This window comes from Coregonus lavaretus (genome assembly GCF_964263955.1).
Source record: "Coregonus lavaretus genome assembly, contig: HAP1_SCAFFOLD_2069, whole genome shotgun sequence".
Taxonomy (NCBI): domain Eukaryota; kingdom Metazoa; phylum Chordata; class Actinopteri; order Salmoniformes; family Salmonidae; genus Coregonus; species Coregonus lavaretus.
The window spans coordinates 13405-85493 of record NW_028165030.1 but is presented as its reverse complement, the minus strand read 5'-3'; the positions used below and the strand labels follow the sequence as shown (position 1 = coordinate 85493).

At 45.2% G+C, this 72089-nt stretch overlaps 1 pseudogene across 1 annotated transcript; it reads left to right on the top strand.

Annotated features, from left to right (window-relative positions):
• Positions 1 to 17724: 17724 nt before the first annotated feature.
• On the top strand, positions 17725 to 22864 carry LOC311116373 (2-hydroxyacyl-CoA lyase 1-like; annotated as a pseudogene). Its single transcript has 10 exons — positions 17725 to 17775; positions 18180 to 18278; positions 18499 to 18572; positions 18732 to 18804; positions 18993 to 19070; positions 19247 to 19341; positions 19641 to 19753; positions 20360 to 20495; positions 20843 to 20948; positions 22739 to 22864. The product of its transcript is annotated as a 2-hydroxyacyl-CoA lyase 1-like (transcript).
• Positions 22865 to 72089: the final 49225 nt, after the last annotated feature.

The following is a 72089-nucleotide window of genomic DNA, read 5'->3' as shown; positions in this document are numbered from 1 at the left end:
TGGGGTTGGATGAGGGATTGTAGATTACTTTTAATACATCTATTAGTGATTTTATATTTCTATGGTATAAACAGGGTTAATTGAACAAACTTGTTTACAACAGTCCTACATGATATCGGTGAAATAAGTTTCCTCTCTCTCCAGGACCCCCCTGCATGCGGCGGCTTTCACGGACCACGTGGAGTGTCTTCAGCTGCTGCTAGGCCACAACGCCCAGGTCAACTCCCCCGATGCCTCCGGGAAGACCTCCCTCATGATGGCTGCTGAGAACGGACAAACCAACGCTGTCGGTACGCAGCCCCCTCTCCTCCGCTTTGCCTCGCCCAGCCGGCTTAAGTTCAACATGTCTGTTTTACATTTTAATAAGTCGCTTAATTTCCTAATTGAGTTTCTTTATGTTTCTCTGTCTGTGTCAGAGCTGTTGGTGAGCAGTGCCAAAGCAGAGCTCACCCTGCAGGATGCAGTCAAGAACACTGCTCTTCATCTGGCCTGCAGTAAGGTGAGCATCCCCACATGAAGATGACGTTCATCTGAACAGTTGGCTCTCTCTGGTTGAAATTTTGGTCTGACATGTTTGACTCTGGTTTTTAAAGGGGCATGAAACCAGTGCTTTGTTGATATTGGAGAAGATTACAGACAGGAACCTCATCAACTCGACTAACGCAGCCTTACAGACGTACGTATGGTTCAGCTGTATTAATTGGGCCAGAAGAATTAGAAGAAGTGCACTATATAGGGAATAGTCTGGCATTTGGGAGGTATCCTCATTTGCTGCTGGCTAATCTGACGGTACTTTCTCCTCAGGCCGTTACACGTTGCAGCCAGAAATGGTCTGACGGTGGTGGTTCAGGAGCTACTAGTGTGCTCGCAGTCGATGAGAATGGTAAGATCCATAACGCTAACACCGTTTTCTTCTGTACTTCTCTTCTCAATGTGTCCACAAATGTTTCTCTCTAGTCCACTGCTTGGTTATTGTCTTAACTTTGTATCTCCTAGCCTGGTGTTATTTCATGTTTTTCACCAAAAGTGTTATAGTAAACGGTGATGCTCCTGAAGTGACCCTCTGCTGTTCTGTTTGAACCCCTCAGGTTACACGCCTGCCTTGGCCTGCGCCCCCAACAAAGACGTGGCGGACTGCCTGGCGCTGATCCTGGCCACCATGATGCCCGTGTCCCCCTGCAACCCGGCGCCCAGCCTGTCCTTCAGTGCCATTAACCACTACACCACCAGCCCCTCCAAGAGTGTGACCTTCGACAGCCTGCCCGTGCTGCGCAGCGAGCACAGCTCCTACTGCAGCTTCAACAACATCGGCCACCGCGACCACGATGGAGGCTTCTACAAGGATGAGGAACTCAACGACTCAGACTCAAAGACATACTGAGGGGGGTGGTGGTCGCTGCCCAGGAGAGGAGCCAAGGGCAGGCGGATGGACAGTGAAGTGGGGCAGAGGCCACAAACAAATCCACACATACACACCGTGTCTTAAATCACCACAGCCAGCTTTGGGAGGGCACGAGCCGAGACAGTCCGCACAGGAGCCTTAAGAGTCCCGCAGTTGGAGAGAGAGAAATGGAGGGAGGGAGGGAGGGAGAGGGGGAGGCACAACAGGCTGGCTGGCCACACTCATCCTCTCATACCACCAGGTGTCCTTCCAGCAGATACTGGACTTCAGAGGAACTGCTGCTGCTATACCCCACCTTTACCTTTACCCACAAAGGTCCTAAACGGTAGAAACTGTCCAGCCAACAGACAGACGGACACCTTATGACGGCAATAACCTGTAGTCCAAGGGGATAGTAGCACTTCACTGAGTGAAAAACAGACATGGACCAAAAGATGTGGAAGAAGCCTTTTCAAAACCTGTTTTGACAGTAGAAATGGGATTGAGCGTTTTGGCCTGAGAAAAAACATAAGGAGTGATGTTTCATTTAAGTTTTATGAGAGTGATGGTCATGTTTATCCGCACACTAAGACAGTCAGAACGCACCTAGCCTCTTGTCTGTAATCCATGTGGGAGGAGGGGAAATCATTTATTTTTTATGAACAAACATTTTAATAAAATCATTCATGTCTTAAGCTCCTGACCCTCTGTGGGAACCAAAGAATCGTAGTATTTGCTCTCATGAGTAATTTCAAAGAATTTCCATCCCCAATGGCACCCTATTCCCTTTATAGTACACTACTTTTGACCAGGGCCATAGGGTTCTGGTCAAAAGTAGTGTACTCTATAAAGAATAGGGTGCCATTTAGATTTTGCATTTGTATGTGAGCGACAGGACTTTTTACATTTGCGTTATTAAACCTACCTGTCCTTTGCCCTCTAGAAAATATTTTAGAAAGTAAATTATTAATTCATGTATTCTTTCTTGTGATATTTATGTCATCATTTTGTGCCTTCTTTAGTTACTGAGGGGAGGTTAGGAGAGTAGGGGCAGCTGTATGAGCGAAAACAATGATGCACACTAAGTACTACAACGTTTGTGAAAAGCACTGATACTATTCCGAGGCATACGAGGGGGAAAACATGCCTCCCTTGGAGAGGAGAAACACTGTAAACCAATGGTAGGACAGCAGCATTTAGATTTTCTTCTGTTGAAAAAAATATATATATATTATTTGTCTTGGTCTTATAATCAATGTATTTTGACAGGTTTTGCTTGCTTAACTTCTTCAAAAAAATGAAACCACTCAATCCTTTTATGTGATTGCTTGTTCAAACCCCCGTTTTTGTCTCTTTTTGAAAATAATTTTAACTGGAAATATGTACAATACATATGCTATGTTCGTCAAATCAGGATCAGGAGGTTCACAGGTTTTTTCGTGTCCTTTTTTTTCTTTAAAAGGATGAAACTAGCATGTACATATGAAATAGTGACTGAATTCGAAACTCCCATGAATTCTTTCAGTATCTGAAGATTGCTGTATATTTTATGAGTAATAAAATAAAGAAATGAGTTATGTTATTTAATAATGAACTATGGGTTATCTGTTTTATGTGACAACCGCAGTATCAATTTCTAGGTGACAGTGGTGCTAATCCCAAAAGAAAGGCTACATACAACAAGGAACAAGAAGTCTATTGGCAAAGTGATGAATATTGCATGTACCTTGGCCTAACGGTGTGGGTTATGTATTTTATTTTTCATGGCGTCCTCAACATTACAGTTTTAAGGGCAACAATAGCCTACATTTGTTTACAACTCGCAGGATTTCCATACATGAGCTTTCAACAACACAGAGTGTTGCATCAGCACGAGATCGAAAGTGCGTCAAATCTGTACAGGTCATTGTTACGTCATCACTGATAAATGTTGAAACTGATCAAAAACCGCTGGAGCAGTTCAGTCTAATCCTCCCTAGTGCTGGAGGATTGCGTTTGTTTTCGCTCTGGATGCGCGTTCATTTTGGCAAGGAAATGTGCTGATTTTGCAAGGAGATGGAGAATAAAGAGTTCAAGGTAGACATGTTATTTATTTTTAAATCTTCAATTATATTAATTACTGTGGATTAAATATTGTTTAACAAATGAAATAATGTGCTATTCATGCTGTAATATCAAACTAGAAAGTATATGGCCGGGGAGTCATGAGAGTTGGCTAAAGGTACAGTAGGGTCAAATGGGGGTCAAAGGTTATGACAGCACCTTCATAAATTCGTCCAAAATGGCACCCTATTCCCTATGTAGGCTAGTGTACTACTTTTGACCAGGAGCCATAGAAGGGTTGGCTGACGTCACGAAAATGATGCTCGCGCATCGATGGCCGGAAGTCGTGTATCTTGTTATGATTCTGTACCTCAGCTAACAACAAGCTGCCATGTGGGGAATCGTAGCTCTATGGCATGTTTCAGCTCGTTGTATGGTGTTATTGATACCATGTCTTGTTTTGAGGTGTTTTGACTGATATCATGTCTATGCAATGACTAAAATTCGCTACCTAGCTAACCAACAACAACTGTAACAATGTATTTGAGACGAGTTCATTGTTCAAATGTATTTATGTTTGCATTAAACATTTAGAGACTAAATATAGTTTACATGTTGTCTAAGTCAAACCCTGTCTATTTTGCCCCATAGTTGCATGCCAGTTTTGTTGCTAAACAACCAACCCCTCTATAGAGTGTTACAGTGGAGGTGTGATAATACCCATAAAACCTAGCGGTCAAACAGGGAAATGGTTCCAATCGTTTTTCCACCATTAATTTTTCCCATAGGCGATTTTAGAAACACATAAAATAAGGGCTGTATTTCGTGTAGGCTTTTATTTTTATTTTATTTTTATTTATTTCACCTTTATTTAACCAGGTAAGCCAGTTGAGAACAGGTTCTCATTTACAACTGCGACCTGGCCAAGATAAAGCATAGTAGTGCAATAAAAACAACACAGAGTTACATATGGGGTAAAAAAACATAAAGTCAGAAATACAACAGAAAATATATATACAGTGTGTGCAAATGTAGCAAGTTATGGAGGTAAGGCAATAAATAGGCTATAGTGCAGAATAATTACAATAGTATTAACACTGGAATGCTAGATGTGCAAGAGATTATGTGCAAATAGAGATACTGGGGTGCAAAAGAGCAAAATAAATAACAATATAGGGATGAGGTAGTTGGGTGGGCTAATTTCAGATGGGCTGTGTACAGGTGCAGTGATCGGTAAGGTGCTCTGACAACTGATGCTTAAAGTTATTGAGGGAGATAAGAGTCTCCAGCTTCAGAGATTTTTGCAATTCGTTCCAGTCATTGGCAGCAGAGAACTGGAAGGAATGGCGGCCAAAGGAGGTGTTGGCTTTGGGAATGACCAGTGAGATATACCTGCTGGAGCGCAGACTACGGGTGGGTGCTGCTATGGTGACCAATGAGCTAAGATAAGGCGGGGATTTGCCTAGCAGTGATTTATAGATGGCCTGGAGCCAGTGGGTTTGACGACGAACATGTAGTGAGGACCAGCCAACAAGAGCGTACAGGTCACAGTGGTGGGTAGTGTATGGGGCTTTGGAGACAAAACGGATGGCACTGTGATAGACTACATCCAGTTTGCTGAGTAGAGTGTTGGAGGCTATTTTGTAAATGACATCGCCGAAGTCAAGGATCGGTAGGATAGTCAGTTTTACGAGGGCATGTTTGGCAGCATGAGTGAAGGAGGCTTTGTTGCGAAATAGGAAGCCGATTCTAGATTTAACTTTGGATTGGAGATTCTTTATGTGAGTCTGGAAGTTGAGTTTACAGTCTAACCAGACACCTAGATATTTGTAGTTGTCCACATACTCTAGGTCAGACCCGTCGAGAGTGGTGATTCTAGTTGGGTGGGCGGGTGCTAGCAGCGTTCGATTGAAAAGCATGCATTTAGTTTTACTAGTGTTTAAGAGCAGTTGAAGGCTACTGAAGGATTGTTGTATGGCATTGAAGCTCGTTTGGAGGTTTGTTAACACAGTGTCCAATGAAGGGCCAGATGTATACAAAATGGTGTCGTCTGCGTAGAGGTGGATCTGAGAGTCACCAGCAGCAAGAGCGACATCCTTGATATACACGGAGAAAAGTGTCGGCCCAAGAATTTAACCCTGTGGCACCCCCATAGAGACTGCCATAGGTCCAGACAACAGGCCCTCCGATTTGACACACTGAACTCTATCTGAGAAGTAGTTGGTGAACCAGGCGAGGCAGTCATTTGAGAAACCAAGGCTATTTAGTCTGCCAATAAGAATGCGGTGGTTGACAGAGTCGAAAGCCTTGGCCAGGTCGATGAAGACGGCTGCACAGTACTGTCTATTATCAATCGCGGTTATAATATCGTTTAGGACCTTGAGCGTGGCTGACGTGCACCCGTGACCAGCTCGGAAACCGGATTGCATAGCGGAGAAGGTACGGTGGTATTCGAAATGGTCGATGATCTGTTTGTTAACTTGGCTTTCGAATACTTTCGAAAGGCAGGGCAGGATGGATATAGGTCTGTAGCAGTTTGGATCTAGAGTGTCACCCCCTTTGAAGAGGGGGATGACCGCGGCAGCTTTCCAATCTCTGGGGATCTCAGACGTTATGAAAGAGAGGTTGAACAGACTAGTAATAGGGGTTGCGACAATTTCGGCGGCTAGTTTTAGAAAGAAAGGGTCCAGATTGTCTAGCCCAGCTGATTTGTAGGGGTCCAGATTTTGCAGCGCTTTCAAAACATCAGCTGTCTGAATTTGTGTGAAGGAGAAGCGGGGGGGGCATGGGCAAGTTGCAGCAGAGGGTGCAGAGTTGGTGGCCGGGTTAGTGGTAGCCAGATGGAAAGCATGGCCAGCTGTAGCAAAATGCTTGTTGAAATTCTCGATTATTGTAGATTTATCGGTGGTGATAGTGTTTCCTAGCCTCAGTGCAGTGGGCAGCTGGGAGGAAGTGCTCTTATTCTCCATGGACTTTACAGTGTCCCAAAACTTTTTGGAGTTAGTGCTACAGGATGCAAATTTCTGTTTGAAAAAGTTAGCCTTTGCTTTCCTGACTGCTTGTGTATATTGGTTCCTAACTTCCCTGAAAAGTTGCATATCGCGGGGGCTATTTGATGCTAATGCTGTACGCCACAGGATGTTTTTGTGCTGGTCAAGGGCAGTCAAGTCTGAGGAGAACCAGGGGCTATATCGGTTCTTAGTTCTGTATTTTTTGAATGGGGCATGTTTATTTAAGATTGAGAGGAAATTACTTTTAAGGAACAACCAGGCATCCTCTACTGACGGAATGAGATCTATATCCATCCAGGATACCTGGGCCAGGTCAATTAGGAAGGCCTCCTCGCTAAAGTGTTTTAGGGAGCGTTTGACAGTGATGAGGGGTGGCCGTTTGACCGCGGACCCGTTACGGACGCAGGCAATAAGGCAGTGATCGCTGAGATCCTGGTTGAAGACAGCTGAGGTGTATTTAGAGGGTATGTTAGTCAGGATGATATCTATGAGGGTACCCATGTTTACGGATTTAGGGTTGTACCTGGTAGGTTCGTTGATAATTTGCGTGAGGTTGAGGGCATCTAGCTTGGATTGTAGGATGGCTGGGGTATTAAGCATATCCCAATTTAGGTCACCAAGCAGTACAAACTCTGAGGATAAATGGGGGGCAATCAATTCACATATGGTGTCCAGGGCACAGCTGGGGGCTGAGGGGGGTCTGTAGCAAGCGGCAACAGTGAGAGACTTATTTCTGGAAAGGTGGATTTTTAGAAGTAGAAGCTCAAACTGTTTGGGCACAGACCTGGATAGTATGATAGAGCTCTGCAGGCTATCTCTACAGTAGATTGCAACTCCACCCCCTTTGGCAGTTCTATCTAGACGGAAAATGTTATAGTTGGGGATGGACATTTCAGAATTTTTGGTGGCCTTCCTGAGCCAGGATTCAGACACTGCTAGAACATGAGGGCTGGCAGAGTGTGCTAACGCAGTGAATAACTCAAACTTAGGAAGTAGACTTCTGATATTTATGTGCAAGAAACCAAGACTTTTGCGATTACAGAAGTCATCAAATGATAGCGCCTGGGGAGTAGGAGTGATACTGAGGGCTGCAGGGCCTGGGTTAGCCTCTACATCACCAGAGGAACAGAGGAGGACTAGAATAAGGATACGGCTAAAGGCTTTAAGAACTGGTCTTCTAGTGCGTTGGGTACATAGAATAAAGGGGGCAGATTTCCGGGTGTTATAGAAAAGATTCAGGGCATTATGTACAGACAAGGATATGGAAGGATATGAGTAAAGTGGAGGTAAACCTAAGCGTTGGGTAACAATGAAAGAGATAGCATCGCTGGAGTCATCAATTGAGTCGGTCTCCGCGTGTATAGGGGAAGGTGCAAAGGAGCTATCTAAGGCAGGTTTAGCTAGGCTGGGGGGTCTACAGTGATATAGTACAATTAGAAATAACCGAAACAACAATAAACTAACCATGTTTGGGCTGAGGCTAAACATAAACAGGATGTAGTACCGTAAAAAGGAACAGTCCAGCAGATATCAGCTGTATATCTGAGTTATCATAAGGTCCGGTGGTGAAGCACTAGTAAGAGGCCACGGCTAGCGTGTGCTAGCGGGCCAGGGCTAGCAGATGGATGGAATCTTCGTGGTTAACGTCGTAACCACATCAGACGATTTCGTCGGCAGACCAGTCGTGTAGGATCGGCGGGGCTCCGTGTCAACACTAGGTGGTCCCGTCCGGTTGACAGAGAGGTAGATAGCCGGGAGATGGGCGATGGGCCTAGCTCAGGATGATTAGCCAGACCACAGCGTCCGTTTTGTTGTAGCTGGCTGGTGGTAGCTAGCTGGTAGCGATGAATCCGGAGTTAAAGGTCCAGTGATTCAGTGATTCCGGCGGAAAAACTGATATGTTCTGGGTCGATAACGTGCTGTGCAGACTGGCCGAATATCCGGTGATCAATGTCCAGTGATTAAAATTAATCCAGCGGAAAAAAATCCAATGTTCTGGGTGAAACACCGCTAGCTGTGGCTAATAGCAAGTAGCTAGTTAGCTGGCTAGCTAGTTTCAACTGGAGATTCTAGATTCTAGATAAAGGTAAGTCGATAATAGAATCCGTTCCACATTGAGTGAGGCGGGTTGCAGGAAAGTATATTTTGTAGAAGGATGAAAAGTCTGATAGGGAAATATGTACGAAAAATACAAAAAACAGGGTATTTACAGGCTATTTACAGACACACGACAGAAACAGGACTGCACTACTTCGCCATCTTGGAAAAAAGTGGCGTGACGTTTTTGTAACCATGTAAATCTCTCTCGGACAAGTTGATGTATTTGATGTATTTTTCTATTACATGTATGACATTTCATTGAGATATTTTGTGTTTTAATGACGCAAAATTGAATTACAGCCTAACTCTGCTTTCTGTTGTCGCCATCAGGCTGCAGTGGTGACCTTCACTACCGTGACCCACAAGGATGAAACTTCCCAGACCAGCCTCACCCTCAGCAGGGGAAAGAGAAGCTACCCAGACCTACACACCTTTGTGCAGGACATGAAGGACGAGTAAGTTGCTCTTTGGCTTCCCCATGCATCCCCTAGATATGTTCCCTATCTCAATTGCATACTCCTCGTGTCCTCTCTTCTCAAAACCCATTGGATGAGAAAGCCAGAGGTCCCGCCCTTCTGACCTTCTCATCCAATGGGTTTTGAGAAGGAGGCGAGGAGATTGAGAGTCTCCCATAGTCTCGGGCCAATACAAAGGACTCAACGGACCAAATAACCAATCAGGGATGTCTGGGTGTGGCCTAGTTCCATAGAGGTCCATCCATAACGTAGTCTAAGATAATAGAGGTAATGTCCATCCATAACGTAATCTAAGATAATAGAGGTAATGTCCATCCATAACGTAATCTAAAATAATAGAGGTAATGTCCATCCATAACGTAATCTAAAATAATAGAGGTAATGTCCATCCATAACGTAATCTAAAATAATAGAGGTAATGTCCATCCATAACGTAATCTAAAATCATAGAGGTAATGTCCATCCATAACGTAATCTAAAATAATAGAGGTAATGTCCATCCATAACATAGTCTAAGATAATAGAGGTAATGTCATGTAGTTCATTGTGTACTTGCATTTATTTACTTTTCAGCCATTGGAATCTGCTGAGTGAGAATATGCGTGCCGGGGTGAGTTATAGTCACCTCTAAAGTAGTTAATGTTGGTAAAATGGACCAAACATTCATTTGTGGAAATCCTGCAGGACCTTTAATCCTGAACCACTGCTTTAATTGACTAGCTTGAGTAAATGGTTCTACATTTTATATCAGTGCAGCCCCTTTAACAAACTAACTCTGTATGGTCTTTTAACATTGCAGATGAGCAGACATGAGTTTAGTGCCAAGTGCATGGATATTGTAGCATGGGTGATGGAGTCTACATCCACTGTGGTTGTTCCCGCCCTTGACCTCACCATGCAGATAGAGCTCTCTGATTCGCCAAGCTCTTCTGGATCAGGAAGTAATGAGGCAGGAGAGGTGACCTCTCTTGGCCGCAGCGTCAGATTCAGCTGTAATGGAGGACCCAGCAGGTGCACCAGCGCAAGAACTGCCTGCAGCACACGCACTCCCACGCCTTTCCCCTCCTCTCACAGGTACCTAGCCCTATCCCCTCCTCTCACAGGTACCTAGCCCTATCCACGCATCTCACAGGTACCTAGCCTTATCCACGCCTCTCACAGGTACCTAGCCCTATCCATGCCTCTAACAGGTACCTAGCCCTATCCATGCCTCTCACAGGTACCTAGCCCTATCCGCTCCTCTCAAAGGTACCTAGCCCTATCCTCTCCTCGCACAGGTACCTAGCCCTATCCCCTCCTCTCAAAGGTACCTACCCCTATCCCCTCCTCTCACAGGTACCTACCCCTATCCACGCCTCTCAAAGGTACCTAGCCCTATCCTCTCCTCGCACAGGTACCTAGCCCTATCCCCTCCTCTCAAAGGTACCTACCCCTATCCCCTCCTCTCACAGGTACCTACCCCTATCCACGCCTCTCAAAGGTACCTAGCCCTATCCCCTCCTCTCACAGGTACCTACCCCTATCCACGCCTCTCAAAGGTACCTAGCCCTATCCCCTCCTTTCACAGGTACCTAGCCCTATCCCCTCCTCTCACAGGTACCTACCCCTATCCACGCCTCTCACAGGTACCTAGCCCTATCCCCTCCTCTCACAGGTACCTAGCCCTATCCCCTCCTCTCACAGGTACCTAGCCCTATCCCCTCCTCTCACAGGTACCTACCCCTATCCCCTCCTCTCACAGGTACCTACCCCTATCCACGCCTCTCACAGGTACCTAGCCCTATCCCCTCCTCTCACAGGTACCTACCCCTATCCACGCCTCTCACAGGTACCTAGCCCTATCCCCTCCTCTCACAGGTACCTAGCCCTATCCCCTCCTCTCACAGGTACCTAGCCCTATCCATGCCTCTAACAGGTACCTAGCCCTATCACCTCCTCTCACAGGTACCTAGCCCTATCCACGCCTCTCACAGGTACCTAGCCTTATCCATGCCTCTCACAGGTACCTAGCCCTATCCATGCCTCTAACAGGTACCTAGCCCTATCCATGCCTCTCACAGGTACCTAGCCCTATCCCCTCCTCTCAAAGGTACCTAGCCCTATCCTCTCCTCTCACAGGTACCTAGCCCTATCCCCTCCTCTCAAAGGTACCTAGCCCTATCCTCTCCTCTCACAGGTACCTACCCCTATCCCCTCCTCTCACAGGTACCTACCCCTATCCACGCCTCTCAAAGGTACCTAGCCCTATCCCCTCCTTTCACAGGTACCTAGCCCTATCCCCTCCTCTCACAGGTACCTACCCCTATCCACGCCTCTCACAGGTACCTAGCCCTATCCCCTCCTCTCACAGGTACCTAGCCCTATCCCCTCCTCTCACAGGTACCTAGCCCTATCCCCTCCTCTCACAGGTATCTAGCCCTAACCCCTCCTCTCACAGATACCTAGCTCTATCCCCTCCTCTTTTTGCAGGTATTTCCTGTTATAGGTACAAATATCCATTCCAGATCCACTTAGTGAGAAATACTACTTAGATACTACACAACCACTCTAAAACGTTTACTCTGAAGGTTAATGTTTGCTCTGAGTGTGGTTTGAGATGGTTCACAATGCTTCCTTTGAATAATAATAACAAGGTTGAGTTTGTGTCCCAAATTCTTGGATCATATTTTTTATTTTGTTACCATATACTATTCATTTATGTTGTGCATTCTGCAGGTCCATGACCTCTTTGCTAAGTGAGAACGAAGAGCGATATGTCTCCTCACCTGAGGGTGGCGATAGAGAGATGAGACACAGACAACACTCAGCACCACTGAGATCTGTGTTTGGCATCTCTGAGGACTCTGTCTTCGACATGGTCCAGAGCGGCCAGTCGCAGGGTGACATCGTACCGCTGCCCAAACGGAGTAGACAGGAGAAATACAGACCTAGCAAAATGTCAACGGACGGCAAGTTTATGATGGGTATTGTCGAGTTGGTTATAAACCTTCTCAACTCCAGATTGGCTGAGCTAATGCGAAGTGTCAGTCAGGGAACTCTAGTTCTGCTGACTGGAAGTATCTCAGCAAGTCAACAGTTTGCCCAAGAGATGCTAAGCATGGCGACTTCTAAGATGTATTCCCATGCCATAGAGCATATTGCGCTCGGCCACAAGTCTCCCCTTGAGTTAGAGAGGGAGCTTGAGGCCATCTTGGGTCCTCTGGCTGGACAGGTCATAGTCATCATCATAGATAGCATCATCAAGGCTAAAGCCAACGGAGGAAATGAGGGGAGAGCGTCCAGCCCCTTGACCTATTTTCTAACTGCCATTTCGGCAGAAATACAAAGCCTAGTGGTTCACAGATCGGCTAGCAGACCATCCACCAGACTGTCCAACAACGACCCACTGCTGAACATTTCCAAGTCAAAGGTCTTAAGATCAGTTCTGCTCAAAATGGCAGAGCTCTTTGGCCAAGGTCCAAGTGAAACCTGTCTAGTTCCACTAGTCCAGAGTCAGTCCAACAACTCCATTTGCGACTGGACTGTGAATGCAGGCACCATTCATCCAAGTACATTTCTGTCCGACAACAGAGTGACAGAAGTGCCATCCGATGTTGTGGATCTTGTACTTGAGGTTTTTTGGATAACAGGATTTTTGGATAACAGGAACCGGTCAAGGCCACAGAGTGCCTGCTCCCACAACTCAGCTAGTGGAGCAATAGATATGAGAGCTCTTGCTGGGGACTTGGTCAGACAGGTGTCTGTCAAACTCAGCCCATTTGTCTCTGAGAGTCAACTCTCCACCATGTCCATGACAGATCTGTCATCATCTTTTTCTGACTCCACCTTGAAGCAGTTGTGTTCTCGCTCTGTTGTTGCTCTGGCAACTGCCTGTCAAGCAATCAAAACAGAGCTTGAGAACCAGAGACCTACCAACCTGGCAGCCAGAGACCTACTATCGTCTCTGGTAGAGACCATTGAGGACATGGATATCTCTGACATCCTCCAGGGCCCGTCGGCCATTTTGGAGGAGGCTGCTGTGATAAAGCACCCAGAGATGTCCACCTCGACAATATACAGATCTCTGCTTCTCGACTCATCTCTCGCCTCCTCTAAGATGGTCACTGAGAGCATTATCTTCAACAACCCATGCCCATCAGAGGAGAATGTGAGTATTCAGAAGGAGCTCCCTGCTGATAAAGTTGACATCCTCCATGGTCAACCAGTGGAGGAGTATATTGTCAAAGCTGAGCAATGCATCACTCAGGTCATTCAGGATGCAGCTGTGACATATACTGCTGCGCTGGATAAAACCGACACTTGTGGGAAACTGTCGGAAATCCTATCTGTCCATGTTTCCTCAGAGAATATTGAGGAGGCATCCTCTGATCTCTTTGGTGGAATTATTTCCGACCTGCATGAGGTATCTGAGGTCAATAAGGCCTCCATGCGTACGAAATCAGGTCGCAAAATGTTCTGGGTGGAAGTGAGTTCAGGTTCCCAGAAGATTTATACCAAAACCCTGGACAAACTAAGGAAGCTGTTCACCTCCCACCATCTCACTGAGGGAAAAAATACTCCTGTGCAAATCGAGCTTTCTGCAACTGGACTACTTGTAACTGAGGCCACTGTGCAGGAATCTCCTGTAACTGAGGCCACTTTGGCAGTGTCTCCTGTACAGAAGACAGACAGTAAGACCCTTCTAAGTCCCCAGCCTCAGCCTACCAGCTCACCCTCGACACCTGCACTAAAGGGGTAATCAAACAGGTGATCTCGGTGCTGAGGGTGGACACTTCAAAGGAAGACTGCTCCGCTTCCGTTGGGGAGAGCACGTCAAATTCATCCTTCGACTTCAACCAGAAGTTGGACTCGATAATTTCGAAATTGGAGGACCTCACCATTTCGAGTGATGTGACATCAGCCGAGATTGCCACACTCACGCGATCTCTTAGTGCAGCCAGCAGAACCTCTAACATTTCCATCCAGAGCTTTCACAGTGCTGAGTTCCGAGCTAAGGCCAAACACATTGTGAGTGAGACCATTCTCAGAGCTGCTAGCAAAGCCAGCCATTCTTTGCTACAGAGCATGCCTAGCACCACCTTCTCACACCATGCAGTTTCTACAGCCGAAGATATAGTAAATATTATCATGCAAGACCTTGAAAGTGTATCCCAGTACACTGTGGACGACGCAGACTCCTTCCCACTAGGAGAGAAAAAGCTGGAGTTCCAGCTCAAACCCAGAGTTGTCTTTGACAACTTATTGGATGCTGCTCAAACCATGTACCACAGAGTAAAGGATAGACTGAACATCTTTTTCTATTTTCCACCAGTGTCAGTCACCACAGCCAAATATGTGCTGGACTCCGCCCCTGTGGAGACACTCAGACATTCTAAGTCCGCTGACACTGCTCTTGTTGAGGACAGGAGCCGCCCTCCGTCTGTGAGAAGTGAGAAGCCTTTGTCAAAAGTCTGTTTGGCTAAAAGGTCTAAAGCCCTTGTGTCTTCGAGTGGCTCTTCAACAGACCACCATATAATTGACACATGCAGTGAGGATGTCACTCTGCCCACCAGGAGTATGTCAGTTGTGAGCAACAACAGTTTGAAGAGAGCCTCTCCTCTCCACGGCAGTGGATTGAGTGAAAGTTGCAAACCTCTTGTGGCTCTAAAAGACGTAACAGTGGCAGTCAGCCAAGAAGGCTTTAGCAAAACTGCAAAGAAGACGCTCAGCTTGATCCTAAATGTGATCAAGTGTAGAGTGGCCAACTCTGAGAGTTCATCTGTTGGGCAGATTGCAAGTGAGGAGTGTCTGATAGCCACTAACATGTTAGACTCTGTACTGGAGAGCCTTGACCAGTTGCCTGACATGAGCGCTGCCGATAAAATCACAAGGACAGAATCCCATACCTCTATCGCAATGGACGAGACAGGTTCACGGTCAACGCTTGTGAGCCAACAAGAAATAAACATATCTGACACCAATATCATAGTGAAAACTATAATGGACACATTGAAGACGGACGACCCAGAGATGACTTCAGCAGAAGAACATCTGGATAGGCTCCTGTCAGTTGAAGCCCTTCAAGGTGCATCTGGCAACCTGATCGCAAAGGTCCATGGTCTCATTCAGGAGATAACCATAAACCGCCAGCTTCAATCCATGGTTGGCCACAGAAGCCTCTCTCAACCAGCGCTGCCTAAACCAGCCCTGAGGAAGCTGTCAAAGGACGATGCCTCAGAGCTCATTTACAACTTTGCCCAGACTTCTGTTAGGAGACTCCTGGGGCAGTGTATGGGAAGGCCTATGCCACCATCGGCTGAAATGGTTTTGGATCAGGTCATCAAGTTGATGACAGACGTGGTGATGGACAGCCTGACTTATGTGTCCAAGTCTACAATGGAGGATGGTAAGTGAAAGTACCTATTTTCATCTGCATAGGACTTAATTGTAACATGATGCTCAATACATTGCGTTTTATGATGTGAAATTCACTGGTTGTGTCCAAAATGGCACCTTCTTCCATATTTAGTGCACTACTTTTGACCAGACCCTATGGGCCCTGGTCAAAAGTAGTGCACTATAAAGTGAAGAGAATGCCATTTGGGATGCAGTGACTGACTTCAATGGCTGCGTCCTCTTCTCCCAGTTATTGTACACAGGTCGGTCACACTAGCGTGCTCTTCTCACTCAGACACCAGCAATGCCACAAGTGACATCACTCATGGTGTTGTAGCTGACCTTAATGCTACTGAGGAATTCCCTGCCAGGAGCCTTAGCCCGGCTGATGTAAAGGCTGACGGCATGGCCCGTCTTCCCTCTGCCAGAGGGGAAGAGACTAAGAAGAACAGGAAGTGGCGTTTCCTACCGAAAATGCATAAGTTTCCAAAGATCATGATTAAGGTAGGGTGCTCTGTGTTTTGAGATTACCTCTGTAAGGCAGGGCTGAAATTTACCCTACAGATTCACTACACCCCTATTGTCTCTCAGCATTAGAACAAAACTGTTGTCATTGTCTTTAGGAGGTTGAGTGAGGACGCTGTAATGCAATCCTAATACACATGGGAGAGTCCCAAATGGCACCCTATTCCCTATATAGTGCACGACTTTTTACCAGAGCTCTCTGGGCCCTTGTCAAAAGTAGTGCCTTACGTAGCGAATAGGGTGCCTTTTAGGATGCACACTCTGTATTTTACACAGGCTCAGTTGTCCTGATGTGTTTTGTCAACAGCTGTTCAAGACAAAAGGGGAACCGAAGAGACACCCTGAACAGGATGCGCTGCCTACCAAACATCTCAGAGAGACTCATATTTCACAGGGTAAGTGATAAGCATCGATAATGTCATATCGATGTATCACCCTATGACAAGCTTGTTAAAACAGTGACAACAGATACAGGCAGACCGACGGACAGACATGCAGACAGACAGGCAGACTGACAGGCAGACGGATGGGCAGACAGACATACAGGCAGACAAAAAGACAGGCAAACAGGCAGACAGACAGACGGACAGGCAGACGGACAGGCAGGCAGGCAGACAGACAGACAGACTGACGGACAGACAGACAGACAGACAGACAGACAGGCAGACAGGCATACAGACGGACAGACAGGCAGACGGACAGACAGGCAGACAGGCAGACAGACGGACAGGCAGACGGACAGACGGACAGACACAAACACACACATTCATTTTCTGATTATGAAATGTTCTCATGACAGATGCTGAGTGTGAGGTTCCAGAGGTTCCATCCACTTCCCCACCCAAGGAGGACCTGACAACCACACCGGCCCCTGCTCCCCAGGAGTCCCAGTCCCGTAAACGCCCACTCATAGTCAGGGTGTTACACGCTCTCTCCAGAGCCATCTCCAAACCATTCACAGGAGCTTCTGGGAAGAATAATTAGCCAAATGCCTGATTTTATTAATATGATATTTTAATCAGAGCCTTTATTTAATAAAACATTACTGCATTGATTTCTGTCTATAGTAGTCTTCATGTATGTGCAAGATAACGGTAAAGTACTTCAAACCACATAGTCAAAAGTATTCATAGTGAAGTACCGTTTATGATTATTGATTGTGGAAATACACATAATACAGAAAAGTTGTTGTCACATATAAAGACAGACATAAAGGAGAACTCCGTAGACCAGTCACATTCTCAAGCCATAACTAAATCCATGAATGGATCTCCTATAAGATGACAGGAGAACATTTGTAACACTTTCTATGAAGCCTATATCTATAATGCACACACTCAAGTCATTTACATTTTACATTTTAGTCATTTAGCAGAAGCTCTTATCCAGAGCGACTTACAGATAGTGAGTGCATACATTTTTTTTTTCATACTGTCATACACTCATAATGACTTAACTGAGTTAAGTGTTAAGTAAAGTGCAGTTATAAACACATAATGAGGGCTTATTATGTATTTCTTGCAATAAAAAAAGAAAAATGCTACTAGTTTATTAAATATTCATGACTGCTATTGCACGGCTCATGTCCACACTTCTGTACAATAGGGGGCAGTAATGCACCATAACGTTGGATGCCAACTGCCTATAAACCCCACTGAAGAAGAAAAAGCTACTCATGTAATGCATGCTGGAAAGCAGACAAAACTAATGATTTGCAAGAGATCTAAACACGATTTATAAGCTACTGAACAACAAGTCCAAGAAATCATTGCTAACCGCGTTTGCACTTTGAACAGATTTCTCGACAATAATAATGGAAGATGTGACTGGGGCTCAGCTCATTGCAGAGGCACTAAAAGCTCAGGTGAAGTGTGTGCAATATATATAAAACAGTGTTATACTGTGTAACCGTGTTGCTAATAATATATTAGTCGCTGATCATGTCCTTGGCAGTGAGAATGTAACACTATGAGTTGTGAAAGTGTGCCATAGGTCATTGCACTGGTATAGCTAACTATTAATATTGTTGTAGAAAAACATTTAGATGTTTATGTGGAATAGTATATGTTAACACCCTTGTTGATGCATGCCAATGTGTGTGTCAATGCAAAGAAAATCTAAACTACATTGTAACAATTCATATACAATTCAGTATGAAAATGTATGCACTCACTAACTGTAAATCGCTCTGGATAAGAGCGTCTGCTAAATGACTAAAAATGTTTAAAAAAAGGTAAATATACTGTATCTACATGTAACTCTCTACAGAATGTAGAATATATGTTTGGAATAGTTGGTGTTCCAGTCATTGAAGTAGCTAAGGCAGCTCAAGCCTCAGGAATCAAGTATGTGGGAATGCGCAATGAACAAGCCATAAGCCACCTTTTTATTACTAAACCAGCTCTCCCCAAATCATGTGATATTAACTACCCGTACATAGACTACAGGAGCGTGTAGTGTGTGAGGGTCAGTTTCATAGCTTTTTTGCATTGCTAATTATGTCTGCCTGTCTGTCTGACCCTTTGTGTGTCTGTCTGCCTGTCTTCCTGTCTGTCCCTCTGTCTGTCTGTTCCTCTCCAGTCCAGGTGCGTGTCTGGTTGTGTCTGGACCGGGACTCATCCATGCACTTGGTGGAATGGCCAACGCTAACATGAACTGCTGGTATGCTAGAACTCCACAAACAGAAGACCCTACTACTCATGTTCAGTGGTCCTTTCAAAAGAAGGGATGCTATCCGCACACTGCAAAAAATGATCTGAGGACTCCAAACTATCTCAGATTGTCAGTTGATGTCATTGTGTGATACCTCTCTCTCTGTAGGCCTGTGATTGTTATTGGAGGCTCCTCCGATCAAAACCAAGAGACCACTGGGGCGTTTCAAGAGTTTCCACAGGTACCGATTGAACCATGATATTTATGACATTTGAACATTAGGGGGTTGTTTCCCAGGACACAGATTAAGCCTAGTCATGGCCTAAAAAGCAAACTCAATAGAGAATCTCTGTCTGGGAAACTGGCCCTAGCAGTTTAATTGCTGAAAGAGGAAATAATTTGTTATTTGTGGTCCTCTTTCTCTGTCAGGTGGAGGCATGCAGATTGTACAGTAAGTTCTCTGCTAGGTCTAGCAGTCTGGATATGATCTCCTCAGTGGTAGAGAAGGTATACAGTCTACTCTGACTCCCTCTGTGTAGTCCTCTTCATATCATTTGGTATCACCTGCAATTGTCTTTTTTCTGACCTCTAATTTTCCAGCTTAGCAAGGTACCTTAACTGCTTCATAAGAGCACAGCACAGCCTTAATTGATCTGAATTTAAGGGTGTTTGGTATGTCTAAGGCAGCACGCACTAGCATGTATGGACGTCCAGGTGCTGTATACGTAGACATATCTGGGGACATGGTCAATGCTAAATTGGACAGGAGCAGAGCCAGGTTAGTGGCCATCACTGTCTTTCATCCATTTAAAATGTATACTAATGTGTTACTGTTGAATATGTATACCTCTGAATTCACATCACCGTAGTCATTTTTATTTTATCTTGTTATACCTTTTAACGTCTGAAGTGAACCAGAAATTAAATTACTTAGAAAATATAGCACTATATCAAAATATTCTCATCAGAGAATAGCAATAAGCCTCGATAGACCTTCATGGTTTATTTACATATGCAATAAAGTTGCTAGGTAACATGTTTAATGTTTGACCTATTATTTATTATTTCCTTTGTCAGAGAGGTGCCCTGTAGTCCACCTCCTCCTGTGAGTATGGCTGACCATATGGTGATCACAGAAGCACTGGCGGTCCTGAAAGGAGCCAAACGGACTTTACTCATCATTGGCAAAGGTAGGCATTGCTTTTTTAATAGCCAGATAATCTGGGGGAAACAGAACTAAAATCTTGCATAATTGCGTCAGATACTTGGATAAGGTCTGGGGAGATGTTAAGAGAAAGATACTAACTTCACTTGCGAACTCTCCACCCCCCTAAACGGAAACTCTCTGCAAGTTTCCGGCAAGTTTATGGGCCAAATGTCCCCTCCCGTTCTGAAATTGAAAAGATGCGAGCACCTGCGAAATCGGGATTTGTCCAAATGATTAGTGGTGAAAAATCAGCGTACCGGAACAAAGTTGTCACATCCCATTCTGTTGACAGACGCTACTTCCAGTTATGTTACGTGCGTCTGTCCAAGAGAGATCAATAGCCAGCTGAGACGCACTGTAACACATATAGCACTGTACCACGGTTCAGTTGAAAACTGGGCCACGTTCAGTCGACAAATGTTGTTGACATGATTTCTCATTCTACCTGTCTGAGAGGCACATTCGTTCTACATGCTATATTTCTATCTGAACGTTGCACAACGTTTTGCTCAGCTGAATGCATCCCAGTTGTGAAGACAAGTCTGTTGAAATCCGTGTGGCAGTGCCCTCTGTCTGTGTCCCTCTGCAGGTGCAGCCCATTGAAGAGCAGAGGGGGCTCTGAAGGAGCTGGTGGAGGGGTGTGACCTGCCCTTCCTGCCCACCCCCATGGGTAAAGGGGTGCTGCCTGACGATCACCCCAACTGTGTTGCTGCTGCCCGCTCCAGGTCAGCCTCTCCTTCTCTCAGCTGGCATCATATTCATGTACAGACCATTGACTGTATAAGTAGGACCAAGAATTTCCCTGACCATTTGAACGGACCACGAAACTCCTGAAATCCCTATCTATAACTAGTCTCTCCTGGCCAGGTCATGTCAATGTAAACTGGTGTCAATCAAACAACTACACTACTCCTATAACTAGCCTCTTTTCATTACATTTTGTTTTGTCCCTGCTCTCCTCCTCCTCTCTTCCTATCCTCCTCCTCCTCTCTTCCTATCCTCCTCCTCCTCTCTTCCTCCTCCTCCTCCTCTTCCTATCCTCCTGGTTCTATGGTCTTGGTGGGGACTGCAGAGCTCTGCTCCAGTCTGATGTTGTGGTCCTACTTGGTGCCAGACTCAACTGGATCCTGCACTTTGGCCTTCCCCCCAGGTTTGACACCCAAGTAAAGGTCATCCAGCTAGGTCAAAGGTCACCAGTAGGGTTTCTTTTTTTTCCTTCTTTTTTTCGGATTCCAGATTTTCTGCTTATTCCGTTCTGATTTCTGGAATCTTCCAACAGGGATTTCTGGGAATTTGGGGAAAGTAACTGTAATTTTGCAACCCTAGTCACAGGTCATTTCATAGTGAACTACATTTCATTGTAACCAGGTATAAAGGTATTTGACTCAGTCTATTGGATTTAGTCTATCAATTATATAGCTTCTCTATAAGTCTTTGTGGTCTCTCCAAATAATTTCATGGCTGTCTTAGTGCTGTACAGTACATCTATATTTAAGCAATAAGGCCCGAGGGGGTGTGGTATATGGCCAATATACCACGTCTAGGGGCTGTTCTTAAGCACGATGCAACGCAGAGTGCCTCGACGATACAGCCCTTAGCCGTGGTATATTGGCCCTATACCACAAACCCCAGAGGTGCCTTATTGCTATTATAAACTGGTTACCAACGTAATTCGAACAGTCAAAATAAATTTCAAATCAAATCAAATCAAATTTTATTGGCCACATGCGCCGTAATACAACAGGTGCAGACATTACAGTGAAATGCTTACTTACAGCCCTTAACCAACAGTGCATTTATTTTAAACAAAAAAGTAAAAATAAAACAACAACAAAAAAAGTGTTGAGAAAAAAAGAGCAGAAGTAAAATAAAATAACAGTAGGGAGGCTATATATACAGGGGGGTACCGGTGCAGAGTCAATGTGCGGGGGCACCGGCTAGTTGAGGTAGTTGAAGTAATATGTACATGTGGGTAGAGTTAAAGTGACTATGCATAAATAATTAACAGAGTAGCAGCAGCGTAAAAGGATGGGGTGGGGGGGCAGTGCAAATAGTCCGGGTAGCCATGATTAGCTGTTCAGGAGTCTTAAGGCTTGGGGGTAGAAGCTGTTGAGAAGTCTTTTGGACCTAGACTTGGCACTCCGGTACCGCTTGCCGTGCGGTAGCAGAGAGAACAGTCTATGACTAGGGTGGCTGGAGTCTTTGACAATTTTGAGGGCCTTCCTCTGACACCGCCTGGTATAGAGGTCCTGGATGGCAGGAAACTTGGCCCCAGTGATGTACTGGGCCGTACACACTACCCTCTGTAGTGCCTTGCGGTCGGAGGCCAAGCAGTTGCCATACCAGGCGGTGATGCAACCAGTCAGGATGCTCTCGATGGTGCAGCTGTATAATTTTTTGAGGATCTGAGGACCCATGCCAAATCTTTTCAATCTCCTGAGGGGGAATAGGCTTTGTCGTGCCCTCTTCACGACTGTCTTGGTGTGTTTGGACCATGATAGTTCGTTGGTGATGTGGACACCAAGGAACTTGAAGCTCTCAACCTGTTCCACTACAGCCCCGTTGATGAGAATGGGGGCGTGCTCAGTCCTCTTTTTTTTCCTGTAGTCCACAATCATCTCCTTTGTCTTGGTCACGTTGAGGGAGAGGTTGTTATCCTGGCACAACACGGCCAGGTCTCTGACCTCCTCCCTCAACGTGACCCATGTTATACGGTCAGATATACCACAGCTTTCAGCCAATCAGCATTCAGGGCTCGAGTCACCCGGTTTATAAAAGGGAACGTGTGTGTGTCAGCCTTAGCATTATGTGGTGGTGCCTGGTTATTTCTGTTGTGTTTAGCTTGAGGTTTGGCCACTCCTCCAGCTGCTGTTACATATGTCACGCACGGCGCTCTTCCTGTCGTGTCGTTGCTGGTATGTTGTAGTAACGTTCCACATACGTTATTTATGTCAAGGTCAATGTCAAGGTTGATCTGTGTGCTGAGGAGATGGGGAACAACGTGCAACCTGCTGCTGCTCTCCTGGGGGACATCAATACTATTGTCAAGCAGGTAACACAACACAGTCCTGGGGGACTGGAGATCCTGGTTTGAATCCAGGCTCTGTCGTAGCCGGCCGCGACCGGGAGACCCATGGGGCGGCGCACAATTGGACCAGCGTCGCCTAGGGTAGTGGAGGGAATGGCCGGCTCAGTTCGTAGAGCATGGTGTTTGCAACGCCAGGGTTGTGGGTTCGATTCCCACGGGGGGTATGAAAAAAAAAAGTTACGTATGCACTAACTGTAAGTCGCTCTGGATAAGAGCGTCTGCTAAATGACTTAAACATGTTAAATGTAGAGGGCCCCGTAAACAGTTCCACAAACGTCAGCATGAGTGCGCTGACTGTGGAAGCACTAATCACTGGACCAAAGCTCACTGTCAGATGCACCAGCTGTGCGTCAAGCAGGGACGGCTTGTTCAATAGGGCGATATGGGCGACGCACTGCCAAACGGGAAAAGGAAGGGATTTTTTTTCTAATCAATTATATCACGGCAACAGCAGTTATCAGTGTTCACGTCTGATCTGCCAGCCACTAAATGTCAAATCAGGCTAAAGTCGTGCTTCAAATGGCCCCGCCCGTTTTTTGGGCGATTTCAGTCAGGTTGAAAATCGCCCAGAAGTCTCTCATAGCCTGTCATGTAAAATCTATTTTTTTCACATTTCAAAGCTTTCAATACATTCTCTATGGGTGTCTGTGGGCATGCACTTACGCGCTTTCGTCATACGTGACGTAACGTTGAACGTAACTAAGACAATGGCGGCTAGCAGCGTCTATGTTGCGACCTGCAGTGTGGCGTTATTTTATGTTTTTAATTTGTAGACTTAGTTTACAAACATTCTGCAAACATTCTGCTTTGGACTGATCTTCGGTTTTGGACTGATCTTGTTGATCGTGTACATACCCGCTACGAACGGACTAAATAATGAAAACGCTGCTGGCAGCGGAATCCCAATACAGCTGGGAGACTTGGCTTGATGACAGAGTCCCGGACAGAGAGGTGGAGCCGGCCGGCTTCACCCTGGTCAGAGCGGACCGCGATCCTGGTAAGAGAGCGACTCTGTACCCCGACATTGAACTGCTTTCTGTGTCATTGAACCTTACTATTGTTGATAAAACAAGTTTACTGGAGAACGGAGACCAAGTAGAGACTTTTGGACAAGGTGGATAATTGTATAATATAAGGCAGTTTATTCAGAGGTAAAGATATCTGGAATCGCGTGCACGGACCCGTTCGTCAAACTCGTAGGGAGTTTATCAGAAGAGCCCCTAAACATTGTGTGCTGACATTTTATACAATAAAATGAAGTAGGTTGAATCTAGTAGTTCTGATCTTCTGATTGGTCCTGATGAGTTGGGCGAGGTCACCTCCAGGCTAGTGTCACTGTTGCATTGGCTCTGAGTCGGGTTCTCTGTCTTCAGATGTTCAGCCTAAGAGAAGAGGATTTGTGTGTGTGTGTGTGTGTTTGTTATCAGTGTGTGTGTGTGTGTGTGTGTGTGTGTGTGTGTGTTTGTTATCAGTGATGATGTGTGTGTGTGTGTGTGTTTATCAGTGATGATGTGTGTGTGTGTGTGTGTGTGTGTGTGTGTGTGTGTGTGTGTGGGTGTGTGTGTGTGTGTCCTCAGGGCAAGAACTCGTGAGTTGGAAGAACTGAGAGACCTATGGCGTGGGTGTTATCCTTAGCCACCTGCTGACAAGGCTGACAAGATAGGACTCTTGTTCATTGTATTGAATACAAAGGCCCAACACAAAATGGGTCATGCACAAGATTTTAGTCAGACCAAGCTATAACATTATATATTTACTACGACAGTACATTCAACCAAAAGCTAATATAACAAAGGCATCAGAGATTATTTATAATCTGTCACAGAAACTGGAATCCATCTCCCCAGATCAGTCAATAAATGCTTCTGGTATTGACTTATATGCTGCCCCTGTCTTCATGTTGTTGCTGGACATATCTTTTTTAAAATGTGTGTAGGTCACCTAAATCATCAGAAAAATTGCCCCTCCTGAGAATTTTTTCAGGAGCCGCCACTGGCGTCAAGTGCTTTTCTCCGGGCCACATGAGCTTTGACTGTAGTGAGGCTGGGCAGCGACAGAACCCTGGATGTGGACAGACTGGCAGGTCTCAGGAAAACTAGAAAGCCTCCGTTCTGAGGAGGGCAATGTGGGGCATTCTTATTTTTCCTCCACTGATGATGATATCCAATCTGTTTATTCTTACTTTTGTGAGTCAGTACCCAAGAACAACACAGTCATTTTTCAGAACACAATGAGAATTAATCAGAAAGACAGTTTGTTTTACACCACTGTGCTAGTACAGGATAAAGTTGAGCTGAAGGGGATGTTAGATAGTGGGTCCATGGCTACTACTCTGCGCGCAGATATTGTACCTCGGTTGAGGGAGGCAGGAGTGGTAGAGGGGAACTTTCTAGCTCCTTCAGACATTATCCTGGTGGATTGTGGTGGGAACAAACTAGCCCAGTGGGCATGTGTGACTTAAAAATGCAACTTTATGGCTTCTGTTATGTAGTCCCAGTGCTTATTGTTGATGGGCAGGTTGATGAACTCATTGTGGGAACTAATGTGTTGAAGTCTCTGATTAGACAGTGAGTTTCTATGTGCTCACGCAGGTGCCCGAGAGCTGTGGCTGCACCAAGGGCTAAGCTATTGTGTGTTGTCTCTTCGTGTACAGGTATGTCATTTATTTTGTCAGAATTATGTTGTATATCATTTTACTTGTATTGTATAGTGTGTTGTTAGGCACGGAATGTGTGCATGCAGCACCTGTTCTCTTTTGCCTGACCTTCAACTAGCAAGGTGCCCGAGAGCTGTGGCTGCACCAAGAGCTAACATATTGTGTGTTGTCTCTTCGTGTGCAGGTCGAATAAAAATTATCCAACCATCAGAATTCCAGTTGTGGCAGTGTCCTAATTACGTGACCTGCCGACTGGTCAGCTCAAGCCGACCGCCGGAGCTGTGCATGTGGATGAGGTGCACGACCTGCGCATGTGAATTTGTTGATGGCTTACTGTAAGTGAATATATACTGTAAACAGTGAAAGTGAATGTAGCATATTCATTAGATACAGGTATTCGTGCTTATTTGTATGTTTTGGATGAATTTGTTTATTGCATTAATTTTTGGGGGTATTTAAATGCACTAAATTACATTGTATTTTAGTGCTCTGTTGAGCCATGGAAGATTCTCAAATCCATAAGACGTGTTATGCTGGGGATTTTAGTGTGGGTAGAGGGAGGGGTGTCCTTCCATTTACACCAATTGTACAGTCAGCTCCTGGGAGTAGAGCGTTTGCTAGTCCTGAGTTTGCAAGCACTGGGAGGGGTAGGCTGTTTGTTCCACCTGACCAGGGTATCCCACCTCTGTCTTTTGAAGTACCATCATCCACAGTACTCGGTGATAATGGGATGCCTCCGAGTCAGCTTAGTGACCTTATTAAGCAGATTGGTTCAGAGATAGGAGAATCTATCAGAGCGAGTTTACTGCAGCCTGGGGTTTCAAGTCTTTCTCCTGCCCGTCCCCCTCACCAACCCCAGCAGTTTCCCCTGCCTGAGCAGTGTGGGTCAACCTTTATTGATGCGTCCAAGCTGAATCTGGTTGTGAAGTCAGATGTTAGTGCTCCACCTCTTTTTAGGGGTGATGGCTCAGATAAGTACTCTGTCCTGGAGTGGGAGGAGTTAATGGAAGTCTACCTAGAGAAGAGGGGTTACACTGGGTCTGGGAATGTTGGGGAGGTGATGTCTAGGCTCATGGGGAGGGCACGGGATGTGACCAAAGTCTGGAAGCGTAACAACCTTGTTGTCACAGATGTTAAGGCGGTGTTCAGTGTTTTCAAGCAACACTTTGGGGATACTGTCTGCTCAGGTATGCCATTAGCTGATTTCTATTCAATCAAACCATAAGCTAATGAGGGTCCAATAGATTTCTGGATTAGGCTTAACAAAGCTGCAGAGGCAGCCGAACAGTACCTTGTGAGTGAGGGCAGGACCTTACCCAATCAGTGCTCAGAGTTGGCAGTCATGTTTGTACGCAACTGTCCTGATAAAGAGTTGGCCCAAGTGTTCAAGAGCAAACCCATTCGTGACTGGACAGCCAGTGAGGTACAGGATCGGTTGGATGAACTGTTAAGGGAACGTAAAGCATGTAGAACACAACTTTCACAGCAGGTTGCTGCTGTTTTTGACTGCCCTCAGGAGGGAGTGGGTCCTGTGAAAAGACCTAATGTGTCATCTTTTTCTCAATGTGGCCGTGAACCAGACCTGGCACCATCTGTATCTGAGGGTGGGACATTAAAGAAAGTTTTGACTTTGTTAGAGAAGGCTCTGGTCAGCAATACTCAGTCTGTGAGTGGCGCAGTGGTCTAAGGCACTACATCGCAGTGCTAGCTGTGCCACTAGAGATCCTGGTTCGAATCCAGGCTCTGTCGTAGCCGGCCGCGACCGGGAGACCCATGGGGCGGCGCACAATTGGACCAGCGTCGCCTAGGGTAGTGGAGGGAATGGCCGGCTCAGTTCGTAGAGCATGGTGTTTGCAACGCCAGGGTTGTGGGTTTGATTCCCACGGGGGGTATGAAAAAATTTAATAACGTATGCACTAACTGTAAGTCGCTCTGGATAAGAGCGTCTGCTAAATGAGGGCAATGTGGGGCATTCTTATTTTTCCTCCACTGATGATGATATCCAATCTGTTTATTCTTACTTTTGTGAGTCAGTACCCAAGAACAACACAGTCATTTTTCAGAACACAATCAGAATGACAGTTTGTTTTACACCACTGTGCTAGTACAGGATAAAGTTGAGCTGAAGGGGATGTTAGATAGTGGGTCCATGGCTACTACTCTGCGCGCAGATATTGTACCTCGGTTGAGGGAGGCAGGAGTGGTAGAGGGGAACTTTCTAGCTCCTTCAGACATCATCCTGGTGGGTTGTGGTGGGAACAAACTAGCCCAGTGGGCATGTGTGACTTAAAAATTCAACTTTATGGCTTCTGTTATGTAGTCCCAGTGCTTATTGTTGATGGGCAGGTTGATGAACTCATTGTGGGAACTAATGTGTTGAAGTCTCTGATTAGACAGTTCAAATCAAATGACAGCTACTGGCGGGTGGCGGGTACACCAGGTTCCTCTAGCCAGTGTGATGTCAAATCTGGAGAGATGGAGAGGAGACTCCATCCCAGATAAAGTGGGCACCATTAAGTTGAAGATAGCAGTAACGCTCCAACCCATGAGTGAGCATCTGGTGTGGGGCCGCCTACCGCCAAAGACAAAACTCTCTGTGGGCAGTACTGTTGTTGTCGAGCCCAGCACGTCTCGTTGTGTGAATCGACACATACTAGTGGGGAGAGTAGTTACGCCTCTGTGGGGGGATGGATGGCTCCCTGTGAAGATTGTGAATCCAACAACATCGGCAGTTACCCTGAGACGAAATGCTAAAGTGGCGGATGTGTACCCTTGCATTGCATTGGAGTATTTTAATGATGTCAAGCAGCAAGCAGCTCATCAGAATGTGGCAAAGGCTCAATGTGACAGATCACATGGCAGTCTGACAGCTAAGAGTTCAGTTGGTGGCAGTGTAGATAATGGCAACAGTACACTGAGGAATCTTGGACTTCAAGGCCTGTCTGTTGAGGAGTGTCCAGTTTCACAGTTCTGGAAAGATAAACTTGTCAACTTAATTGGGAAGTATGACACAGTGTTCTCTAGACATAGCCTAGATTGTGGCGAGGCAAAGGAGTTCTGCCTTCGCATACGGCTGACTGATGACCGCCCATTTCGATGACCTTATCGTAGGCTGTCTCCAGCTCATTACCAAAAACTCAGGGAAACACTGGATGATATGGAGGAAAAGGAAATCGTCAGAAAATCCAGCAGCGAGTATGCCTCACCATTGGTGCTGGTATGGAAAAAGAATGGGGACTTGCGCCTATGTACTGACTTCAGGTGGTTAAATGCCCGCACAGTAAAGGATGCTCATCCCCTGCCTCATCAGGCTGATGTACTGGCCGCGCTGGGAGGTAATGCCTTCTTCAGCACAATGGATTTGACGTCAGGGTATTACAACGTGCCACTGCATGAAGAGGACAAGAAATACACTGCCTTTTCCTCCCCTTTAGGTCTGCACGAGTACAATCGGTTACCTCAGGGCCTCTGCAACAGCCCGGCTACTTTTATGAGAATGATGCTGACCATCTTTGGTGACCAAAACGTTCTAAGTCTCCTTTGTTACTTGGATGATCTGATGGTTTTTGCTAAGACGGAGGAAGAGAGTCTGCAGAGACTTGAGATGGTTTTTCAGCGGTTGCAGGCGCACAACCTTAAACTGTCTCCGTCTAAGTGCAAGTTTCTGAGGAGGTCTGTAAAGTTTTTGGGCCACATCATTTCTCAGGAGGGTGTAGCCACTGACCCTGCTAAAGTTCAAACCATTTTGAATGTGACTGAGAGTGAAGCTGAGAGTGAAGCTGATGGTGTCACACCGTCTCCTATCAAAATAGGTTCTTTCCTTGGTATGGTAGTATACTATTAGCACTACATTGAGAATTGTTCCATGGTTGCTAGGCCATTGTTTCAGCTAACTACAGGTCAGAAGAAGCCTAGGAGAGGCAAGGGTAGGAAGAGGCCTGGTCCCCCTCGCAGGCTCACTGCTGCAGACTGGACTGCCGAATGTCGACTCGCTTTTGAAGCTTTGAAATCAGCACTAGTTGACCAGGCACTGCTGGTTCATCCAGATTTTTCTCAGCCATTTCTACTTTCCGTGGATGCATCTACTAGTGTTTTGGGAGCTGTACTATCACAAGTGCAAGATGGGAAGGACATAGCCAGGCCGATAGCTTTTGCTAGTAAATCTCTTAATCATGCACAATCCAAGTATCCTGCTCACCGGCTGGAATTTCTAGCCATGAAATGGGCCATTCATGATAAATTCAGCCATTGGCTGCGAGGGCATAAGTTTACTGTGTGGACCGACAACGATCCACTCAAATATATTCTTACAAAGCCGAGACGATGCATGCGAGCAGAGATGGGTTGCAAAGCTGGCACCCTTTGAGTGGCGCAGTGGTCTAAGGCACTGCATCGCAGTGCTAGCTGTGCCACTAGAGATTCTGGTTCGAATCAAAGGCTCTGTCGTAGCCGGCTGCGACCGGGAGACCCATGGGGCGCCGCACAATTGGCCCAGCGTTGTCCAGGGTAGGGGAGGGAATGGCCGGCAGGGATGTTGCTCAGTTGGTAGAGCATGGCGTTTGCAACGCCAGGGTTGTGGGTTCGATTCCCACGGGGGGCCAGTATGAAAAATAAAAATGATGTATGCACTCACTAACTGTAAGTCGCTCTGGATAAGAGTGTCTGCTAAATGACTAAAAATGTAAAATAAAAATGATATCCAGTACATACAGTGGGGAGAACAAGTATTTGATACACTGCCGATTTTGCAGGTTTTCCTACTTACAAAGCATGTAGAGGTCTGTAATTTTTATCATACATACACTTCAACTGTGAGAGACGGAATGTAAAACAAAAATCCAGAAAATCACATTGTATGATTTTTAAGTAATTAATTTGCATTTTATTGCATGACATAAGTATTTGATACATCAGAAAAGCAGAACTTATTATTTGGTACAGAAACCTTTGTTTGCAATTACAGAGATCATACGTTTCCTGTAGGTCTTGACCAGGTTTGCACACACTGCAGCAGGGATTTTGACCCACTCCTCCATACAGACCTTCTCCAGATCCTTCAGGTTTCGGGGCTGAGATCCCCAAAGCCTACAAGAATTCTGATAGTGAAACTCCACTCAGCTGGGATGGTGCTGTGCCTGATGTTGTTAACTTGGTTGAAGATGCTTTGTCAGTCTGGTCTGTGACAATCTACCAGGATTCTGATCAGTCGTCTGACACTACTAGTGTTGAGTCGGAAATTGAAAGTGTGCTGGCTCCGGATATGCTGATCTGTAGTACTCCCCAACCTGAGGTTAGACCTTTGAGCACGGTTGGTGCTGTCCGTAACATTCCTGCTAGGTTTTTGGGTGAGGGTGTTCGGACTAGACTAGGTAGATTTATTAATCCAGTGAATAGGCTAATCCAAACTATGTCTACACAGGAAATGAAACAATTCTTGGTTTCTCAGTGACGGTAGGATATTGCCTACCTTTTCTTTGTTGTGTGTATGTGGTAATCTAAGTGGGTCTTAGAGTGATTTGTGGGTTTGTCTAATATTTTTGACAATTCATGTAACTTTGTGTGTAGTTCATCAGCATAAAATGTATTTGGCATTTTTTGTATAGGGTTGAATAAGGGATTAGCTACCTCTTATTTTTCCTAATCCTTCACGGGATAGCTTTCCAGCTGATCGACCATTTGTGGGTCTAGAATTAAGGGACTACACTGGGTTACTCTGTCGCCCTGTGGGTGTGGAATGTTTTTTTTCTTTCTTTGCTTTGTTACCTTCGAGGTTATGTGTTTTGTTTTGTGTTTATAATATAGTGTAAAACAGTAGGGGTGAATGTAGTAGTGTGATGTTGTTCCCCTAGATTATGCACCAAATTGCACACAAGGACAGTTCAACTAGGCCAGGTCAAGAGGGGATGTTAATAAGTTAATAATAATAATAATAATAATAATATTAATTCAATGTGGTTTTTATTTAATTACAGCTGCATAGCTAATGTAATTTTTTGGTGTACAAACATTTTTATATATCTATATTGTAAATACACCTAATTGTAAAAGTTGTGTATATTTTGGTTTGGTCCATCGCGGGTTATCTGTATTTATGTACCCTCTTATTGTTCTCTTTTGCCTGTCCTTCAACTAGCAAGGTATGTTGTCCTTGGCGCCGTAATTTGTCAATATAAAACTGTGGTAAAGTTACACAAAGTGCTGTTACGCAACTATAGGTTTTGTTACAATGTGGACAATATAAAGATTTATGTTAACAACTTTCACCAAGCTCGCTAATTTGGGTACCTATTGTAACTCGGGAGTATTTGGGTCAGTGTTTGAGTGAGTTTCTATGTGCTCACGCAGGTGCCCGAGAGCTGTGGCTGCACCAAGGGCTAACCTATTGTGTGTTGTCTCTTCGTGTACAGGTATGTCATTTATTTTGTCAGAATTATGTTGAATATCATTTTACTTGTATTGTATAGTGTGTTGTTAGGCACTGAATGTGTTTATGCAGCACCTGTTCTCTTTTGCCTGACCTTCAACTAGCAAGGTGCCCGAGAGCTGTGGCTGCACCAAGGGCTAACATCATTTTTTTGTCTCTTCGTGTGCAGGTCGAATAAAAATTATCCAACCATCAGAATTCCAGTTGTGGCAGTGTCCTAATTAAAAGTACACAACGCAGAACGAACCACGCTGCATATGCATAATGATGTAGTAAACAACATCGCTCTGCGTGGGAACTTTTGGTGGGGGGGAAGTAGACTTTATAAGTCTCCATGGTGGGTAAAGACCATCACTTCGTTGTCTTGTTGGGAATAGTAATAATTTGTGACAGTACGCATTGTATTAGTCTAACGGTTGTTTTTAATTTAGTTTCTCACATTAAACAGACATTTGAGAAGGATTTGAGAAGCGAATTGCTTGCAGTTGTACCTATGACACACAGACACACTAAAGCTGTACAGTGTAGTTAGAAAAGTCAATTTACATTATTTGCAGATGTGTTCCCTTTTATTTACAAATCGAAAAATGTAACATTTGAAATGAATGTGGCAGAACAGTTAAGCATAGAGTTCCTGTGGGAGTCTTCTCCTTCAGTCTTTTTGCCTCCTATGCCTCGTTTCCTATTAGATGGGATTTTCCCAATGCCAAGTTCACCTGAGACAGCCGCTATCCAGTGTCATGTGTTGCTGAATTACAGATCTCGCTATCCCAATGTCGCTGCTGTCCATGGTGCTGAAATATCCAATCTCGGCTATTTGCATACATAGGACCATCCACACTTGACACCACACACACAAGTTAATGCTAATATCACACACACTTTTGAACATTGCACAACCTGCAACAAGACACTGAAACAGCACTTAATTTCAAGTTTGTTTGTTTCTGAATAAAGATGCGAAGAATGAAATCAATGTGTGGAAGGAGATTGGACAATGTATAGGCATTCCCTATAGCTATATTTGACTGGAGCATGATCAGATTGCTTTGTTTCAGCCAGAATGGAAATTTGGTCTGAGAAACTATGCCCATTATAGCATGACTATTTCAGACAGAATTCACTTAATATTGTCTGTAAAAATATAAATAAGGCAATGTTTATATGACCCCCTTTCAAACATTCACATATTTATCATTTTCTTGCAGATATACAGTACATTCAGAAAGTATTCATACCCCTTAACTTATTCCACATGTTGTTTTCTTACAGCCTGAATTCAAAATGGATTCAATTATAATATTTTCTCTCACGCAGCTACATACAATACCCCATAATGACAAAGTGAAAACACGTTTTTGAAATTTTTGCAAATGTATTGGAAATGAAATACAGAAATATCTCATTTATATAAGTATTCACACCCCTGAGTCGATTAAAGCTGTGTCTTTCTGGGTAAGTCTCCAAGAGCTTTGCACAACTGGATTGTAAAATATATGCAATATACATTATATAGACAGCCATTTTTTTTTTTTGCCATAAGTTTTCAAGCCAAATTAAGTCAAAACTGTAACTAAGCCACTCAGGAACATTCAATGTCATCTTGGTAAGCAACTCCAGTGAATATTTGGCCTTGTGTTTTAGGTTATTGTCCTGCTGAAGAGGGAATTTGTCTCCCAGTGTCTGTTGGAAAGCAGACTGAACCAGGTTTTCCTCTAGGATTCTGACTGTACTTAGCTCTATTCTGTTTCTTTTTATCCTAAAAAAGTCTCTAGTCCTTGCCAATGACATGCATACCCATAACATGATGCAGCCACCACCATGCTTGGAAATATGAAGAGTGGTACTCAGTGATGTGTTGTGTTGGATTTGCCCCAAACATTACACTTTGTATTCAGGACATAAAGTTAATTTCTTTGCCACATTATTTGCAGTTTTACTTTAGTGCCTTATTGCAAACACAATGCATGTAAGGTTTCCTTCTTTTACATTTACATTTTAGTCATTTAGCAGACGCTCTTATCCAGAGCGACTTACAGTTAGTGAGTGCATACTCTGTCAATTAGGTTAGTATTGTGGAGTAACTACAATGTTGATGATTCATCCTCAGTTTTCTCCTATCAAAGCCATTAAACTTTCTAACTGTTTTAAAGCCACCATTGGCCTCATGGTGAAATCCCTGATAGTTTTCCTTCCTCTCCTGCAGCTGAGTTAGGAAGGACGCCTGTATTTTTGTAGTGACTGGGTGTATTAATACACCATCCAAAGCGTAATTAATACCTTCACCATGCTCAAAGGAATATTCAATGTCTGCTTTAATTGTACCCATCTACCAAAAGGTGCCCTACTTTGCGAGGCATTGGAAAACCTCCCTGGTCTTTGTGGTTGAATCTATGTTTCAAATTCACTGCTGGACTGAGGGACCTTATAGATAATTGTATGTGTGGGGTACAGAGATTATGTAGTCATTTGAAAATCACTATTATTGCACACATAGTGAGTCCATCTAACTGATTATGTGACTTGTTAAGCACATTTTTACTCCTGAGATTATTTAGGCTTGCCATAACAAAGGGGTTGAAAACTAATTGATTAGATTACTAGATACTAGACTCTGTCAATATGTTTTTGGAAGTGGCTCTGCATTTCTTGCATACACATCATATTTATGTAAGGATTATGACGACCTTCTAAAAGGACAAAGCTGTTCATGTGTGTTCCCTTGTCTCCACTGTCACCACATCCCTCGATGTGTGCAAACAGAGCATCTATATCAGGGATGGGCAACTCCAGTCCTCGGGACCTGATTGGTGTTACACTTGTTCCCCAGCCCCAGCTAACACATTTGACTCTAATAATCAATTACTCATGGGCTTCAGTTTAGAATGCAATAAGTTTAATCAGCTGTGTTTGCTAGGGATGGGGAAAAAGTGTGACACCACTCCGACCCCCAAGGACTGGAATTGTCCATGCCTGATCTATATGGTAGGACCAGTACCAGATTAATATGGAGGCGAAAGAAACGCACACCTATTTAGGCGAGATGCTGGCTATCGGAGTAGAACACTTGAAAAAGAAAAGGAGAGCCGCACACTCTAGGAGCTCAGATGCAATAATTTAATAACTTAATAACCAACGTCAGGATACCCTGATGAAGACAGCTTGTCTGTCGAAACTTTGGTTATTAGGTTATTAAATTATTGCATCTGAGCTCCTAGAGTGTGCGGAAAAAGTGTGACACCACTCCGGCCCCCAAGGACAGGAATTGTCCATCCCTGATCTATATGGTAGGAACTGTACCAGACCTGAATGAATGTGTCTGTTTTGAATATTCACGGAGACAGAATGATGTGGTTGATAGCAGAGACGTCATGCCCAAAGGGGGCACAGGGTCACCTGCCCCCTCAGATTTGTGATGTTTAAATTTGTCTTGTTATTTTTTCTCTGTCATACTACTAACCATGAAGTTGGCTTTAGCTAGCCCAGATAGGATCCCATTCTCCCAACCTAATAACTACACTGAACAAAAATATTAACGCAATATGTAAAGTGTTGGTCCCATGTTTCATGAGCTGAAATAAAAGCGTGAAATATTTTGTTCGCACAAAAAGCTTATTTTTCTCAAATTGTGTGCACAAATTTGTTTTCATCCCTGTAAGCGAGCATTTCTCCTTTGCCAAGATAATCCATCCACCTGACAAATATGGCATATCAAGAAGCTGATTAAACAGCATGATAATTACACAGGTGCACCTTGTGCTGAGGATAATAAAATGCCACTCTAAAATGTGCAGTTTTGTCACACAACACAATGCACAGATGTTTCAAGTTTTGAGGCAGCGTGCAATTGGCTTACGGACTGCAGGAATGTCCACCAGAGCTGTTAACAGATATGTTTATGTTAATTTCTCAACCATAAGCCAAGGCGGCTTTAGAGAATTTGGCAGTACTTCTAACTGGCCTCACGACTTCAGACCACTTGTAAAGCAGCGTATGGGCGAGCTGTTGGCTGATGTCAACGTTGTGAATGCTCCATGGTGGCAGTGGGGTTATGGTATGGGCAGGCATAAGCTACAGACAATGAACACAATTGCATTTATCGATGACAATTTGAATGCACAGATATACCGTGGGATAGTGTACGTGCACAAAGTGAGTTTGTAACATGTATATCATTCTTACTTGTTGTTCTTTATATTTACTACCATTGCCTATTGTAAGTTGCCTCTCTGTGTTTTACTGTGTTGTGTAATACTCCGCAGGTAGCATTATGCCATTAATACAGCCCTTCCTTTGTTAATAGCGTTGTTGCTCTACTTGTGCTATCAGTTATTGTGCATATTCATTACCCCTGTTATCTGTCCATTACAGGACCACTATCATTCCACTACCTTTCCATGTCCATTTCATCCGTGTGTGTCAATAAAGTATCCTTGAATGTAACTCTGAGGTTGCCTTATTCCCCTCTTACCGGGGGAGGTGAAAGCGCAACCTGGTCTCAGAACATTTCGTATTATTCTGTATGTACAAAGCTGTGATCAAGGCAAAGGGTGGCTACTTTGAAGAATCTCACATCTCAAACATATTTTGATATGTGTAACACGTTTTTGGTTACTACATGATGCCATATGTGTTATTTAATAGTTTTGATGTCTTCACTATTATTCTACAATGTAGAAAATACACAAGACACAGAGGAGGAGAAACTATCCAACACCCTGGGAGAGAGAACGAGTGACCTCAGTCGAACTCACAGCCAGAAAGATGGGTTAGATACAGGAGAGGAGGAGGTTACCCCGGATGCCATCACCCCTGCTCCTGTGAGCAAGGAATGAGAGGGGAAGCTTTCTAATCAGGCCAACGGGCAGGCGGAGCGAGAGGTCATAGTGATAGTGATTCACACCCAGAGAGAGACAGACAACCCATACAACCTCTTGGCTGAGATTAACCACACAGAGGTAGAGGCAGAGGGCCTTCAGGGCAAGCCAGTCAGCCTGCCTGCTCTGATCCTCAAGTCAATTGTATTTAAATTCATATTCATTAAAGATTTTTAGTCAAGACTTGAAAAGTGCCATTTATTTCAAATGATAATTATTCAGTGTCTGCAACCCTCAAGAACCAGGGTGAGTCTGGGTCGCCCTTTAACTGGGCAAACACAACTTGCATATCGTCATAGACTAGACCGAAACGTTAATCTTTTAACCTTGCTTAAATAAAACAATGCATTTTTAATAGTGAGCAAGAGTTTTCTATGATGATTAAAGTTTTTTTGTCGCGCCCTCCACTTTTTTGTCAAATAATACATCTAAAAAAAATGTAATAAGTTAATTATTAAAAGCATTAAAATTGCGATTGGGATGTTTCCCACTTATTTATACAACCTACTCCACAAAGTTTAGAGAAATGTTCTGAAATTAATTAAGAATTAAACAGAAGAAAATCAGAATTGAAGGCAACTATAATGCAAAGAATTTAATGGTCTATGGTTCAATCCTGTTTCTGGTCTAATGAATAATTAATATTGTTCCTCCTCTTCCTTGTGGCAAGCGCAGCAGCACACTGCCCTCCAAAGCCTGCAAAAAAAACGCTGGACTGCCCCTTTCCTCGCCCTGCATGGAACATCCAGGGTCACGTCCTTGGTGACGTGTGGGGTGACGTCCAGGGTGACCACAGCAACATCCTCTGGAAAGGGACAAAAGCAGGACAGAATGTAAATAAATGCAAACCGTAGGTTCTAAACACTGGCCAGTTGAATGGGATCTTTTATTTCAGCTCATGAAACATGGGACCAACACTTGACATGTTATCATGATGAACGGCACCTGTCAGAGTGCTTTCTATAAGTCTTACTCACCTGCTTGGATGTCAGATGGCAGAGTGGCGTAGACGGCCACCATGAGAGGCTTTTCTTCAGGTGTGACGTCCACAACCTCCAAGAGTGAAGAAGCAGGGTATGCATCTGTGTTAGGGGTGAGGTCCACAAGCTCCAGGTGGGAAGAAGCAGGATCTGCCTCTGTGTTTGGGGTGATGTCCACAACCTCTAGGTGGGAAGAAACCGGGTCTGCATCTGTGTTAGGGGTGATGTCCACAAACTCCAGGTGGGAAGAAGCAGGATCTGCCTCTGTGTTTGGGGTGATGTCCACAACCTCCAGGTGGGAAGATGCCAGGTGTGCCTCTTTGTTAGAATTGATGTCCGCAATCTCTAGGTGGGAAGAAGCCGGGTCTGCCTCTGTGTTTGGGGTGATGTCCACAAGCTCCAGGTGGGAAGAAGCCGGGTCTGTCTCTGTGTTAGGGGTGGTTTCCACAACCTCCTGATAGGAAGAAGCCGGGTCTAACTCTGTGTTAGGGGTGATGACCACAAACTTCAGGTGGGTAGAAGCCGTCTCAGCCTCTGTGTTAGGGGTGATGTCCACAAGCTCCTTGTGGGAAGAAGCCAGGTGTGCCTCTTTGTTAGGGGTGATGTCCACAACCTCCAGGTGGGAAGAAGCAAGGTGTGCCTCTTTGTTAGGGGTGATGTCCACAACCTCCAGGTGAGAAGAAGCCGGGTCTGCCTCTGTGTTAGGGGTGATGTCCACAACCTCCAGGTGGGAAGATGCTGGGTCTGCCTCTGAGTTATGGGTGATGTCAACAACCATACGGTGGGAAGAAGCAGGGTCTGACTCTGTGTTAGGGGTGATGTCCACAAACTTCAGGTGGGTAGAAGCCGTCTCAGCCTCTGTGTTAGGGGTGACGTTCACAACCTCCATGTGGGAAGAAGCCAGGTGTGCCTCTTTGTTAGGGTTGATGACCGCAATCTCTAGGTGGGAAGAACCCGGGTCTGCCTCTGTGTTTGGGGTGATGTCCACAAGCTCCTGATGGGAAGAAGCCAGGTGTGCCTCTGTGTTAGGGGTGATGTCCTCAACTTCCAGGTGGTAAGATACTGGGTCTGCCTCTGTGCTACGGGTTTTGTCAGCAACCTCCAGGTGGGAAGAAGCCAGGTGTGCCTCTGTGTTAGGGGTGATGTCCAAAACCACTATGTGGGAAGAAGCCGGGTCTTCCTCTCTGCTACGGGTGATGTCAACAACATCTAGGTGGGGAGAAGCTGGGTCAAACTCTGTGTTAGGGGTGAATCCCTCAACCTCCAGGTGGGCAGAAGCCGGGTCTTTCTCTGTGTTAGGGGTGATGTCCACAACCTCCGGGTGGGAAGAAGCTGGGTCTGCCTCTGTGTTATGGGGGATTTCCACAACCTCCAGCTGGGAAGAAGCCTGGTCTGCATCTGTGTTAGGGGTGACAATTAAAATCCTGATTGGCTCTACTACTACAAGGCACCAGGATGTCATGACAAAAGGCATCTGTCAGAGTGCTTTCTATGAGTGCTACTCACCTGCTTGGATATCAGCTGGTAGTGTGGCGGAGAAGGCCACCACTAGGACAGGGGGAACTCGCAGGGTGTCTGCAGTAGGCTGGAAGTAGCTTTTCACCTCGTCCGCCACAAAGGCACAGACAGAGCTCATAAAAAAAGGGGTCTTGAGGTCATCCAGGGAGAAGGACTGGCTGATTCTCCCGAGGATCGACCTCACAGAGTCAAAAGCAGCAGCCCGGGAGAAAGGGGTGTGAGGAGAAGAGGCCTTCAACGTGTTGGAGAGCTTCTCCCCTACGGCCACCACCATACTCACAGCCATCCCGCTTAGGAGGATGGGGTGATCTGAATGGCCTTCCTCTGGCTGAAGCCACAGGGCCAGGAGGATCCTGGGCACCAGCTCCACCACCACCTGGGATGGGCTGAGCAGGTTGCTACAGGTCTTATTGGACAGCTTGTCCAGAATGCTCCTCACAGCTCTCTCCACGATGATGTGGACCTTGGGGTCGCTGAAATCAACAAAAAGCAGCAGAGAACGCTAAACGATGTGCAATGTTCACACAGAGAACACTGCCCTAGTTATTTTCTGCATAGCTCCAGATGTGTAGATGAATGGAGCAAGCTGTATGCAGGGCAATACATGGAACTCACATGTCAGCGCCAGCTGGAGAGGTGGTGTGCATAGAGCGGCGGAGCTTGCAGACAGCCTTGTGCTCCATGTCAATCATTTTTAGGCAGGTGTTTACTTCCCAGGTCTGCCGTAGGAAACAGGAAGTCCCATTAGTGTAATTTCACAACAGATATATTCTGCTGTACTGACTAGTTGTTGAAAGGCTAGAAAGGAGCTCACTGACTGATAGTCTAAGTCTCTAACTCTCATTCTCTTACCAGCCGAGCGAGTTCGTTCCCCTCCTCCAGGGTTTCCTTCCACACCCTTCAAATAAAACACAAAGCATTTCAACTTTCCTGGCTTCCTATTGATCTGTTGTTTATTTTACCCACACCTCCTGGAGTGCTGCTGGTGACAGAGAATGGCAGTGAAGGTGAGAGCTGACGTGGAACTCACCTCTCCCTAAGGGATTTTTTGCCCTGAGACACCAGCCAGTCGCTCATGTGCTCCATGGTGACATGGGGCGAGACCTGGCCTCGACTCTGGAGCAGCAGATAGTGGACCATGAACTTCTTCTGCAAGATGAGGTAAGGTGTGAGACCGTGCCACTAAAGACCATATAATGTGCTTTCAGAAGGGCCTCATTTCACAACTGCTCATGTCTCACAATTTGCAAGTCATATTAAAAACTCTTATGACCATCTTCTCTAAACTGTCTTGAAATAAAACTCTTGTTTTGGGATTAAATCTATCTCTTTTTTTCTGTGGTTACTTTTTTTGTGGGATGAATCTTACCTGTTTATTGTAATATGCTTCCTCCCAGCAGGCCTGCAGAGTCTGAAAATAAAGGCTGCTTCTACAGAATTCCTTTGAAGATAATTAAAACAATTATGCTTTATTAGGTACATTATGCACAGGCATTTACAGTATGCCAAAAGGAATATCTCCTAAGATTACCTTAGTGGGACCATAAGTGAACTCAGGAATGCTCCCAACCCTATCCATGGTCAGAGGGGGACGAAATGCAGCGCTATAAATATACGGGATGCTCTAGAGATAACAGGAATGACTTAAAGTCGCGAATGATCAATGCCTGTGGAGTCGTCCAATATGCTGCGCTGAGAATTGAGTTGTAGGCGATATTTGGATATGTTTGGCGCAATTTACATGTTTACATTCTATTGCCATGGAGAAATTGAGTTTCTAGAACCTGTTTTCTTCTATGTCTTTATTTCGTGAAATATTAAGATCTTTATTTTGTCATAATGTGTATATGAGGACGTTGGAGCCCGTTCCGATTCATGACGCGGTTATCCAGGTGCATGTTGCATAGACCTACTAATCCAACCTTGGCTTACAAGTTAAATTAAATTAGTATATATGCCTATACAAATCTATTGACCACATCCATTTAAATCAATGATTGTCAATTGAAAATGTGGTAGTTGTGTTATCCTGTTGTGCGTGTCAGGGCTCCTCTTAAGCACGTTATTCCAATATTTCCTAGAATTGACGCAGGTTACACTTTTGCAAAACTACTAGGTTAAAAATAAGAGCATGAATGACAATAAAGGTATGACTTGAATTATATGTGTAGTAGTGTGATGTTGTTCCCCTAGATTATGCACCAAATTGCACACAAGGACAGTTCAAGTAGGCCAGGTCAAGAGGGGATGTTAATAAGTTAATAATAATAATAATTCAATGTGGTTTCTTTATTTAATTACAGCTGCATAGCTAATGTTATTTTTTGGTGTACAAACATTTTTATGTATCTATATTGCAAATACACCTAATTGTAAAAGTTGTGTATATTTTGGTTTGGTCCATCGCGGGTTATCTGTATTTATGTACCCTCTTATTGTTCTCTTTTGCCTGACCTTCAACTAGCAAGGTATGTTGTCCTTGGCGCCGTAATTTGTCGATATAAAACTGTGGTAAAGTTACACAAAGTGCTGTTACGCAACTACAGGTTTTGTTACAATGTGGACAATATAAAGATGTATGTTAACAACTTTCACCGAGCTCGCTAATTAGGGTACCTATTGTAACTCGGGAGTATTTGGGTCAGTGTTTGAGTGAGTTTCTATGTGCTCACGCAGGTGCCCGAGAGCTGTGGCTGCACCAAGGGCTAAGCTATTGTGTGTTGTCTCTTCGTGTACAGGTATGTCATTTATTTTGTCAGAATTATGTTGTATATCATTTTACTTGTATTGTATAGTGTGTTGTTAGGCACTGAATGTGTGCATGCAGCACCTGTTCATTTTTGCCTGACCTTCAACTAGCAAGGTGCCCGAGAGCTGTGGCTGCACCAAGAGCTAACATATTGTGTGTTGTCTCTTCGTGTGCAGGTCGAATAAAAATTATCCAACCATCAGAATTCCAGTTGTGGCAGTGTCCTGTGGCAAGCCGACCGCCGGAGCTGTGCATGTGGATGAGGTGCACGACCTGCGCATGTGAATTTGTTGATGGCTTACTGTAAGTGAATATATACTGTAAACAGTTAAAGTGAATGTAGCATATTCATTAGATACAGGTATTCGTGCTTATTTGTATGTTTTGGATGAATTTGTTTATTGCATTAATTTTTTTTGGTATTTGAATGCACTAAATTACATTGTATTTTAGTGCTCTGTTGAGCCATGGAAGATTCTCAAATCCATAAGACGTGTTATGCTGTGGATTTTAGTGTGGGTAGAGGGAGGGGTGTCCTTCCATTTACACCAATTGTACATTCAGCTCCTGGGAGTAGAGCGTTTGCTAGTCCTGAGTTTGCAAGCACTGGGAGGGGTAGGCTGTTTGTTCCACCTGACCAGGGTATCCCACCTCTGTCTTTTGATGTACCATCATCCACAGTACTCGGTGATAATGGGACGCCTCCGAGTCAGCTTAGTGACCTTATTAAGCAGATTGGTTCAGAGATAGGAGAATCTATCAGAGCGAGTTTACTGCAGCCTGGGGTTTCAAGTCTTTCTCCTGCCCGTCCCCCTCACCAACCCCAGCAGTTTCCCCTGCCTGAGCAGTGTGGGTCAACCTTTATTGATGCGTCCAAGCTGAATCTGGTTGTGAAGTCAGATGTTAGTGCTCCACCTCTTTTTAGGGGTGATGGCTCAGATAAGTACTCTGTCCTGGAGTGGGAGGAGTTAATGGAAGTCTACCTAGAGAAGAGGGGTTACACTGGGTCTGGGAATGTTGGGGAGGTGATGTCTAGGCTCATGGGGAGGGCACGTGATGTGACCAAAGTCTGGAAGCGTAACAACCTTGTCACAGATGTTAAGGCGGTGTTCAGTGTTTTCAAGCAACACTTTGGGGATACTGTCTGCTCAGGTATGCCATTAGCTGATTTCTATTCAATCAAACCATATGCTAATGAGGGTCCAATAGATTTCTGGATTAGTCTTAACAAAGCTGCAGAGGCAGCCGAACAGTACCTTGTGAGTGAGGGCAGGACCTTACCCAATCAGTGCTCAGAGTTGGCAGTCATGTTTGTACGGAACTGTCCTGATAAAGAGTTGGCCCAAGTGTTCAAGAGCAAACCCATTCGTGACTGGACAGCCAGTGAGGTACAGGATCGGTTGGATGAACTGTTAAGGGAACGTAAAGCATGTAGAACACAACTTTCACAGCAGGTTGCTGCTGTTTTTGACTGCCCTCAGGAGGGAGTGGGTCCTGTGAAAATACCTAATGTGTCATCTTTTTCTCAATGTGGCTGTGAACCAGACCAGGCATCATCTGTATCTGAGGGTGGGACATTAAATACAATTTTGACTTTGTTAGAGAAGGCTCTGGTCAGCAATACTCAGCAATACTCAGTCTGTGAGTGGCACAGTGGTCTAATGCACTACATCGCAGTGCTAGCTGTGCCACTAGAGATCCTGGTTTGAATCCAGGCTCTGTCGTAGCCGGCCGCGACCGGGAGACCCATGGGGCGGCGCACAATTGGACCAGCGTCGCCTAGGGTAGTGGAGGGAATGGCCGGCTCAGTTCGTAGTGCATGGTGTTTGCAACGCCAGGGTTGTGGGTTCGATTCCCACGGGGGGTATGAAAAAATAAAAATAACGTATGCACTAACTGTAAGTCGCTCGGGATAAAAGCGTCTGCTAAATGACTTAAACATGTTAAATGTAGAGGGCCCCGTAAACAGTTCCACAAACGTCAGCATGAGTGCGCTGACTGTGGAAGCACTAATCACTGGACCAAAGCTCACTGTCAGATGCACCAGCTGTGCGTCAAGTGCTTTTCTCCGGGCCACATGAGCTTTGACTGTAGTGAGGCTGGGCAGCGACAGAACCCTGGATGTGGACAGACTGGCAGGTCTCAGGAAAACTAGAAAGCCTCCGTTCTGAGGAGGGCAATGTGGGGCATTCTTATTTTTCCTCCACTGATGATGATATCCAATCTGTTTATTCTTACTTTTGTGAGTCAGTACCCAAGAACAACACAGTCATTTTTCAGAACACAATGAGAATTACTCAGAATGACAGTTTGTTTTACACCACTGTGCTAGTACAGGATAAAGTTGAGCTGAAGGGGATGTTAGATAGTGGGTCCATGGCTACTACTCTGCGCGCAGATATTGTACCTCAGTTGAGGGAGGCAGGAGTGGTAGAGGGGAACTTTCTAGCTCCTTCAGACATCATCCTGGTGGGTTGTGGTGGGAACAAACTAGCCCAGTGGGCATGTGTGACTTAAAAATGCAACTTTATGGCTTCTGTTATGTAGTCCCAGTGCTTATTGTTGATGGGCAGGTTGATGAAGTCATTGTGGGAACTAATGTGTTGAAGTCTCTGATTAGACAGTGAGTTTCTATGTGCTCACGCAGGTGCCCGAGAGCTGTGGCTGGACCAAGGGCTAAGCTATTGTGTGTTGTCTCTTCGTGTACAGGTATGTCATTTATTTTGTCAGAATTATGTTGTATATCATTTTACTTGTATTGTATAGTGTGTTGTTAGGCACTGAATGTGTCCCCTGTCGGTCTGTCCCCCTGTCGGTCTGTCACCTGTTTTTCTGTCTGTGTCCCAGGAGCCAGAGTAAATGCCAAAGACAACAAGTGGCTCACTCCTCTGCACCGGGCCTTGGCTTCCTGCAGTGAGGTACGTGTAGTGATACTGTCAGCCCTCACACACACTCCTGTGCATATGTGTTTGACTGTTAAGTGTGTTGTGATTTTTAAATGCACTTTAAACAAAGTTGAACATGATTTGTTCGACTTTGGACTGTGGTCCTCTGTAGCTCAGCTGGTAGAGCACGGCGCTTGTAACGCCAAGGTAGTGGGTTCGATCCCCGGGACCACCCATACACAAAAATGTATGCACGCACGACTGTAAGTTGCTTTGGATAAAAGCGTCTGTTAATGGCATATTATTATTATTATTTGAACTGTGTTCCTGTAGGAGGCTGTCCAGGTGTTATTGAAACACTCTGCTGATGTGAACGCCAGGGACAAGAACTGGCAAACGCCGCTCCACATCGCTGCGGCCAATAAGGCAGTCCGCTGTGCCGAGGCCCTGGTCCCTCTCCTCAGCAACGTGAACGTGTCAGACCGGGCCGGGCGCACGGCGCTGCACCATGCAGCCTTCAGTGGACACCAGGAGGTTAGCAATTAGCATGGACATGATTACACACTGTAGTCTACACTTTATACCTGTCCTATCCCCATGTTGAGCTTACTGTGCATCCGATTACTTACAATGGTTGAATGTAGGGCTGTGACGGTAATTGGATAACCGTGACATTGACGGTTTTGGATGAAGAACACCATGAAAATAAAATTACCGTCAAAACCAAAAAGAAGTATGATTTTCTCTCCATAAAATGTTTTATCACCTTTATTTTAATGTAGATATACTTTATCCATAGCGGGAGTGTTAACTATTGATTATATGGTATTGTTTTGCTGACTTAGTTGGAGGAGATATAGACAGTTTAATAGATGGACTATCTTTTGATGCACCGCAATCACCAAATCTGCTCTATGCGCGAATAGGAGAGAATCTTTGAAGGTCAATTCAGGTTAATTGAAGAGGGGGAGGGGGGGGGTTGAGGTGAAAAGTGGGGACCGGGGGTAACTATAGTACCTCTAGATCTATAGCCTACAGGCTGGGGGTGGGTGGGTAGCCTCTGACCTCTGACCTTCACCTCTGACCTTTTTCATTGTTACAGTAGATCAGAGGAGTGAGGTGAAAAAGATGGCTCTCATAGCAAAAAAAAAAACATAACAACCTGTTTGGGCACATTTCAGTTTCACACCTAACGACGATGGAGAACCAGATGACTTGGCCAGCCTGTTTGCAGAATATGCGCAAAACCCATAGGCTACCTACTAAGAATTCCAGCACCACAAACGGGACACCGATAAGTGGCGAGCACTGCCAGACACTGGAACTCGTTATTTAGTCATAGGAATGGTGCCTTTACGAACGGTGGAGAAACCCGCCTTCAAATAAATGCTCTGGAAATTTGACAGACTATACGAGTTACCGGGGAGAAAGTATTTGTCTCAAACAGCGGTCCCTACCTTGTTCAACAAGGTGAAGGGGGAGGTTCAGGCATGTCACGGTTTCGGCCGAGGCGGCTCCTCCTCCTTGTTCGGGCAGGTTTCGCCGGTCGTCGTCTCCGGAGTTCTAGCTGCCACCGCTCGATGTTTCTTGTTTGTTTGGTTTTGTCTGTTAGTCACACCTGTTTTGTGTTAGGTCTCATTTAGCACCCTATTTAGTTTCCTTGTTGTTAGGTTTGTGTTGTGTGTGATTGTTCGTGTCGTGGTTGCGCTACCCGTGTCGGTACGCTATTTTTCCTGAGCTTCCTCCTCGTTTTGTGAGGAGAGATTTACGCACCTGTGTGTGCGCTTGTATTTTACGCCTGTGTGCGTCTTTTGCCTCCGGGCTGTTTTGGATTAATTTTCGTGCTCAGTAAAGTCTTGTTGGACTTACCCTCTGCTGCCTGCGCCTGATTCTACACCACACCCATACACAGCACCGTGACAAGGCAGAGCTAAAGGACGTAGATTTGTTTATTTTTGCACTGAATATGGACATGTGGTCAAGTGTAAATATGACTCCTTACATGAACCTAACAGTGCACTATCTGACGAAAGACTGGACACTGAAATCCAACTGTTTGGAAACAACCTACATTCCGGAATTCCTTGACTGGGCCCTTGACGAAAATCTAATGTCCTGTATCGCCACAGACAACAGGGCCAACATTGTGGCTGAAGTGAGGCAACTGAACTGGCCTTGGCTAAATTGCTTTGGCCACAATCTCCATCTCGCTGTCACCATCAATGTGAAGCCAGAGCACAGGCCGTGTTCTAGGCCTATGTAGAACTCTGGTGGGCACTTTTTAGCAGAGCTGGCGATTTAAAAGAGGGACCTAGTAAGGCCCAGACCGAGCTGAACCTCCCAATTCACAACCTCATTCTTGTGAGAAATGAAGTTTTAATAACTAAGCTGTAATAACCATTTATAGGCTATTCAATGTTAAAAGAATAAGCTATGCAAAATTATTGTTCATGAATAATTGTAATTCAGATGCCCGAGCAAATAAACAAACAAAATAGGCTAGTTTCCTTGAATCACTTAATGTTGCATTACCATAGGCCCATTGTTTTATTTAGCCAATCATACTCTAATTAAACCACTGATTATAATGAGTTAATAATGAGAATATAGAACATATTCTGGGAATCCTACATGTTACGTGTGTATACTATACCAGAAAGCATGATCATTAGCTTCTTCTGGATTGTTTTAAATCGCGTAGCCTGTCGGAAGGCAGCGGGTGCGGCGAATAGGCTTCCAAATAGATGACTGTTGAGTTGTGAATGTCAGTGAAAGAGAGGCTCAACCAGGCATATCGCAATTTTTCAAAATACAATGGAGGGAAAACAGTTTGGAAAGCAATTGGCTTATTGCTTCAAAGAGAAGAAGATGAAAATACTAATGTCTTTTTAATGATCAAAATCCTCAACTTAATTGAGGGAACAGTATTATTGGCATCGGCTATATCCCCGGTGAGTGTGCATATTCACTGTCTTTATCACTGGGTCAGTGCCACTTGAAAGTCGTGTTGAAAAAGATTCTGCTAATCTCTCTAGTCATATAAAGTGTAGTAGAATTGCGTGATTTTAAAATAATAAAAGGCCACATTTTTCAGTGAAAAGAAACCTACTCCACCACCCGCTGCATTGAACAGCCTGTGATTGAGTTATATTATTAGCCTAAATTATGACTATCCAATTTACTAATCACATTAGGAATAGTCAGCTATTTTACATAAGTTCCGAGCTGGTCATGGGTGCACTTCAGCCACGCTCAAGGTCCTAAACGATATTATAACCGCAATTGATAATAGACAGTACTGTGCAGCCGTCTTCATCGACCTGGCCAAGGCTTTCGACTCTGTCAACCACCGCATTCTTATTGGCAGACTAAATAGCCTTGGTTTCTCAAATGACTGCCTCGCCTGGTTCACCAACTACTTCTCAGATAGAGTTCAGTGTGTCAAATCGGAGGGCCTGTTGTCTGGACCTATGGCAGTCTCTATGGGGGTGCCACAGGGTTCAATTCTTGGGCCGACACTTTTCTCCGTGTATATCAATGATGTCGCTCTTGCTGCTGGTGACTCTCAGATCCACCTCTACGCAGACGACACCATTTTGTATACATCTGGCCCTTCATTGGACACTGTGTTAACAAACCTCCAAACGAGCTTCAATGCCATACAACACTCCTTCAGTAGCCTCCAACTGCTCTTAAACACTAGTAAAACTAAATGTATGCTTTTCAATCGAACGCTGCTGGCACCCGCCCACCCGACTAGAATCACCACTCTCGACGGGTATGACCTAGAGTATGTGGACAACTACAAATACCTAGGTGTCTGTTTAGACTGTAAACTCTCCTTCCAGACTCACATAAAGAATCTCCAATCCAAAGTTAAATCTAGAATCGGCTTCCTATTTCGCAAACAAAGCCTCCTTCACTCATGCTGCCAAACATGCCCTCGTAAAACTGACTATCCTACCGATCCTTGACTTCGGCGATGTCATTTACAAAATAGCCTCCAACACTCTACTCAGCAAACTGGATGTAGTCTATCACAGTGCCATCCGTTTTGTCTCCAAAGCCCCATACACTACCCACCACTGTGACCTGTACGCTCTTGTTGGCTGGTCCTCACTACATGTTCGTCGTCAAACCCACTGGCTCCAGGCCATCTATAAATCACTGCTAGGCAAATCCCCGCCTTATCTTAGCTCATTGGTCACCATAGCAGCACCCACCCGTAGTCTGCGCTCCAGCAGGTATATCTCACTGGTCATTCCCAAAGCCAACACCTCCTTTGGCCGCCATTCCTTCCAGTTCTCTGCTGCCAATGACTGGAACGAATTGCAAAAATCTCTGAAGCTGGAGACTCTTATCTCCCTCACTAACTTTAAGCATCAGTTGTCAGAGCACCTTACCGATCACTGCACCTGTACACAGCCCATCTGAAATTAGCCCACCCAACTACCTCATCCCTATATTGTTATTTATTTTGCTCTTTTGCACCCCGGTATCTCTATTTGCACATAATCTCTTGCACATCTAGCATTCCAGTGTTAATACTATTGTAATTATTTTGCACTATAGCCTATTTATTGCCTTACCTCCATAACTTGCTACATTTGCACACACTGTATATATATTTTCTGTTGTATTTTTGACTTTATGTTTTTTTACCCCAAATGTAACTCTGTGTTGTTTTTATCGCACTGCTTTGCTTTATCTTGGCCAGGTCGCAGTTGTAAATGAGAACTTGTTCTCAACTGGCTTACCTGGTTAAATAAAGGTGAACAATTTTTTTTTTTTTAAATAAGTTTGCAAATGTGATGATGCATGGAATGCTTGATATTTTTCATGGAGAAAATTAGCTTCCCCAAACTTGAGAGCAAGACTGGCCTAAACGCGCTAATGTTTTCCTTTGCTAATGTCCGTCCCGCCCCCCTGTCAGCTGTCAGTTTTGTCGATGACCACGTACATAAGACACGCCAATCACCGACACCTGAAGTTCCATGACCATCACAGCCCTAGTTGTATGCTTGAGTTTGTTCAGAGGAGGCTTTTAATAAAATCCGATCTGAGTGTGAAATGCCTTACTGAGGGTAAATGGAAGCTCCTCTTGTGCCCGGCTCAGCCTTATACAGTTTAAGGTACTTTACCGTATCCATTTCAGTAAGGCCAGATTGTCCAAATTCTACCCAAATATTGATGGTACATGTGACAGGTGTAAAAGCTCCTTGGCGGACTTGACCCACATGTTCTGGTCCTGTCCCCGTCTGGCAGATTATTTGTCCACTATTTAAAACCCTTTCTGAAGCATTTGATATAAAGTTGCAGCCTAGTGCAGAAATTGCTATTTTTGGAGTACCAAACAACAATCCTTCTCTGACCAATAGACAGCTAGATGCCATTGCCTTTGCCTCCATGTTAGCCCGCAGAAGGATTTTATTGGATTGGAAATCTATCAATCCTCCCTTAGCCTCTCTTTGGCTCAAAGATCTGAAGCTGTTCCTAAAATGAGAAAAAATGAAGTTACCATTCGAGGGTCAACCAACTCATTTTATTCCTCCTGGGACCCGATGATATCCTATTTTGAACAGCTCCAAACACTTCCTCCAGATTAGTACTCTTGGCCCCACCTTGAGATTACTGCTATATAGGCCTATAAAATCACTTAATCACCTGAAATTGTTAGGCTATTACATTTTTGCTTGAAGTAACGTTGTTGTATACTTTTGTTTTGTTTTCTGACATGTAACTCAATTACTTTCCCTTTCTTTTTAAATGTGTTTGGAGGCATTCTGGGGGGAGGGGGAGGTCAAAGGGGGACTAAAAGGGGAGAAATGTACCATGTCTTTACATGTTATCTTTCATTCATTGTGAATACAAAATATATAATTTTAAAGGGAAGGCTTTGAAGCCAGATTTAGCGGATTTTGCTGTTTAGTTTTCCTCAACCTGTGTTTTGTTTCTCTCTCCTCTCCCTGTTAGATGGTGAGGCTGCTTCTCTCCAGAGGAGCCAACATTAATGCCTTTGACAAGAAGGATCGCCGAGCAATCCACTGGGCTGCTTACATGGGTGATGAGTTTACCACATCATTTACATTCTGACTAATGTCCTTTATACCAATGAATGAATGAATGAATGGACTGTGTGTTAGTCTCACAGCTCAGCTGTATGAGCCACGTCTAGTGTGTTATTATGTCAGAATCATGTACTAAGTAGGTTGATTAGATGTTTTCAGTTGTACTAACATGATGTAGGTGTTGCTTATGGTGCTGTGTACCACTGTAAACTAATCTATCTCTCCCTCTCTCTGCCTATCTCTCTGTGTTTGTATCTCTGTTTCTCTCTTAACCCCCTTACTATCTCCCTCCCTCTCTCTCTCTCTCTCTCTCTCTCTCTCTCTCTCTCTCTCTCTCTCTCTCTCTCTCTCTCTCTCTCTCTCTCTCTCTCTATTTATCCCTCCCCCTCTCTCTCTACCATAGGGCACATTGAGGTGGTGAAACTGCTGGCCTCTCATGGATCAGAGGTGTCCTGTAAAAACAAGAAGGCCTACACCCCTCTCCACTCTGCAGCCTCCAGTGGAATGATCAGTGTGGTCAAGTACCTCCTGGACCTTGGTGTGGATGTGAGTCAACACGCATTCAAATGTGTAGGGGGTTTTCATAATAGTAATGAAGAGAGAGAGGTTAGAGCCAGTGATTTGGACCAGGGGGTTTTCATAACCAAGTAATGAAGAGAGAGAGGTTGGACCAGGGGGTTTTCATAACCAAGTAATGAAGAGAGAGAGGTTGGACCAGGGGGTTTTCATAACCAAGTAATGAAGAGAGAGAGGTTGGACCAGGGGGTTTTCAGAACCAAGTAATGAAGAGAGAGAGGTTGGACCAGGGGGTTTTCATAACCAGGTAATGAAGAGAGAGAGGTTGGACCAGGGGGTTTTCATAACCAAGTAATGAAGAGAGAGAGGTTGGACCAGGGGGTTTTCATAACCAAGTAATGAAGAGAGAGAGGTTGGACCAGGGGGTTTTCAGAACCAAGTAATTTACATTTACATTTTAGTCATTTAGCAGACGCTCTTATCCAGAGCGACTTACAGGAGCAATTAGGGTTAAGTGCCTTGCTCAAGGGCACATTTACGTCATTTAGCAGATGCTCTTATCCAGAGCGACTACAAACACCCTATAGCCAGTGGGATAACCACTTTACAATTATACTTTTTTTTTTTTTTTTTTTTTTGGGGGGGGGGGGGGGGGGGGTAGAAGGATTACTTTATCCTATCCCAGGTGTTCCTTAAAGAGGTGGGGTTTCAAATGTCTCCGGAAGGTGGTGAGTGACTCCGCTGTCCTGGCGTCGTGAGGGAGCTTGTTCCACCATTGGGGTGCCAGAGCAGCGAACAGCTTTGACTGGGCTGAGCGGGAACTATGCTTCCGCAGAGGAAGGGGAGCCAGCAGGCCAGAGGTGGATGAACGCAATGCCCTCGCCTGGGTGTAAGGACTGATCAGAGCCTGAAGGTACGGAGGTGCCGTTCCCCTCACTGCTCCATAGGCAAGCACCATGGTCTTGTAACGGATGCGAGCTTCAACTGGAAGCCAGTGGAGTGTGCGGAGGAGGGGGGTGACGTGAGAGAACTTGGGAAGGTTGAACACCAGACGGGCTGCGGCATTCTGGATGAGTTGTAGGGGTTTAATGGCACAGGCAGGGAGCCCAGCCAACAGCGAGTTGCAGTAATCCAGACGGGAGATGACAAGTGCCTGGATTAGGACCTGTGCCGCTTCCTGTGTAAGGCAGGGTCGTACTCTCCGAATGTTGTAGAGCATGAACCTGCAGGATCGGGTCACCGCCTTGATGTTGGCGGAGAACGACAGGGTGTTGTCCAGGGTCACGCCAAGGCTCTTCGCACTCTGGGAGGAGGACACAACGGAGTTGTCAACCGTGAATGCGAGATCATGGAACGGGCAGTCCTTCCCCGGGAGGAAGAGCAGCTCCGTCTTGCCAGGGTTCAGCTTGAGGTGGTGATCAGTCATCCATACTGATATGTCGGCCAGACATGCAGAGATGCGATTCGCCACCTGGTTATCAGAAGGGGGAAAGGAGAAGATTAGTTGTGTATCGTCAGCGTAGCAATGATAGGAGAGGCCATGTGAGGATATGACAGAGCCAAGTGACTTGGTGTATAGGGAGAAAAGGAGAGGGCCTAGAACTGAGCCCTGGGGGACACCAGTGGTGAGAGCACGTGGTGCGGAGACAGCTTCTCGCCACGCCACTTGGTAGGAGCGACCGGTCAGGTAGGACGCAATCCAGGAGTGAGCCGCGCCGGAGATGCCCAGCTCGGAGAGGGTGGAGAGGAGGATCTGATGGTTCACTGTATCAAAGGCAGCAGACAGGTCTAGAAGGACAAGAGCAGAGGAGAGAGAGTTAGCTTTAGCAGTGCGGAGAGCCTCCGTGACACAGAGAAGAGCAGTCTCAGTTGAATGACCAGTCCTGAAACCTGACTGGTTTGGATCAAGAAGGTCATTCTGAGAGAGATAGCAAGAGAGTTGGCTAAAGACGGCACGCTCAATAGTTTTGGAAAGAAAAGAAAGAAGGGATACTGGTCTGTAGTTGTTGACATCAGTGGGATCGAGTGTTGGTTTTTTGAGAAGGGGTGCAACTCTCGCTCTCTTGAAGACGGAAGGGACATGGCCAGCGGTCAAGGATGAGTTGATCAGCGAGGTGAGGTAGGGGAGAAGGTCACCGGAGATGGTCTGGAGAAGAGAGGAGGGGATGGGGTCAAGCGGGCAGGTTGTTGGGCGGCCTGCAGTCACTAGTCGCAAGATTTTATCTGGAGAGAGAGGGGAGAAAGAAGTGAAAGCATAGGGTAGGGCAGTGTGAGCAGGACCAGCAGTGTCATTAGACTTAACAAACGAGGATCGGATGTCGTCAACCTTTTTTTCAAAGTGGTTGACAAAGTCATCCACAGAGAGGGGGGGGGATTCAGCAGTGAGGAGAATGTGGCAAAGAGCTTCCTAGGGTTAGAGGCAGATGCTTGGAATTTAGAGTGGTAGAAAGTGGCCTTAGCAGCAGAAACAGATGAAGAAAATGTAGAGAGGAGGGAGTGAAAAGATGCCAGGTCGGCAGGGAGTCTAGTTTTCTTCCATTTCCGCTCAGCTGCCCGGAGCTCTGTTCTGTGAGCTCGCAATGAGTCATCAAGCCACAGAGCTGGAGGGGAGGACCGAGCCGGCCGGGAGGATAGGGGACACAGGGAGTCAAAGGATGCAGAAAGGGAGGAGAGGAGGGTTGAGGAGGCAGAATCAGGAGATTGGAGGGAGAAGGATTGAGCAGAGGGAAGAGATGATAGGATGGAAGAGGAGAGAGTAGTGGGAGAGAGAGAGTGAAGGTTGCGGCGGCGCGTTACCATCTGTGTAGGGGCAGAGTGAGTAGTGTTGGAGGAGAGCGAGAGAGAAAAGGATACAAAGTAGTGGTCGGAGACATGGAGGGGAGTTGCAGTGAGATTAGTAGAAGAGCAACATCTAGTAAAGATGAAGTCAAGCGTATTGCCTGCCTTGTGAGTGGGGGGGGATGGTGAGAGGGTGAGGTCAAAAGAGGAGAGGAGTGGAAAGAAGGAGGCAGAGAGAAATGAGTCAAATGTAGACGTGGGGAGGTTGAAATCCCCCAAAACTGTGAAGGGTGAGCCATCCTCAGGAAAGGAACTTATCAAGGCGTCAAGCTCATTGATGAACTCTCCAAGGGAACCTGGAGGGCGATAGATGACAAGGATATTAAGCTTAAATGGGCTAGTGACTGTGACAGCGTGGAATTCAAATGAGGAGATAGACAGATGGGTTAGGGGAAAAATTGAGAATGACCACTTGGGAGAGATGAGGATTCCTGTGCCACCACCCCTCTGACCAGATGCTCTCGGGGTATGCGAGAACACATGGTCAGACGAGGAGAGGGCAGTAGGAGTAGCAGTGTTTTCAGTGGTAATCCATGTTTCCGTCAGTGCCAGGAAGTCGAGGGACTGGAGGGTGGCATAGGCTGGGATGAAGTCAGCCTTGTTGGCGGCAGAACGGCAGTTCCAGAGGCTGCCTGAGGTGTGTGGTGCGTGCAGGGACCACCAGGTTAGAGAGGCAGCAGCCACGCGGTGTGGGGCGTTTGTGTAGCCTGTGCGGAGAGGAGAGAACAGGGATAGGCAGAGGCATAGTTGACAGGCTGCAGCAGATGGCTACAATAATGCAGAGGAGATCGGGATGAAATGAACTAAACATCAGGGAAAGGAGAGAGCAGGCCTCCCTCACCAAAAAAAAAAAAATATATATAACTCTCCCAACTTCCACCTCAGAAACTATAATTGTTTCACTGAACCACCCGAGTAAAACTCTCCCAACTTCCACTTTAGAAATTAGAATTGTTGTAAACTACAGCAGACTGTTATCAGTAGCTATAATTAAGTACAGCAGCTACCAACCACCTAACGTTAATGCCTCGGATGAGGTTAGAAAAACAGCTGAATGGTAGCAGCTAGCTGGCTCAATCACAGGCACTCTTAACCATGAAATAACATTGGAAACAATTAACCATAGTTGCAAAGAGTTACCAGTAGCTACCCGCTAGCTAGCTAGCTAGCTTTGTTGGTCCAAGTAGTGGGTAGGCTAGCCTCGTGCTTCGCCGGAGTCCGCCGAATACAGTCCTTACCTACAATAATTACCTACAATAACCTTCAATAACTACCTGAGTAAGCTACCTATAATACCAAACTACAATACCTACCTACAATCTAAATACATGGTTTAAGCTTAACTCAACACCATATAAGAAGCCAAGCTTACCTTTCATAACGCAGCAACGATTAAACGTTGGGTAGCTAGCACAAAGATATTGTATTTAGCTACCACAGCCTGCTGGTAGTGTTGGCTGGCTAGCAATGGCTACTGTGTTGACTTTGTTTGAAAAACGGCGTCGCTGCGAACGAATGTAGCTGGCTAAAAGGATATTGTTTTTAGTTGCAACCGTTGCTATTAGCAACTCACCAGCTAATCCAGGAGGTGAGTTAGCTAGCTAGCTTAGTAATGAAGAGAGAGAGGTTGGACCAAGGGGTTTTCATAACCAAGTGATGAAGAGAGAGAGGTTGGACCAGGGGGTTTTCATAACCAAGTAATGAAGAGAGAGAGGTTGGACCAGGGGGGTTTCAGAACCAAGTAATGAAGAGAGAGAGGTTGGACCAGGGGGTTTTCATAACCAAGTAATGAAGAGAGAGAGGTTGGACCAGGGGGTTTTCAGAACCAAGTAATGAAGAGAGAGAGGTTGGACCAGGGGGTTTTCATAACCAAGTAATGAAGAGAGAGAGGTTGGACCAGGGGTTTTTCAGAACCAAGTAATGAAGAGAGAGAGGTTGGACCAGGGGGTTTTCATAACCAAGTAATGAAGAGAGAGAGGTTGGACCAGGGGTTTTTCAGAACCAAGTAATGAAGAGAGAGAGGTTGGACCAGGGGGTTTTCATAACCAAGTAATGAAGAGAGAGAGGTTGGACCAGGGGGTTTTCATAACCAAGTAATGAAGAGAGAGAGGTTGGACCAGGGGGTTTTCATAACCAAGTAATGAAGAGAGAGAGGTTGGACCAGGGGGTTTTCAGAACCAAGTAATGAAGAGAGAGAGGTTGGACCAGGGGGTTTTCAGAACCAAGTAATGAAGAGAGAGAGGTTGGACCAGGGGGTTTTCATAACCAAGTAATGAAGAGAGAGAGGTTGGACCAGGGGGTTTTCATAACCAAGTAATGAAGAGAGAGAGGTTGGACCAGGGGGTTTTCAGAACCAAGTAATGAAGAGAGAGAGGTTGGACCAGGGGGTTTTCATAACCAAGTAATGAAGAGAGAGAGGTTGGACCAGGGGGTTTTCATAACCAAGTAATGAAGAGAGAGAGGTTGGACCAGGGGGTTTTCATAACCAAGTAATGAAGAGAGAGAGGTTGGACCAGGGGGTTTTCATAACCAAGTAATGAAGAGAGAGAGGTTGGACCAGGGGGTTTTCATAACCAGGTAATGAAGAGAGAGAGGTTGGACCAGGGGGTTTTCAGAACCAAGTAATGAAGAGAGAGAGGTTGGACCAGGGGGTTTTCAGAACCAAGTGACCTGATCAGGAATGTATTGTTTTGTTCTCTCCCCCCCCTCTCTCTCTCTCTCCACTCTTTTCCCTCCCTTGCTCCCTCCAGATAAATTAGCCCAATGGGTACGGTAACACCCCCCTCCACGTGGCATGCTACAACGGGCATGATGTGGTGGTGAATGAGCTGATCGAGTGTGGCGCCAACGTGAACCAGGTGTACGAGAAGGGTTTCGCCCCACTCCACTTCACGGCCGCCTCGCGCCATGGGGCGCTCTGCCTGGAGCTGCTGGTGGGCAACGGGGCCCTCGTCAACATCAAGGTGAGGAGACCGGATGACCAACACTGTGTCTGAACTAAATAACACCCTATTCCCTATGTAGTGCACTACTTTTGACCAGGGGCCCATAGAGCAAGGAGCCGTGATGACACTGCCTGTGTCCCAAATGGCACCCTGATCCCTTTATAAGTACACTACTTTGGTTCAAAAAGTAGTGTACTTATAAATAGGGTGCCATTTGGGACGCACACACTGACGCAGCACATGGCTTAGTATTTGGCCCTGGTCTACATTCAAATACCAATGGAATAGGCCTAACAATGCAAACTAAATGCCATCAAGCGCTCCTCCAATACGTGTTTGATTTTGCCTGTGGTCAGCAGCACAGACTGCCGTGTGAACCATCTTTGTCTTTCTATCTGCAGAGTAAAGATGGAAAGACCCCCCTCCACATGACGGCCATCCACGGACGCTTCTCCAGATCTCAAGCCATCATCCAGAATGGTGAGTCGCTGTGAATGCTCTCAACTGAATATATATGAACCAGTAGGCTCTTCAGCATTGTCTTTTGTCTTCAAACCATGATTCACTGGCACAGAGCAATGTTACTTGCAATGTGGTTGAACATGAAGCTTCATGAGGCCTCTAGGGTCAAGTGGTTGACGTGTGTGTGTGTCTGTGTGTGTGTATGTGTGTATGTGTGTGTGTCTGTGTGTGTCTGTGTGTGTCTGTGTGTGTCTGTGTGTGTGTGTGTTCTGTAGGTGCTGAGATCGACTGTGAAGAAAAGAATGGAAACACACCTCTGCACATCTCTGCTCGCTACGGCCATGAGTTACTCATCAATACACTCATCACGAACGGAGCTGACACAGCCAAGTGAGAACACACACAGTTTCCAGCAAAAATGCAACATGCATCTGCAATTCTGTCATTGACCGAATTCCCGCTTGGAGACTATGCTCAACACATTGTGGTGTGTGGGGGGTTGATAGACAGGGCATTGCAGCATGCTGATGTGTTGATCTGCTGTGGGGTTTAATGAGGACTGTGATGTGGTGCTGTTTCCAATCTTAGCTGAATCAACTGTAAGTCGCTCTGGATAAGAGTGTCTGCTTAAAGTCTAAAATGTAAAAATGTGTTGCAGGCGAGGCGTCCATGGGATGTTCCGCCTCCACCTGTCTGCTCTCAGTGGGTTCTCTGACTGCTGTCGGAAGCTCCTCTCATCAGGCTTTGATATAGACACCCCTGACGACTTTGGAAGGACCTGTTTACATGCTGCAGCAGCTGTTGGGTGAGTGGACTGGTCCAGGCTTTACACCAAGGAATATTTAGTTCATGAACTGGAAAGCCACCAGAAAGAACAAACACATATTCACACTCTTACATTTCACATTGTTTAGCAGTATAAAAAAATCGTATAGATCATTAGTGCAGTATAATTTCTGTATAATGTGGTTCCATGCCATGGTGGTATTGACTTGCGCTCTGGTCTAAATTGTCTTTATATCTTCTTGAAAGAGAAGAGAAACCTGCAAACTGCTCTTGCTAGTATCACTTTTTATTATTGCTTTTATTAGCATTATAAAAACAGTGATACTAGCAAGAGCAGTGTACGGGTTTCTCTTTTCTTTAAGGTTCTCATTGTTACCATCCACCTGATAGCTCAGATGTGAAAGGGCCTTTCTGAACTTGATATCTTGTTACCATCCACCTGATAGCTCAGATGTACGAGAGCCTTTCTGAACTTGATATCTTGTTACCATCCACCTGATAGCTCAGATGTACGAGAGCCTTTCTGAACTTGATATCTTGTTACCATTCACCTGATAGCTCAGATGTACGAGGGCCTTTCTGAACTTGATATCTTGTTACCAGGAACCTGGACTGTCTGAATCTGCTGCTCAACACAGGGGCAGACTTCAACATAAAGGACAGCTTCGGAAGGTCTGTCTGTGGCATCAAATAACTTTCATATGTGATCTTTATGATAATGGGGAATATAGTATAGGGGCATATAGGAATTATTATGGGAAATATTGTGCGGCAGGTAGCCTAGCGGTTAAGAGCGTTGGGTCAGTAACCGAAAGGTTGCTGGTTCAAATCCCCTAGCTGACTAGGTGAAAAATGTGTCTATGTGCACTGCAGCAAGGCACTTAACCCTAATTGCTCCTGTAAGTCGCACTGGATAAGAGTGTCTGCTAAATGACGTAAATGTAAATGTTTTACAGCTCCAATAAGTTGTTTCTGTTGTTGATGTTGAATGGTTTCTGTGCGTTCTTCTAGGAGTCCTCTGCATTATGCGGCAGCCAATTGTAACTACCAGTGTCTGTTTGCCTTGGTGGGGTCTGGGGCCAGTGTGAACGATCTGGATAAAAGGGGTTGCACCCCGCTCCACTACGCTGCTGCCTCCGACACAGACGGAAAGTACGTCTCACACCTCTCTTACTGTTGTGTGTGTTGTGGTGCCATGACCTTTCACATTTCACTGTAGTCTGGAGAGTATGTTGTGGTGCCATGACCTTTCACATTTCACTGTAGTCTGGAGAGTATGTTGTGGTGCCATGACCTTTCACATTTCACTGTAGTCTGGAGAGTATGTTGTGGTGCCATGACCTTTCACATTTCACTGTAGTCTGGAGAGTATGTTGTGGTGCCATGACCTTTCACATTTCACTGTAGTCTGGAGAGTATGTTGTGGTGCCATGACCTTTCACATTTCACTGTAGTCTGGAGAGTATGTTGTGGTGCCATGACCTTTCACATTTCACTGTAGTCTAGAGTATGTTGTTGGCCGTGTTTGAATACATACTAGTGTTAAATCTGCAGTGTGAAAGCTTGGCCACGTCTCCTTTGGGAAAGTGTCTCTGCTTGCTTATCTGTCTGTCTTGATGTTGGTATAATGATTAGTGAACTCTTGACCTCTGACCTCTAGGTGTCTGGAATATTTGCTGCGAAACGACGCTAACCCAGGGATCAGGGACAATCAGGGCTACAACGCAGTCCATTACGCGTCTGCGTACGGACACCGCCTCTGTCTGGAGCTGGTGAGTCAGAACCACAGGGGACTAGACGCCCTGCATTCACAGACCATTTTGTCTGCGTCCCAAATGGATGTAGGGCCCATAGGGCTCTGGTCAAAAGTAATGCACTATATAGGGAATAGGGTGCCATTTGGGACAGACGTTGATATTCAGTAGGTTTTAAGGTGTGGTTGCATGTTTGTCGTGGCCGCATCGTCACTCTTGATGTTCTTTTTCCAGATTGCAAGTGAAACACCTTTAGATGTGGTAAGTACCAGTTGGTTACTTTTCCTCACACTAGCTTGTTTAAGATACGAATGCAACACCCCAGTATGTCTGCAGGGGCTGGTCACTGAGATTTACAACATGAAACATGCTACTAGACTAACCTTCAAAGTAAATATGTTACAAGTCTAAACTGGCCCGTCCTTGTCTTTCCCCAGCTAATGGAAACCTCAGGGACAGACATCCTGAACGACTCTGATGTCAGAGCTCCCATCAGCCCCCTACACTTAGCTGTGAGTAAAGCCTACCTGCTCCTGTAGGGGTCTCGCCACATGACAAATGGCACCCTATTCCCTATTTAGTGCACTACTTTTGACCAGAACCTTATGGGCCCAGATCAAAAGTACTGCACTACATGGGAAATAGGGTGCTATCTGGGATGCAGGCATGGTGTTGTTTTTCCACGAAAAGTTGATTGTCCAGACACTCACACACCATGTTCCTATCTGTTCCTGATTAGTGTAAAATACATGCATATTTTGACACGGTGATGATGAGGATGATTTCCTTATTTTGCCATTTGAGTTAATCAACCTCCAACAGAGGAGTAGTAGTGTGTTTGTTTCTAAATCTCACGCTTGGCAGGGACCTTCGATGTTGATGCTGGGCGGGAGAAAAAATGGGCACCCGATTTGAGAGACACTGGTCTACTTTAGAGGTCTAGGACTGTTTCTGTTCAGGCATACCACTGGTCTACTATAGGACATTGATTATATTAAGAGTGTATATCTGTTCAGGCATACCACTGGTCTACTATAGGACATTGATTATATTAGGAGTGTATTTCTGTTCAGGCGCACCACTGGTCTACTATAGGACATTGATTATATTAGGAGTGTATATCTGTTCTGGCATACCACTGGTCTACTATAGGACATTGATTATATTAGGAGTGTATATCTGTTCTGGCATACCACTGGTCTACTATAGGACATTGATTATATTAGGAGTGTATATCTGTTCAGGCGCACCACTGGTCTACTATAGGACATTGATTATATTAGGAGTGTATTTCTGTTCAGGCGCACCACTGGTCTACTATAGGACATTGATTATATTAGGAGTGTATATCTGTTCTGGCATACCACTGGTCTACTATAGGACATTGATTATATTAGGAGTGTATATCTGTTCTGGCATACCACTGGTCTACTATAGGACATTGATTATATTAGGAGTGTATATCTGTTCTGGCATACCACTGGTCTACTATAGGACATTGATTATATTAGGAGTGTATATCTGTTCTGGCATACCACTGGTCTACTATAGGACATTGATTATATTAGGAGTGTATATCTGTTCTGGCATACCACTGGTCTACTATAGGACATTGATTATATTAGGAGTGTATATCTGTTCTGGCATACCACTGGTCTACTATAGGACATTGATTATATTAGGAGTGTATATCTGTTCAGGCATACCACTGGTCTACTATAGGACATTGATTATATTAGGAGTGTATATCTGTTCTGGCATACCACTGGTCTACTATAGGACATTGATTATATTAGGAGTGTATATCTGTTCTGGCATACCACTGGTCTACTATAGGACATTGATTATATTAGGAGTGTATATCTGTTCAGGCATACCACTGGTCTACTATAGGACATTGATTATATTAGGAGTGTATATCTGTTCAGGCATACCACTGGTCTACTATAGGACATTGATTATATTAGGAGTGTATATCTGTTCAGGCATACCACTGGACTTTGCTTCAGACTGTGTGTTTGTTTCCATTCAGGCGTACCACGGCCACCACCATGCTATGGAGGTCCTGGTTCAGTCTCTGCTGGATCTAGACGTGAGGAACAGCCAGGGGCGCACCCCTCTGGACCTGAATGCCTTTAAAGGCCATGTGGAGTGTGTTGACGTCCTCATCAACCAGGGAGCCTCCATCCTGGTTAAAGACTTCACCCTGAAGAGGACCCCCATCCACGCTGCAGGTACGCATAGGATATCACGTAAGACCTAGAGATTCTGTAATTCAAAAGTTTTCCTTACCAAGATGGACATTTGTTTGGTCATGTTGCTAGGACGCCAATGTCCACTCTAGGGATATTATATAGCATAGTGTGAAAATGCCCACTACACACTGATCTAAGGTCATTTTTTGTCATTATTGCTGAGGATCTGGGGAGGGTAAGCTGATCCTAGATCAGTGCACAGGGGGACTTCTATCCAGAGCCAGGTACACAGCTAGCAGGTGACAGGCTTCGAGGGCCTCAGCCCCAAAATGTTTTATTATCTGCTGTGTTAACATCATGAGGATGTCATCTACCAATACCACTGTTCTAGAAATCTGTCTGTTCATGTGAAGGTAATAGTCGTCCAGCAATCAGCTCATATCCTCTCTGTTTAGCCTCCTCTAGCTACCAACGGTCAATCATCTCACATTCTTATATCCTCTCTGTTTAGCCTCCTCTAGCTACCAACGGTCAATCATCTCACATTCTTATATCCTCTCTGTTTATCCTCCTCTAGCTACCAACGGTCATTCGGAGTGTTTGCGTTTGCTGATTGGAAATGCTGACCTCCAGAGTGCAGTGGACGTTCAAGACGGGAATGGACAGTAAGTCAATTGGGTTTTGGATACAATTCCTGAAATAAAGAGATTTTGACACTAGGTCTACGTCCCAAATGGCACCCTATGCCCTACTTGGTGCACTACTTTAAACCAGAACCCTATGGGCTCGGGTCAAAAGTAGTGTACCATATAGGGAATAGGTTGCCATTTGGGACTCAGCCTGGTTATTACCAGTTTGTAATATGACCTTGTTGTCTTGTGTATCAGAACCCCTCTGATGCTGTCGGTGCTGAGCGGACACACAGACTGTGTGTACTCACTGCTCAACAAGGGAGCCAGCGTAGAAGCCAAAGACAAGTGGGGCAGAACAGCGCTACACAGAGGGGTGAGGAGGAGAGCTGGCTGTATACGCTCACACACAGAAAGAGACGGGGAGGCTCAAATATACATATTATCTTCAGAAAAGTAGTTGTCCATGGGTAGTGGTGTATTCATCCCTGTAGGGGGACCTGCCTCCAGACATCATTTGTAATAATTGATGATTCATTATTATATCATTGATTATTAGTTATTCAAATCCATTCTTGTCTCCCCGCCCTTCCTCCCAGGCGTTGACGGGTCATGAGGAGTGTGTGGAGGCCCTGCTGCAGCACAGCGCCAGCTTCCTGGTTCGGGACTGTAAGGGGCGGACCCCTGTCCACCTGGCGGCGGCATCCAGACACATCGGGGTGCTGGGGGGGCTCCTACACGCCGCCCAGTCAGTGGAGACCCTCCCCGTCATCACAGACAACCAGGGCTACACGCCACTACACTGGGCCTGCTACAACGGTACGTACTGGACTAACGGAACACTAGATCTTTTCTGATTTTCTCTCTTCAGCACCGTAAACATGTCCCTGAATTAGGCAGGCCATACAACTAGGGGTGTAACGATTCGATTTGTATCACGATTCGTGGTTGTCGATACGATTCAAGGACGATATTGGTTCATTTAGAACGATACGATCCGAAACGATTCAGTGACTTGAAATCGATTCAGTAACCTTTTAGCCAAAAATTCAACCAGTGTGACTGAAATAAATACCTGGATACTGGACAGTGCAGGTGAAGTTTCCTAGATTCCTGTTCCTTGTAAGGACCGCAATGGTGGCTTGATAATTTCTCGCTCGTCGGCTTCTCCTCTGTCGTCCGCCATGCTATGTTTTGTTGTCTTTGCGCCTTTGCGCTGCTGCTGGCGTGGGGCGATGACGTCACGGATAGGCAGACTGAATCGAGTAATGTTTAAAGCCTTTATCATTAAAAGTGCTAAGAAAAAACATCCATATAAAGTCTGACGTGCTTAAATCCAATGGGTTATTTCCTAGTATCGATACAATCGATTTATTACATTTTAAAACGATGTTAGAGTGATATATGTTGTCCAAAAGGCCAACTCGCCGAGCACAGATCGATGTAGTTGGATCATAGGAATATAAATCGATACATCGATGTAGTAGATGGATCGTTACACCCCTACATACAACGGTACGTACTGACTAACTGGACTGTAGCTCTGTTCTCTCCTCCATGAAGTGTACACTCATTCACTCCCTCTTGTGGCTTGAAAAGCATTCGATTGGTGTGGACGGAGCCATGTGGGGGAATGAACAAGACTACAACAGAATTAGGGGTTATGACTCTCAGTGGAGGACCTTACACTGAAACAGGACTTTGTCAGGGATTGACATAGCATATGTTGTAGCTAAAACATATTTTGTGACTTCACCATTGTCAGATGTGTAGCTTTCTCTGAGAGTATTGTTGTGGTCTGCAGCGACGTCATCTTTTTCCGGTATGAATCAATCTTCCACTAGGCCATGACACGTGTGTAGAGGTGCTGCTGGAACAGGAGGTTTTCCACAAGACCGAGGGCAACTCGTTCAGCCCCCTCCACTGAGCTGTGATCAATGACAACGAGGGGGCTGCAGAGATGCTGATTGACACTCTGGGGCCGGCCATTGTCAACGCCACTGACACCAAGAACCGGTAACTACAGCACATGACAAAGTCCTTTTCTTCTGGAGAATAATGTTGTCTTGGGAATAAAATGACCTCTGGGGTTGGATGAGGGATTGTAGATTACTTTTAATACATCTATTAGTGATTTTATATTTCTATGGTATAAACAGGGTTAATTGAACAAACTTGTTTACAACAGTCCTACATGATATCGGTGAAATAAGTTTCCTCTCTCTCCAGGACCCCCCTGCATGCGGCGGCTTTCACGGACCACGTGGAGTGTCTTCAGCTGCTGCTAGGCCACAACGCCCAGGTCAACTCCCCCGATGCCTCCGGGAAGACCTCCCTCATGATGGCTGCTGAGAACGGACAAACCAACGCTGTCGGTACGCAGCCCCCTCTCCTCCGCTTTGCCTCGCCCAGCCGGCTTAAGTTCAACATGTCTGTTTTACATTTTAATAAGTCGCTTAATTTCCTAATTGAGTTTCTTTATGTTTCTCTGTCTGTGTCAGAGCTGTTGGTGAGCAGTGCCAAAGCAGAGCTCACCCTGCAGGATGCAGTCAAGAACACTGCTCTTCATCTGGCCTGCAGTAAGGTGAGCATCCCCACATGAAGATGACGTTCATCTGAACAGTTGGCTCTCTCTGGTTGAAATGTTGGTCTGACATGTTTGACTCTGGTTTTTAAAGGGGCATGAAACCAGTGCTTTGTTGATATTGGAGAAGATTACAGACAGGAACCTCATCAACTCGACTAACGCAGCCTTACAGACGTACGTATGGTTCAGCTGTATTAATTGGGCCAGAAGAATTAGAAGAAGTGCACTATATAGGGAATAGTCTGGCATTTGGGAGGTATCCTCATTTGCTGCTGGCTAATCTGACGGTACTTTCTCCTCAGGCCGTTACACGTTGCAGCCAGAAATGGTCTGACGGTGGTGGTTCAGGAGCTACTAGTGTGCTCGCAGTCGATGAGAATGGTAAGATCCATAACGCTAACACCGTTTTCTTCTGTACTTCTCTTCTCAATGTGTCCACAAATGTTTCTCTCTAGTCCACTGCTTGGTTATTGTCTTAACTTTGTATCTCCTAGCCTGGTGTTATTTCATGTTTTTCACCAAAAGTGTTATAGTAAACGGTGATGCTCCTGAAGTGACCCTCTGCTGTTCTGTTTGAACCCCTCAGGTTACACGCCTGCCTTGGCCTGCGCCCCCAACAAAGACGTGGCGGACTGCCTGGCGCTGATCCTGGCCACCATGATGCCCGTGTCCCCCTGCAACCCGGCGCCCAGCCTGTCCTTCAGTGCCATTAACCACTACACCACCAGCCCCTCCAAGAGTGTGACCTTCGACAGCCTGCCCGTGCTGCGCAGCGAGCACAGCTCCTACTGCAGCTTCAACAACATCGGCCACCGCGACCACGATGGAGGCTTCTACAAGGATGAGGAACTCAACGACTCAGACTCAAAGACATACTGAGGGGGGTGGTGGTCGCTGCCCAGGAGAGGAGCCAAGGGCAGGCGGATGGACAGTGAAGTGGGGCAGAGGCCACAAACAAATCCACACATACACACCGTGTCTTAAATCACCACAGCCAGCTTTGGGAGGGCACGAGCCGAGACAGTCCGCACAGGAGCCTTAAGAGTCCCGCAGTTGGAGAGAGAGAAATGGAGGGAGGGAGGGAGGGAGAGGGGGAGGCACAACAGGCTGGCTGGCCACACTCATCCTCTCATACCACCAGGTGTCCTTCCAGCAGATACTGGACTTCAGAGGAACTGCTGCTGCTATACCCCACCTTTACCTTTACCCACAAAGGTCCTAAACGGTAGAAACTGTCCAGCCAACAGACAGACGGACACCTTATGACGGCAATAACCTGTAGTCCAAGGGGATAGTAGCACTTCACTGAGTGAAAAACAGACATGGACCAAAAGATGTGGAAGAAGCCTTTTCAAAACCTGTTTTGACAGTAGAAATGGGATTGAGCGTTTTGGCCTGAGAAAAAACATAAGGAGTGATGTTTCATTTAAAGTTTTATGAGAGTGATGGTCATGTTTATCCGCACACTAAGACAGTCAGAACGCACCTAGCCTCTTGTCTGTAATCCATGTGGGAGGAGGGGAAATCATTTATTTTTTATGAACAAACATTTTAATAAAATCATTCATGTCTTAAGCTCCTGACCCTCTGTGGGAACCAAAGAATCGTAGTATTTGCTCTCATGAGTAATTTCAAAGAATTTCCATCCCCAATGGCACCCTATTCCCTTTATAGTACACTACTTTTGACCAGGGCCATAGGGTTCTGGTCAAAAGTAGTGTACTCTATAAAGAATAGGGTGCCATTTAGATTTTGCATTTGTATGTGAGCGACAGGACTTTTTACATTTGCGTTATTAAACCTACCTGTCCTTTGCCCTCTAGAAAATATTTTAGAAAGTAAATTATTAATTCATGTATTCTTTCTTGTGATATTTATGTCATCATTTTGTGCCTTCTTTAGTTACTGAGGGGAGGTTAGGAGAGTAGGGGCAGCTGTATGAGCGAAAACAATGATGCACACTAAGTACTACAACGTTTGTGAAAAGCACTGATACTATTCCGAGGCATACGAGGGGGAAAACATGCCTCCCTTGGAGAGGAGAAACACTGTAAACCAATGGTAGGACAGCAGCATTTAGATTTTCTTCTGTTGAAAAAAATATATATATATTATTTGTCTTGGTCTTATAATCAATGTATTTTGACAGGTTTTGCTTGCTTAACTTCTTCAAAAAAATGAAACCACTCAATCCTTTTATGTGATTGCTTGTTCAAACCCCCGTTTTTGTCTCTTTGAAAATAATTTTAACTGGAAATATGTACAATACATATGCTATGTTCGTCAAATCAGGATCAGGAGGTTCACAGGTTTTTTCGTGTCCTTTTTTTTCTTTAAAAGGATGAAACTAGCATGTACATATGAAATAGTGACTGAATTCGAAACTCCCATGAATTCTTTCAGTATCTGAAGATTGCTGTATATTTTATGAGTAATAAAATAAAGAAATGAGTTATGTTATTTAATAATGAACTATGGGTTATCTGTTTTATGTGACAACCGCAGTATCAATTTCTAGGTGACAGTGGTGCTAATCCCAAAAGAAAGGCTACATACAACAAGGAACAAGAAGTCTATTGGCAAAGTGATGAATATTGCATGTACCTTGGCCTAACGGTGTGGGTTATGTATTTTATTTTTCATGGCGTCCTCAACATTACAGTTTTAAGGGCAACAATAGCCTACATTTGTTTACAACTCGCAGGATTTCCATACATGAGCTTTCAACAACACAGAGTGTTGCATCAGCACGAGATCGAAAGTGTGTCAAATCTGTACAGGTCATTGTTACGTCATCACTGATAAATGTTGAAACTGATCAAAAACCGCTGGAGCAGTTCAGTCTAATCCTCCCTAGTGCTGGAGGATTGCGTTTGTTTTCGCTCTGGATGCGCGTTCATTTTGGCAAGGAAATGTGCTGATTTTGCAAGGAGATGGAGAATAAAGAGTTCAAGGTAGACATGTTATTTATTTTTAAATCTTCAATTATATTAATTACTGTGGATTAAATATTGTTTAACAAATGAAATAATGTGCTATTCATGCTGTAATATCAAACTAGAAAGTATATGGCCGGGGAGTCATGAGAGTTGGCTAAAGGTACAGTAGGGTCAAATGGGGGTCAAAGGTTATGACAGCACCTTCATAAATTCGTCCAAAATGGCACCCTATTCCCTATGTAGGCTAGTGTACTACTTTTGACCAGGAGCCATAGAAGGGTTGGCTGACGTCACGAAAATGATGCTCGCGCATCGATGGCCGGAAGTCGTGTATCTTGTTATGATTCTGTACCTCAGCTAACAACAAGCTGCCATGTGGGGAATCGTAGCTCTATGGCATGTTTCAGCTCGTTGTATGGTGTTATTGATACCATGTCTTGTTTTGAGGTGTTTTGACTGATATCATGTCTATGCAATGACTAGAATTCGCTACCTAGCTAACCAACAACAACTGTAACAATGTATTTGAGACGAGTTCATTGTTCAAATGTATTTATGTTTGCATTAAACATTTAGAGACTAAATATAGTTTACATGTTGTCTAAGTCAAACCCTGTCTATTTTGCCCCATAGTTGCATGCCAGTTTTGTTGCTAAACAACCAACCCCTCTATAGAGTGTTACAGTGGAGGTGTGATAATACCCATAAAACCTAGCGGTCAAACAGGGAAATGGTTCCAATCGTTTTTCCACCATTAATTTTTCCCATAGGCGATTTTAGAAACACATAAAATAAGGGCTGTATTTCGTGTAGGCTTTTATTTTTATTTTATTTTTATTTATTTCACCTTTATTTAACCAGGTAAGCCAGTTGAGAACAGGTTCTCATTTACAACTGCGACCTGGCCAAGATAAAGCAAAGTAGTGCAATAAAAACAACACAGAGTTACATATGGGGTAAAAAAACATAAAGTCAGAAATACAACAGAAAATATATATACAGTGTGTGCAAATGTAGCAAGTTATGGAGGTAAGGCAATAAATAGGCTATAGTGCAGAATAATTACAATAGTATTAACACTGGAATGCTAGATGTGCAAGAGATTATGTGCAAATAGAGATACTGGGGTGCAAAAGAGCAAAATAAATAACAATATAGGGATGAGGTAGTTGGGTGGGCTAATTTCAGATGGGCTGTGTACAGGTGCAGTGATCGGTAAGGTGCTCTGACAACTGATGCTTAAAGTTATTGAGGGAGATAAGAGTCTCCAGCTTCAGAGATTTTTGCAATTCGTTCCAGTCATTGGCAGCAGAGAACTGGAAGGAATGGCGGCCAAAGGAGGTGTTGGCTTTGGGAATGACCAGTGAGATATACCTGCTGGAGCGCAGACTACGGGTGGGTGCTGCTATGGTGACCAATGAGCTAAGATAAGGCGGGGATTTGCCTAGCAGTGATTTATAGATGGCCTGGAGCCAGTGGGTTTGACGACGAACATGTAGTGAGGACCAGCCAACAAGAGCGTACAGGTCACAGTGGTGGGTAGTGTATGGGGCTTTGGAGACAAAACGGATGGCACTGTGATAGACTACATCCAGTTTGCTGAGTAGAGTGTTGGAGGCTATTTTGTAAATGACATCGCTGAAGTCAAGGATCGGTAGGATAGTCAGTTTTACGAGGGCATGTTTGGCAGCATGAGTGAAGGAGGCTTTGTTGCGAAATAGGAAGCCGATTCTAGATTTAACTTTGGATTGGAGATTCTTTATGTGAGTCTGGAAGTTGAGTTTACAGTCTAACCAGACACCTAGATATTTGTAGTTGTCCACATACTCTAGGTCAGACCCGTCGAGAGTGGTGATTCTAGTTGGGTGGGCGGGTGCTAGCAGCGTTCGATTGAAAAGCATGCATTTAGTTTTACTAGTGTTTAAGAGCAGTTGAAGGCTACTGAAGGATTGTTGTATGGCATTGAAGCTCGTTTGGAGGTTTGTTAACACAGTGTCCAATGAAGGGCCAGATGTATACAAAATGGTGTCGTCTGTGTAGAGGTGGATCTGAGAGTCACCAGCAGCAAGAGCGACATCATTGATATACACGGAGAAAAGTGTCGGCCCAAGAATTTAACCCTGTGGCACCCCCATAGAGACTGCCATAGGTCCAGACAACAGGCCCTCCGATTTGACACACTGAACTCTATCTGAGAAGTAGTTGGTGAACCAGGCGAGGCAGTCATTTGAGAAACCAAGGCTATTTAGTCTGCCAATAAGAATGCGGTGGTTGACAGAGTCGAAAGCCTTGGCCAGGTCGATGAAGACGGCTGCACAGTACTGTCTATTATCAATCGCGGTTATAATATCGTTTAGGACCTTGAGCGTGGCTGACGTGCACCCGTGACCAGCTCGGAAACCGGATTGCATAGCGGAGAAGGTACGGTGGTATTCAAAATGGTCGATGATCTGTTTGTTAACTTGGCTTTCGAATACTTTCGAAAGGCAGGGCAGGATGGATATAGGTCTGTAGCAGTTTGGATCTAGAGTGTCACCCCCTTTGAAGAGGGGGATGACCGCGGCAGCTTTCCAATCTCTGGGGATCTCAGACGTTATGAAAGAGAGGTTGAACAGACTAGTAATAGGGGTTGCGACAATTTCGGCGGCTAGTTTTAGAAAGAAAGGGTCCAGATTGTCTAGCCCAGCTGATTTGTAGGGGTCCAGATTTTGCAGCGCTTTCAAAACATCAGCTGTCTGAATTTGTGTGAAGGAGAAGCGGGGGGGGCATGGGCAAGTTGCAGCAGAGGGTGCAGAGTTGGTGGCCGGGTTAGTGGTAGCCAGATGGAAAGCATGGCCAGCTGTAGCAAAATGCTTGTTGAAATTCTCGATTATTGTAGATTTATCGGTGGTGATAGTGTTTCCTAGCCTCAGTGCAGTGGGCAGCTGGGAGGAAGTGCTCTTATTCTCCATGGACTTTACAGTGTCCCAAAACTTTTTGGAGTTAGTGATACAGGATGTAAATTTCTGTTTGAAAAAGTTAGCCTTTGCTTTCCTGACTGCTTGTGTATATTGGTTCCTAACTTCCCTGAAAAGTTGCATATCGCGGGGGCTATTTGATGCTAATGCTGTACGCCACAGGATGTTTTTGTGCTGGTCAAGGGCAGTCAAGTCTGAGGAGAACCAGGGGCTATATCGGTTCTTAGTTCTGTATTTTTTGAATGGGGCATGTTTATTTAAGATTGAGAGGAAATTACTTTTAAGGAACAACCAGGCATCCTCTACTGACGGAATGAGATCTATATCCATCCAGGATACCTGGGCCAGGTCAATTAGGAAGGCCTCCTCGCTAAAGTGTTTTAGGGAGCGTTTGACAGTGATGAGGGGTGGCCGTTTGACCGCGGACCCGTTACGGACGCAGGCAATAAGGCAGTGATCGCTGAGA